The 72,089-nt window shown below is 35.1% G+C and overlaps 3 protein-coding genes across 3 annotated transcripts; 2 read left to right on the top strand and 1 right to left on the bottom strand.

The window, feature by feature from the left end:
* The first annotated feature begins 6,647 nt into the window (after nucleotides 1-6,647).
* LOC133301313 (chalcone synthase 4-like) lies at nucleotides 6,648-8,724 on the top strand. Its single transcript, XM_061500940.1, has 3 exons — nucleotides 6,648-6,848; nucleotides 7,395-7,683; nucleotides 7,996-8,724. The coding sequence occupies exons 1-3, from the start codon at nucleotides 6,671-6,673 to the stop codon at nucleotides 8,696-8,698; spliced, it is 1,170 nt and encodes a 389-aa protein (XP_061356924.1). The 5' UTR covers nucleotides 6,648-6,670; the 3' UTR covers nucleotides 8,699-8,724.
* Nucleotides 8,725-28,383: 19,659 nt separating this feature from the next.
* Nucleotides 28,384-46,171, top strand: LOC133301310 (protein BREAST CANCER SUSCEPTIBILITY 2 homolog B-like). Its single transcript, XM_061500937.1, has 24 exons — nucleotides 28,384-28,528; nucleotides 28,677-28,736; nucleotides 29,386-29,523; nucleotides 29,670-29,729; nucleotides 32,255-32,421; nucleotides 32,681-32,924; nucleotides 33,046-33,156; nucleotides 38,598-39,614; nucleotides 39,702-39,839; nucleotides 39,939-40,080; nucleotides 40,378-40,500; nucleotides 40,571-40,768; nucleotides 40,848-40,929; nucleotides 41,021-41,071; nucleotides 41,166-41,241; nucleotides 41,336-41,447; nucleotides 41,565-41,636; nucleotides 43,358-43,547; nucleotides 43,621-43,797; nucleotides 44,242-44,384; nucleotides 44,490-44,552; nucleotides 44,655-44,868; nucleotides 45,749-45,916; nucleotides 46,003-46,171. The coding sequence occupies exons 1-24, from the start codon at nucleotides 28,384-28,386 to the stop codon at nucleotides 46,057-46,059; spliced, it is 3,948 nt and encodes a 1,315-aa protein (XP_061356921.1). The 3' UTR covers nucleotides 46,060-46,171.
* Nucleotides 46,172-67,677: 21,506 nt separating this feature from the next.
* On the bottom strand, nucleotides 67,678-71,018 carry LOC133301309 (uncharacterized). Its single transcript, XM_061500936.1, has 2 exons — nucleotides 70,822-71,018; nucleotides 67,678-70,249 (listed from the first exon to the last, which is right to left on the bottom strand). The coding sequence occupies exon 2, from the start codon at nucleotides 70,222-70,224 to the stop codon at nucleotides 68,047-68,049; it is 2,178 nt and encodes a 725-aa protein (XP_061356920.1). The 5' UTR covers nucleotides 70,225-70,249; nucleotides 70,822-71,018; the 3' UTR covers nucleotides 67,678-68,046.
* Nucleotides 71,019-72,089: the final 1,071 nt, after the last annotated feature.

Here is a 72,089-nt window from a genome sequence, read left to right as displayed (position 1 = left end):
CAAAATAATGAGAACTGGTGTCAGAATTGATACAGGTCAAAATAATATATAGGACTAGTATATGGATAGTTCTGATTCCTAAGTTTGGGATTAAAATGCTAAGCGTAGCTATTAGTGCTAATACAATGAGTTTAATACTTAAGTGGCCTATATAAGGCCTTGGCACATGATCCTAGGTCATTTTTGTGCCTCCTACGTGCCTTTCTCCTTGTGCTCCAGTAGCTGAGTGCCTCCTCTTGCACCTTCACCTTCCCTCCCTCTTATGAGCCAAAGGTGCCATTTTTACTCATTGTTCCTCTACCAAAACACCATTGCCTTGGGTGAGTTGGTCTTGTGAGGGTGTGTGTTGCTTTGTTATTGAGTTATAGCCTCTGGTTGGTGTGTTGAGGTGCTGAGTTTGAGAGTTGGGTTAGGGGAGCTTTTGTTCTAGCATTTTGAGCTCCAAGGAGTGATCTTTGGTGAAAAGAACCAACCTTTGATCACCATTTTCGTGTACCTTGGGAGACAGAACCTTTGCAGCTGATTGGTGATTTCCAAGGGCACCATTGTTCTGTTCCAAACCTTTGTGGTAAGCACTATCATCCTTGCATTTGGTTTCTATAGAAAGAATGAACCTTGATGCATGTAATGATTAAAAGATAAGAACTTGAGGTTGGGTAAGGTTAAACACACCTAGAAATGCATGTTTAAGCCTTTGGAATTGTTAAAATAACAACCTTTGGGAATGATATCTCGCGAAATTCAGAACTGCATTCTATCGTGAAATATCCGGATATGATATCAGGATATGAGCTTGGTGATATCCGAATATGGATATCCGAATATGGCCCCAACATATATCCGAATATTCTGGGTATTTCGAGACAGTAACTGTTATGTTCATACAGAGCGATTTTTTGGGTTTGTGGACCCATGATTGGCTAATGTGGACTTTTATAATATTAATCTAAGTCAGAATCAAAGGGATTAAGGGCTTGTGGCTTTGTGAGAAGCCTAAAGACATGAAACGTAAAAGGAAAACGCTGTCTTTATGTCATATGCTTGTAGATTACGATTGTTGATATGATTACTGGTCTAAAATAGATTGTGATTCTGCTATTTGTGGACTTTGAGCTGGTTGGACTCTTGTTTGGATAGTTAGCTTGCGAGGTAAGCTTTCGTGTCCTCGGTTTAGCCATTGTTGGTTCCACCATGTCCCATGGGGGAATGGTTTTATGCAAGATGTGTTTTCATGTTTTGATGATTGAAATGCTTTTGAGCGGTTAAGTGAAGGGCCTTATAATATGTATGTGTTGTTCCATCTAGACGGTAAGCCTGAGTATGTGGCGTCATACAATACGGTGATTCTGTGGGTGGGTGCAAGTGGCGTCTTGCACTGATGTAGGTAATAGACGTATGTAAATCCTGCATTTCTCTGGCCAGTAGAATATCTTGACACACCTGACATGATTATCTGTTGCAATATTGCACTGATTTTGGAACTGATATTTTATATTGCTTTTAGAACTTATATTGCACATGTAAGTGAGCTTGGGGTGGAGAAATCCTTGAGGACCCCTTGCCTTACTAAGATTTCTGTTTAGAGATCTCACCCCACGTTTGGGGCACATATTTCAGGTTCAGGTAACTCGGGGGTTAAGACCTCGGGCTGCAGGAGGCCGGAGCTTAGTTGACTGATGCATGATGATTATACTGCTTTGATTGGATGCTGCTTTATTCTTATTATCCTGTTATTTGATTTGAGACTCTGTTGGGCTTTGTTGCCTTATTTGGTGAGCATGGGGGTTGTCCATGCCACATTGATTGACTATGTCTTATTTGGATTCGAGTTGTATTAATGTATCAGGATTATGTCCGGACTACGTGTTGTAGATCTGTGACTTAGATACTCACATATTTATTCTATGAGGTTATTCAGTGTAGATAGCTGTTTATTTGCAATTTACATACAGGAAATGTTTTATGAAAAAGGATTCCGTAATCAACTTGGTAAGATTAATGACATCATAATTGGAAAGAAAAAGTTATTCCGCATTTTAATTAAGTGTGGCTTAATACGATGACATGTTAACAAACCGGGTACACACGGGGTGTTACACGGTTTGTCAGGAGTTGCAATCTTATAAGTTAGTTACAGGTTGCCGCCAATTCAAATTTATTTGTAATTTGTAATTATGAGTTTATTAATAGTTTAACAGAAAAATATTTCTGCAGTTAATGCATATAAGTTATCTGCATTTACTTCCAAAACGACATCATTTTGGGATTGAAATATTAAAAAATAATAATTATAAAGACTATAATAACCTTGAAATAAATTAAAATTACAAAAATACCATGATTTCTGCCCCAAAATGACGTCGTATTGGGCTTACTGCAGGTAACTTATCTGCAATAACTGCAGAAAGTGAACCCTATAGTTTAAATGAAAAACTACAACTAAATGAAAAATTAAATGTAAAACATAAACCTCTATCTAATGAGTCAAGCCAATATCATAAGCCCAACTTGCTGACTCAGCTGACTCATTAAATATGATACATCCATCTGTTTGCCAGCCAAGCTTTGTGTTTCGATATCTTTTGAAATGGCTACGAGATTTGATCTCATCCGTAATCTGACACCATCTAAAGAGTAATGGAAGATCAAAGTAAAGGTTATCAGACTCTATAGGCAGCCCAACTTTTATCCGCCCGAGATGAGAGAATATGTTGAGATGATTTTAATAGACAAACATGTGAGTTTCGTTACGCGCTTCTGTCATAAAGATTAGTTTTTTTTAATTCCTACAACTATTAAACATTACTTATGTGTCCTCCTTTTTTTTAATAACAAGGTGGTAAGATTCATGGGACTGTATGGGGTTCCCTGATGATAAGAGATCAACTAGCGGAAGGTGGAATGTATGTCATACGAATTTTTGGTGTTGGCCTTAATTCTGAAAAATTTAAGCCAACTCAACATGTGTACACTTACTTTTAATCTAAAATCTGTTGTGACGTCGACTGTCGATGCCAGCCTTCCTAGCAATGATTTTTCATTCATGAAATTCGAGGATGATGAAAAGTATCCTAATGACACTATATGTTTAGTTGGTAACGTCCTCTTCTATTTCTTCAACGCATAATTATTCATGTATAAACTAATGAAAATTGATGTTTGCAGATGTTGTTGGATTTCTATGTGGAATTAGCAATTCCAAGGAAAAAATGGTATCTGGAAAGATGACAAAGATGATAGTCATAGAGCTGGACAATCTCAAGTGTTTTTTATATTTATAAGGATGGGATAAAATCAACGTTGATGTATTTATAAACTTATATGTTGAACTATTTCTGTTCTTTGTATCTTAAGGGGTATGAGACTTGAATGTTGTCTATGGAAGAGTTATGCATAAGAGGTTATAAAAATTCATAATGAAAATTCAACCAACCCGACAGTCATTATCAATCAGCTTGCTCGAATGAAAAAATTTATGGGTAATATTGTCTGCATTGATTGCAATGGTTATATATTTTTTATCTAATTATTGTTGAATTAAAATTAATGAAATAATTATCTAATTGAAATGTTATTGTTGCTATGTTCACAACAGGTAATTGTGAACATGTTAAATGTTGGGGTCTGTGCATGATGAACAATATATTGTCCTCGAAAACACTCTCAGTGAAGTAGATGAAAAATTGTCTACTGTACAAAAGACTTTGGTACATGCTTAACCTTATTTATAATCTTTATCTTGTTTTCCTTATTATTTCTGATTGCAATGTGATCTTCAATACATATACATGAATTCAACGACCTAAATGAAGACATTGATTATTTGGAAGCAACTTTTACCAGCAAACTTACAGAGACAGAGAAGCGAAAAGAAGTTGGAGATGCATATTTGGTTGAGGCAGGATCATCTTACACCGGTGTAAGAATAAGAAGTCTTACACCAAATCTTAACCATTGATTTTCTTCATCTAACGGTTAATATTTATTAGGTCTCACTCATTAATTAATTTTAATTCCCAATAAATCTCAACCGTTAGATGCACGGAAATCAACAGTTAAGCTTTAGTGTAAGATTTATTATTTTTACACTGGTGTAAGTTGATCCTATCCCTATTTGGTTATATATTTGAGACCAACTAAGGCCATGAAGATTAAAAAAGATTGATCATAATTGCTTATGTTAGGATTATCGACCACTTATCTTCTTTTGTTTCCTTTCGATTTCAATTCGATTTACTTTTTCACTTTTGTTGCTATTGGATGTTGTGATCGTATGCTTCTTGTCATTAATTTACTTAACCTTTATTATTATGAATTCTCGTTTCAATAATTTATCAATTTGTTTGTTTTATTTACTTTGTATATAAAATTTATCTGACTTTGTGTATAAAAATATCTCAAATATAATTTATTTTAAAGAATAATTATTAAAATATATCAATTTACAAATTTAAATTCTAAATAAATTCTAAATATTATATATATATATATATATATGTAAACATGAATTTTCTTATGAATTTTCTTCCTAATATAATATTTATTATTTTAAATTTACATTTTGTAGATAAAAATTGAATCGAATTTATGTAAACATGAATTAGTTTGTCCATGTTGTTGGTGTTATCTCAATTGGTCTCTAAATCTTTTTTTAAATATCATAATTATTTAATTAGATTTAAATATTACAAAATGAAAATTATGAATATCATTTGCTTTATGCTTGCAGTTGCTTTATCTCATGTAGGAATTTATCTTCCAAGATCAATTTTTACTCGTGGCCAATTATATGTTACTCTCTAGGGTCAAAAGTAAGAAGGGATTAAAGCTTCTCATACTTGACGATCATGACACAGTTGCCAATACTACAACAAACATTATGTTCAAAGAAAATTTTCAAAGCTTGATATAAATTAATTTGTCTTATTTGTCGAACTATTTTACATTAATTTACAAGTTTGTTATTTCACTATATAACGTAACGCACATGTAATTTTATTATTTATTTAGTTCTATTTTATACTTTTTACTTACCACTCGTCCCGTGCGAAGGCACAGGTCATAGACTAGTTTATTCTCAACCTGAACCCGAATAGGATATTGATTCAGTTGGGGTATTGGGTCATTGGATCATTAATTTAATTGGGGATTTATCATCTATCATTTAACATGACCACAAAAAGTTTCCTACACACACAATATTTTGTGGGGCCCGCAACAAAAAAAAAATCTTCGGCACGCAAAACGAATCTCTATAACATAACACAATCACTTTTCCTACAACATAACTCTTATAAAACCCTTTAATTGGTAGCTCACTGATTGAACTATATGCATAACCTGGATAAATATATATATTTATATATTTTATACTCAATTATTAATAAATATTTTAAATGGTGTAATTTAACCAACAAACCAATATAACCTAGTGATAAACTATGATGCACTGACACTTCAAAAATCTAGCGTGTCGTGTCCGACAACACGCATTGCAGATACTCAAAAAAGGTTCAGGTTGCGTTGTGTTGCAGTTTTAGTTCCAACTATTACATATGTTGGATTACAATTACCATTTTATTGAGTTTAATATAAATATTTATGATATCTTATGTTTTTTTTTGCAAAGTTGATAGGTATTATAAGTTTAGCTTTATTTTTTGTTAAATTATTGAATATTAAATATAATTTACATTACATAAATTAAAAAATATTATTTAATATAAAAATATGTCCTAACGTGTCGAAATTTTATATTTTTTAAAATTAATATATCACAATATCTTGTCATATCATATTCCATGTCGGTGCCGGTGTCAAATGCAATAAGTACTATAGTCTATGGCTCTGTTTGATTAGTGTTTTTAAAAATAGTTTTTTAGTTTTCAGAACAAAAAAACAAAAAAACTCGTTTGGTAAAGCTTGTTTTGAAAAAAATATTTTAAAAATTATAACTGTTTTTTTTGTTTTTAGAATCAAATTTAGAGAATACGTCTGAATTGTTTTTGTTTTCTGTTTTGGTTTTTAATTTTCAAAACAAAAAAAAAAACAAAAAACAACTGTTTCTATAACTATTCTACAAAACAGTTTTAAGAACAAAAAAACCAAAACACAATCAAACAAACCCTATATCTTTGTGACAAGGGTTAGATCCCCACTTGCTGTAACTTCTGAAATAATTCTAATAACACTGGTTGTTACACATAAAGAAGCCTCACGAAGGGAACGACAAATTAAAAGCCTGCATGGTATCTTTATCCGCCTAATAAAAATACAACACTGTATTTCATGTATCAAACATGTTCTCGGTTGGGTGATTATAATAAGTGGACACATGTCGTCCATCTGTAGGAGTTTGACTGTGTATATATAAAAGTGAGTAGGTACGAAAAGTTCATCAATGAATAATATCAGTTACATTTTCTTCCTTCCTTCTTGTATCAGTTAGGTTTTATCCTTACAACTAGCCACCAAACTCTTAGGTTGGCATACATTTGAAATGTTTCAAGGCATATTATTCAAGCACGTGATGTTTTTAGCTACCCTCCAATCCACTCCCCCAGCCACCCTTACATGCATATAAAACCCTCTCTTTACATAACAAGTTTGCAAGTCCTCATCTACTAGCTAAAGTACTAATAATCCAGTTCATATATTTACTAAAGAAAATATGGTGAGCGTAGCTGAGATCCGCAAGGCTCAAAGGGCAGAAGGTCCAGCTACCATCCTTGCCATTGGCACTGCAAATCCACCAAACTGTGTTGAACAGAGCACTTATCCCGATTTTTACTTCAGAATCACTAACAGCGAGCACAAAACTGAGCTCAAGGAGAAATTCCAGCGCATCTGTAAGCAATCTTTTTATTTCTCCATTTTTTGTGTGTGTTAGATACTATCGATTTTAATTTAATTCTCAAGTTTTTCTTACTTCTTATTTTTCATATGAAATGGACTAGCTAATGTTTTTCTTTTGGGTTATGAAATCAATATTTACAAGAAATCCTGGAGAAGAATCTAAATAAATTAGCATCGGTTGAATTGGTTATGATAACATATAATATGTGATAGATTATTCTACCTATCTTTGTCTACCATTTTTCAATATTAGTAGATCAGAATCTTAACTATTTTTATTATTTATCTCTGTTATTGAGATTCTGATATAATAGAATTGGAAAGTGATAGACAAAAGTAAGCACACAAAAAAAGGTACGTAGAATAACATATTCCAAATAACATTAGAATACAACTTTAGTAAGAATATTAATCTCGTAATTTATTCCTTCTTATATAATGACACGTGTTATTCTTAATTTATAATTGATCGATTTTGGTGTTGTCTTAAATTTACGGTATTCATGTCATTTCTTTCTAACTCTATTAATTAATTTCAGGTGGTAAGTCTATGATTAAGAGGAGATACATGTACTTAACAGAAGAGATCTTAAAAGAGAACCCAAATGTTTGCGCTTATACGGCACCTTCTTTGGATGCAAGGCAAGACATGGTGGTGGTAGAGGTACCAAGACTAGGAAAAGAGGCTGCAACAAAGGCCATAAAAGAATGGGGTCAGCCAAAGTCCAAGATTACCCACTTAGTGTTTTGCACAACAAGTGGTGTAGACATGCCAGGTGCTGATTACCAACTCACTAAACTTTTAGGACTTCGCCCATATGTGAAGAGGTATGTAAAGGAATTATTTTAACTAAAAAGCTTAAGATGTTGGATAAGGGTATTTTTAATAGTTTATATTATTCTTTAACACATCTCTTCACGCAAGAGCCTTTTGGATTTGAAGAGTGGATATTGCACAGTCACAATTTTTTATTTTACCTCATGTTTATTTAATTCCACTAGAAAGTGGAGAGCAGTGAGGATCGAACTCATGACCTTATGGTCATTGTAGCTCTAATACTGTGTTAAGAATCAATTTCACTTAAAAACTTAACGTGTTTGGTGATTGCCTTATTAATGTTTATATTATTCTCTAACAAGGTACATGATGTACCAACAAGGATGTTTTGCTGGTGGCACTGTGCTTCGTTTGGCCAAAGACTTGGCTGAGAACAACAAAGGAGCTCGTGTCCTTGTTGTTTGCTCTGAGGTTACTGCTGTCACATTCCGAGGCCCAAGTGACACTCACCTTGATAGCCTTGTTGGTCAAGCTTTGTTTGGGGATGGAGCAGCTGCTATCATTGTTGGTTCTGACCCAATTCCTGAAATTGAGAAACCTTTGTTTGAGTTAGTTTGGACTGCACAAACAATTGCTCCAGATAGTGGAGGAGCGATTGATGGCCACCTTCGTGAAGTTGGGCTAACATTTCATCTACTTAAAGATGTTCCTGGGATTGTCTCAAAGAACATTGATAAGGCATTGGTTGAGGCCTTCCAACCATTGAACATCTCTGATTATAACTCCTTATTTTGGATTGCACATCCAGGTGGAGCAGCAATTATAGACCAGGTTGAGCAGAAGTTGGATCTGAAACCTGAAAAGATGAGGGCCACCAGAGAGGTGCTTAGTGAATATGGTAACATGTCAAGTGCATGTGTTCTGTTCATTTTGGATGAGATGAGGAAGAAATCAGCTAAAGATGGACTTAAAACCACAGGTGAAGGGCTTGAATGGGGTGTGTTGTTTGGCTTTGGACCTGGACTTACTATTGAAACTGTTGTTTTGCGTAGTGTGGCTATATAAAATGCCAAAACTATTATGTATTTCTTTGCATACTTGCTTGACTTTGTACCAAAAATAAATGAAAATAAAAAAGAAACTCTTTGTGAGTTTGTTTAGAAACTGGATAATAGCGAGTATGCAATATCTCTTTCCAAATTTAGGATTGATACTTGAGTTTTGTCTTACAGAAATTTCCTTCAGCCATTGGGGGTGTGATTAGTTTTAATCTTTTAAATATAGAGTTTTAAGTATGTTTATTATGGAATAAATTATCATTTTAATCTAGAGTTAGCATTAATTTGATTCTTAAGAGACACGTAATAAAAATTAAATAAATAATGTATTGAAATATAATAAAAAAATTATATTTTTCTAAATTTCAAATTTTATAACTTTTTTTATAAAACTCATATCTTTCTATAAATTATTTATAGATTTAGCAATTCAATTTATAAATTTAATAAAACAATCACGGTAAAGAAAACAATTATAAGAGAGTTACTTGTATTTATTTATTTTTAACTAAAGTGTCATTTTCACTAAAACTAAAATTTAAGCATTCGTATACCCATATATATATATATATATATAGGAGGGGGTTCTTTTGACTCTAAAATAAGACTTTTAAGACTTACTCCCCATCTCAGCCGTTGATAGATGAAAATCAACGGTTGTCATTTATAGTGTAATTAATAATTAATTAATTAATATAAATTCCTAAACTATATCCGTTGAATGGACGAAATCAATGGTTAGGATGAGGAGTAAGACTTATAAGTCTTACTCTGGAGTCAAATGATCTCTCTCCATATATATATATATATATATATATATATATATATATATTAAGCATTCACTAAAACTTAAATTTTAAGTGTCCTTAGATTACTGGCAATGGTTTTTATAAAACCGAAAGAGAGTGTCCTTAGATTACTGGCAATGGTTTTTATAAAACCGAAAGAGATCTGGGTTGTAAAAGGAAGGTGAGGAAAGCTTCAAACGAGATCTATCTCGTTATGGATGAATTGTTTGTTACCTCCGGCAATTCCGAATTGCAATTTTTATGTAACTCACAATTTCATCTATTATTGTGACCACACTTGATTCCTTCTCTTATTTATTTACCTGGTAGCTTGAACCAAATAAATACAACGAGGAAATTTTTGATCTAGTAGAAGTTAATGTGCAAGTAGAGATGATCATTGCAATTGCTTAGTTTTAAGCCTCACCTTTGAGATGTTTCACCTTTCAATATTTCCAACTGACACCTACTATGGTAGAATTTGAGCATGTATTAGGTTTGTCCTTGGAAAATTTTGAGAAACTATATTGCTACTTGAAGAACTACTCTTGTATATGTATGTTGTTGATGGTGTCCTAAAAGTCCCCATGAAAGACTTACGCGAAAGAAGACAAAATATGAATACAACTGATAGGTTCTCAATATAAATGGGCTACGCCGGCCTACGGCCTCGCCTATATCAGACCAGGCTCAGCCTATTAAATATAGTCAAATATAACAGACCTATACTTTTCAAAAAACCTACTTAGAAACATGCCATAGGCTTTCTTTTATGAGTTCTATTTTTCTTATGTTGTTGGAGATAAATATCTCCTATCATAGACACATAATGTGGTGGGACCCACCATTCATTAAAAAAAGAAAAAAGAAAAAAATGATGACACAACTTTTTATGTGAAAGGAACATGAGATAACTATCTCATGTAAAATGAGACAATGATTTCTCTTCTTTTATATGTCGGGCCTATAAGCCTACAAGCAAGTCTATTTCATATTATTTATTTTTTAAAAAATAAATAAGATTATTATTTTAATAATTTTGAATAATAAAGTAATATTATTTTAATTATTATTTTTTAATATTCAATGTTTAATAGGTTTAAATAGACTAACAGGCCTAGGTCAAGGCTTTTAATTTTTAAATATAAGACAAAACAAACTTATAATTTAGGCCTATATAAGGCTAACAGGTCAGGCTACACCAAAAATATTTTACATAGACGCTATTTAAGCCAAAACTCAGCCTAGCCTAGCCTATTTACACCCCTTAGAAAAGTTTTCGCTAAAACTAAGAACCAGGATGTTTTTATTGACGTGTTGGCCCCCATCATTTATGGCTTTCTTGTATTTGTGAATATTGATGAGTTTGTGACTTTATTACCATAGATGTTTCATTTGCTCGCAAATTTAAGGACCTGTTTGGTGTGACGTATAACTATCCCATGGCACGGGATCAACCTAATAGCTTGCACAGTCGAGCGTATAACTAATTTATATTCTACGCGAAATTGTAAAGAGTTGGATTCTTATCATCCCCTTTCGTTGACAATTTCAACATAATGTATATCGTCTTTCATGTTTCTCTTTTAGAGATTCATTGACCTTTATTACCCTATAATAAATCTACTCTACAAGATTGTTCTAAGGACAAAATACAACACTTAAATCACATATGGACCACTTCAGTGTAGAATTCATTTTACATTTGCATACATAGTCATTTCAAATTAATAGAGAATTACTACATGCATCGTTATCTAGCATGTAATTTCTTAAAGAAATTACCATCAAAATATACACTTAACCTCTTACATCACCATTTTTTCCAAGCAATCCTTATAAATTCTTTTTGCTCCTTTCGAGTGATTTTCCTTTTTTGGAATGTTAATTCTCATAAATTTTTTATCAAACTTTAGTATCACTGGAATTTCGCCTCCGTATTTGTTTCTTCAAAAATCTATAATTTCTTATTGCGTTCTCGTACTCTTTTCTTTTCCCGCTATTCAAATAGGAATGAAGGTATAACACCTCACCTACGTCCCGTAACTCCTATTTGTGGGGCAGAATTATAAATTCTAGAAATTCATGTGCATATTTCAAAATTCAAAAATTATAGGGGTAGCTAGAATTAAAATTTTAGAATTTATTCCTAGAGCTAAGATTGTGTGTGTGCGCAAACGCAATACAGCCACACACCTATTTTTTTTTTTTTTTTTTATAACAGCCACACACCTATTTTATTTCAGGCACACGATGAAAATCGGATGTGTGCATGCATACGATGCACACCTTCGACCTTAGTCTTGTCTGCACTCAATCACTTCAACCTTCAATAATTCTTTTGCTTAGAATGTTCTCTTTCTTCATTGTGCATCAGAAAAACAAACCGTCCTAAGCCCTCTCTGTCTTAGAAGAACTTCTCTTCTTCTTCCCTCCAACGAATTCACCTTTAAAATTTCTTCCCTCCATAATATTCAAGAACCGAAAAGTTCTCCACATTCCTGAACAAATTTTTAGTGCATCCGTTGCACTGAGTGTTGGTCCTAGATGAACACAAAAGGGGATAAATTGAGTTTATTGAAAATTTTATAATTTAAAAACATATGCAACTGATATAAAATAAAGAGTAAAGGGAAGAAGTGACACAATTATTTAATGTGAGAAAATTCCAACTAGGAAAAAAAAACCCATGACCCCAATTTGGATACCTCTATCCAATTGAGAGATAAATCCATTATCGATCAATTCAAAATACAAGAATAGACCTTATTGTACCCTTATACAATAATTAACCTGAAATTATACCCAAGATTTCCGAAACCCTATCCATAGGATTCTCACAGAGTCTAATCAAAGACTCTCTGAAACCAAATGGCTCCCATCTTTATTCACAACAAATAAAGACCGTATCGACTTATTTCTAAGCCACGACCTTTTCTGAGGTCAAGAAGAACAGAGTCTAATTAAAAACTCTCCGAAGTCAAACGACTCCAGTCTCTATTCGCAATGAATAAAGACCGACTTATTTCTAAGCCACGACTCAAAAACCTTTTTCTCTTGAAAACTCACTACCACTTTGGAGAAAAGCTCCAAGTATGATATTTATAGAGCTTTTCTCAAAATCAAATCCCAAGGAAACATCTAAAGATTATCATGATTTTTAAGAAAACTTTCCAAAATATCTTTTTGAAAATAAAATCAAAATCTTCAAATTAAATTTACAAAAATAGATAAAATCAAATTAAATCTTTAAAAAAAAATTAATCTCAAATTAACTTTTTCTTTTTCAAATCAAAAATCAAATCTCAAAAATCTATTTGGATTAAAATTAAAACTTTTAAATCTTCTTTCCTTAATTCCAAAACTTTAAAGATTCTAACACAAGGCATGATCAGGATTCACCTCATCCAACCATTACATGAAATCTAAGATTTTATCTTGCATCTTCGATCTTCACGATTTCATGACAGTTGTGTTGCATTCTCTTCATAATAATTCATCACAAATTAAGTCCTGCAACAACTTTTCAAAAACTAAACAAATTGTTAGATAATTTGGCTTTACTTGTTTGTTATCATAAAAACTAGACAATGTGTGGGACCCAACAAATTTTCCCTTTTTGATGATGGCAAATAATTGATGCCATAAATGAAAAATATCTCTTTAAGACATAAAAGACTAATTCAAATGAAAATATGTCTTTAAGACACAAAAGACTAATTCTAATGACACAAATCAAACATGGCATTCCAAAACTCTTCCACCTTTTGGCATCATCGAAAAGATTAAACATGAGCAATCATGAATAGGATAAAAATGCATAAGAAATATATAAGATAATCACGATCAGCACTCAAAGAGTAAACCCATCAAGATTGCAGAGGTGTAGTGTTGTGCAATTTCGCAATTAATTATATAAATCATACAAGTACGCAAGTGCATGTGTCAACAAGTAATAAAGTGGATGTGTGAGTCCGGATATCGTTCCCACAGAGATTAAGTAAAGTTATAGCTCTAAGTGAAGCAATCAAGGTAACAAAGCTGATTTGTAAGTGGCTAATGACTAATTTAACAATTAGGAAATAAAAAAAACTAAGACTAATGATTAACTAAAAAAATGCAGTAACCAAATAAATTTTCCAAGTATTCAAAGATAGATTGGGATCAATTTTTCCATTATTGTAAGTTCATCAGAATGCATTCACAATGCTACAGCAATCATCCATTCAGTAATCAGAACACTAATGCATGCAAGGGCTCTCACCAACAATACATGTATACTAAGTCCCACATCTCTATGGCCAACCTAGTTATAAATTCATGATGTTCAAGTTCCATAGGATTTTATGGTGTGAGTGATCTCTCTACCCACAATTAACTAATTTTACTTAGTCAAACCACAATGTTTAATAATTTTCAGGATTCACCTATATATCTATAGCCTAAATCCTAAGTACCTTGCAACTCTTTCTCGATGAATCAACAAGATTAGAGAGAATTTAACACTTTATTAAACAACTGAAAGGAAAATCATGCAACAAAGTTTAGGCAATACTGATTACATCACAATAAGGGTACTCTATCACCCAATCCTAACAATTTAGCTTATACTTGGGTGGAAAGAAATAACAAAGAAAGAATAAGAATCCATAGATTTAAGATAAAGAAAACAGGGACGTTGCTGTAGCACTGCTCTCGCAGCATCCGTGGGCTCCACCACCATCAACCTTGTCTCAGCCGCTGGAATAATGCAACAAGTTACTGGGTTCAATGATCTCTCAATTGAACCCTAGCTCCTTCCTTTGATTCGCTGGATATCTCTCAGTCAAACCCTCAAATTCCTTCCAAGTGTTTCCTTACTTTCTCTCTCTAAAATCTGCCTCCAATTGAGTGTTTAAAATATTTCCAGCCTCCTTATGTGTGTAGGTTTCTTCTCTTTATATATTTTGATGATTTCGGCTTCAATCAGCTCTTCATATCCATTGTAAATCTCATTAAATCTTCCTTGTGATTGATTGAGAATGTGACTTTATTTTGCTGTAAGGCTGACAGAGCATGCTGCTGCATATTTTCTCCAAATCTTTCCAAATATATAATTCAGATTTGAATTGGATTTGTGATCGCTGATTTGTGAGATATTTGATTAGGATTCTTGAAGATCCTTGACTGCGTATTCAGATCAGGTCTCTGTTTTGCGCGTTCAGAAGCTTCCTCCATCAATTTGGGCTTGGATCCATAGCTTGCTGATGATGATGTCAAACACATGCGCTGCTTTCCGATGCTACAACATTGACCTGCAGTAAAATAACAAATGCATTAAATGTTTCCAATGCTCAAATTATATCCAAATATCCATATCTAACATAATTCTCAATTAACTCATGAAAACATAGAATTCATGCATTAATCATATAAAATCAAGAAGATTATGTGTAATCATGGCACCAAAACATCACAATTAAGCCCAAAAATAACTCTCTTTTAGAGAGTTAACATGTAGCAAAGCACGAAGTAATAAGCAAGAAAAGAATGAAATTGGGCTGTCAAGTGAGAAAAAGAATCATACCTGAATGAATTCTAGAGAGATCATGACTCAAAATTCTAATAAATTATCACTCTCATAAATTTAGGAATCACTCAAGTGTTTACACTCAAGGCATTCCATAGGCTTGTATGTCATGAGGGTTCGCCACTCATGGTGATAAAGTTACTCCATGAGACACTAAATCCATAGGACTTTGATAGCTTATAATGCAAAAGGTAGGGAGAAGATAATAGCAAGGTGTGGGAGTTAAAGTACTGGTAGTAAAGCGTAAATATGCATAGCTAGAGAACCAAATAATTGCAATAATCCCATATTGACTTAACTTTTCACATTTAACATCTTTTGTATCATAGCTAAATTTTGTAGCTGGTGTCAAAGGGTTTACTAACATTCTTCTTTTTACTTTTGATACAAGTTCCCCTTGACTTCAATATTGGTATTCTTCAAAGTATATGCTACTATCCTCATTTTCTTTTCCATTTTTTTATTTCTCTTTTTCTTCTTACTTTGTTGTTGTTATAGTAGTTGTATGAATGCTCCTCTGATTCTTACTTGCTAGCCCTTGAGGTACAATTTTGTGATATGACTTCATAGACTATGCATACCTGCACCTTTAGAAAACATTGATAAAGCAAAAATATAGGTGTATATTTGTATGAAAGAAAAATGGCTGAAGGCTCAAAATTGGTGACTAGGGATATACAACATATGGGTTGGCTTGAAAGGCTTAAATGTCCAAAGATGACCTATTTCCTTTTTAGCGATCCCATAGAGTAATCCAATAGTAATTCTTGAGCCTCAATCGTACAAGTTTTAGATTGTATTTCCTCACCTATCTCACATAAATATCATATCTACACTCCAACACTCAATTTACTACAAAATCAAGTCATGCACTTAAGAAATATCATTCAAGCAAAGAAATATTGAGTTTAACAAGTTGCTCAAGCTAAATGAATATTTGTGGTTAGAAAGAGTCATGATTAAGGTGATAAGATAAGTCTTGATGGTTATGCTTAAATAGAAAACTCAAGTGATTCTAATAACTCAAAAATATTTATGCACAATAATCTCTATCATGAATGATCAAGTTATCTTAACTAGCCAATTGTTATAAGGCAAAATTAGATACCAAATTGTATTCTCAGGCTTTTTTTTTTTTTTAAAACTAGTAAACTTTCACTTAACATTAGGAATGCATAATAACATCAATTTTTTGTATTCTATAATACACATATGAAGATTTCTAAAAAAGTATAGATCATTGAAATTGAAGTTCTACAACTCAAGATACGACCAGTCAAAGTACACTGTCTAAAAAGAGAGTAACCAGCATTCCAGTCATGCTGACAGATCAATTAAGAATATTATACACATCTAAAAATTCTAAGATTTTTAGTCTTAAATATTATTAAGTTAGATTTTCAATGCCATTGGTTTCATGCAAAAAGGATTTGTATAACTCAAGTTATGACTGTTTAAAGTTAACTAGTTCAAAAAAAAATTTAGAACTTAACACCCACTTTCACGAAATTTATGGGAACAGAGGGGTAAAGAAAAAATTATAAAAATTTCCATAATTAAACATCATCGTCTTAACTTTCAATAGCAATTGGTTTCATCAAAAAAATGATTTTTTTAGCTCAAGTTATGAAGAAAATAACATAGTAATGTCAAAATTCAGCACTTTCGCTTATTTCTTTTGTCACAAAATTGTCAAATACTTAAAAATTATGTCTTAATCCCTTGACATAATAAACATTATCAATGGAGTGTGTAGTTTACTTACCAACTTTACTTATGCCCATAATTTTACCTTTTGGTTGTTACAAAAAGTCACACATCCACCTTGGAATGGTTTGAGTGAGAGAAATATGAAAACATCTCGTCATATTCTTAGAACAATCATTGTCAAGGTACAATGAGTTGTTCCCATCACTTCAACCTGCATTCTTAAATCAATGATTAGATATGGGAACCTAGACTAGCTTGGGTCCTTTCCTCTTTACAACAAAATTAGAAAGCTTATCTTTTTTAATCCATATTTGTTTTACATTGCATGTAGAAACAACGCTATTTTTAATATATGATACATTCTTTTGAATAGCTTTTATCCTAGCCTTGCACTCAAATTTTAGATGTCATATATTGCCACAATGATAACATACCCTATTCTCATACAAGTTCACATGCTTAGTTTTGATTTTCCAGCCAAATTTCTTATTTTCTTTAAATCCTAACCCATGCCTAGATTTATTGTAATTCTTGTTCAACCAGCCAACAACATTAGGTCTATCTGCCTCTGGAATCCTAAGGGCAGTTTCTAGCTTATTTTGGAGGTCTTGTTTCTCTTTAGTCAATTATTCTACCTTTCCCTCCAATTGCTCAATCTCTTCATCCACTTGAGTATCACTTATTACAACACATTCATTTTTATTAGTTTCTTGCAATTTCTCTATCAAAAAGGCATTTTTGCTTTCTAGTTCAAAAGTAGTGCTCTTAAGCCTAATGATCTCCTCCTCAAGACTATAATTTGATTTCTTCATATCTTTGTTAGTCTTAAATAAGTTCTTAAGCTCATTCTTCATTTCACCAAAATCATCTAACAACTCATCATTGTACTAATGCATTTTCAAGTATTCATCTATTACAAAATTTGATTCTTGTATCAAATGCTTCTTGGACAAATTATGCATGGATGATCTTAGCACAAGAAAATTTACCTCATGATATTCATCTTCAGAGTAAGTTTCAGCCATAAGACAAATATTTGCTTCTGCCTCACTGCTTTCATAGCCTTCTTCTTCTGATTTAGAGCCACTCTAGGAAGCCATCATTGTTTTCTTGAACTCCTTTTTCTCAAGGTTTTTGTGCTCATTTTATCTTCTTCTCTTTCTTGGTTTCTTGCTCTAATCTAGGACAATCCTTGACCCTGTGATCAGTTCCACCACACTTGTAGCAACCATCGTTATTTTTAAAAGATGAGTTTTTGGATTTTACTTGCTTGTTACTTGAGCTCCCATTGTATTTTGGGTTCTTGAAGTATTTTCTAATTTTTTGCATAAGTATAATGATTTACTATTCATCATTTGAATCATCATTAGCCTCCTTGGATTGAACTTTTAGAGCTATACATTTATCCTTAATTCTCACATCATCTTTCTTGTGAGACTCTAACTCCATCTCATAGGTCATCAGGGATCCTGCCAGTTGCTCTAGGTTGAAGGTTTTAAAATTCTTGATCTCTTGCAGGACAATGACTTTTGGTATCCAATCTTCTTTTGGGAGACTTCTTAGAATTTTTCTAACTTGTTCTTCAACTATAATTTCTCTGCCTAAAGCACTTAACTCATTTACAATATTAGTAAAACGTGTAATCATATCTCTAACTGACTCTTTTGGTTTTATGGTAAATAATTCATAGTGATGCATTAAGATATCAATTTTAGATTGCTTTACCTCATTGGTTCCTTCATGAGTTACCTCTAGGAGATCCTATATTTGCTTAGCAGTTTTGCATCCCATTACTCGGTTGTGCTCTTGTGTTCCAAGGTCACAATGAATAATTTTCTTGGCTTGTGCATTGAATTCTAGCTTTCTCTAATCTTCATCAGTGTATTCAGCAGTGGGCTTGGGTTTGATGTTTCCGTCTTCACCTCTCTTTGTGATCTGGAAGTCTTCGTTTTCAACCACGTTCCAAATTTGGTATTTGTCAGCTTTGATGAAAATCTCCATCTGGTTCTTCCAGTAATTGTAGAACTTTCCTTCGACTAGATGAGGTCTTCGTGTGGAGAATCCTTCCTTGATGTTTTTTATCGGGTTCATCTTGGGATTTATTCTTCAGGAGTTACCTGCACAGATAAGAGAGCACATCTTTGGTACTAATTTTTGGTCCCAGATAAACTCAAGAAGGGGGTGAATTGAGTTTATTGAAAAAATTTCAATTTAAAAACACATTCAACTGCAATAAAATAAAGAGTAAAAGGAAGAAGTGACCCAATTATTTAACGTGGAAAAAACTCTAACTGGAGGGGGAAAAAACCCACGACCCCAATTTGGATAAATTTATCTAATTGAGAGACAAATTCATTATCGATAAATTCAAATTATAAGAATAGACCTTCTTATTCTACCCTTATACAAGAATTAATCTGAGACCTTACCCATGGTTTCTGGAACCCTACCAATAGGGTTCTCACGAAGTCTAATTAAAGACTCTCAAAAGTCAATCGGCTCCCGTCTTTATTCATAACAAATAAAGACCGACTTATTTCTAAGCCACGACCTTTTTCCGAGGTCAAGAAGAACAAAGTCTAATCAAAGACTCTCTGAAGCCAAACTGCTCTTGTCTCTATTCGCAATGAATAAAGACCGATGTATTTCTAAGTCACGACCTTTTTCAAGGTCAAGAAGAAAACCCAATTAGAATTGGTTACTTTACACGCTTCTAAATAAAAAGCAAATAAATACAAATAAAACCTAAGTGGTGGACTCAATGAATCTACTCATACCTTGATTCCTAAATTAGTTTGAATCAGTATTGTGAAACCCGGCCCGACGCGACAGGGTCGACCCGGAACCTGGCGAATCGTTCGAGTCAAGTATTGGACCGGCCATCGGACTTAGTCAAACTTGGTCAAAACTCGGCCAAAAACCTTTTTCTCTTGAAAGGTCACTACCACTTTGGAGAAAAGCTCCAAGTATGGTATTTATAGACCTTTTCTCAAAATCAAATCCTAAAGAAAAATCTAAAGATTATCCTGATTTTTAAGAAAACTTTCCAAAATATATTTTTGAAAATAAAATCAAAATCTTCAAATTAACTTTAAAAAATTAGATAAAATCAAATTAAATCTTTTAAAAAAGATTTAATCTCAAAATAACTTTTTTTTCAAATCAAAAACCAAATCTTAAAAATCTATTTGGATTAAAATTAAATTTTTTAAATCTTCTTTCCTTAATTTCCAAAACTTCAAAGATTCTAACCCAAGGCATGATCATGATTCACCTTATCCAACCATTACATAAAATCTAAAATTTTATCTTGTATCTTCGATCTTCACGATTTCATGATAGTTGTGTTGCATTCTCTTCATCATAATTCATCACAAATTAAGTCCTGCAACAATTTTTCAAAAACTAAACAAACCGTTAGATAATTTGGCTTCACTTGTTTGTTATCATCAAAACTAGGCAAGGTGTGGGACCCAACACTGAGTACTTAGTCCAATAGTGCTATTATAACAATGCACTCCGGGTAGTACATAATTATAATATTAAAGTTATTTTTTCTCTCCACCTCAGCCAACAAGTTTCTGAAAGTTTATGAAGAGAGAGAAAAAACTTTAATGTTATAGCTATATGCTCCCCAGAGTATATTTTGAAAGCCTATTAATGTTGACAAATCGAGTGTCTGACATAACTAACTTTAGTTACTGAATCAAAACTTACAAACAAACTCCTAACAGACTCATCAGTATCAGTAACGCAAACCACACTAGCATCTCACTCTATAAATAGAAATTTATCTCATTTATATGAACACAATGTAAGGATTCAATACAATCAATACAAATTTCTGCTATTGCTTTCTCTCTCTCTCTCCCCTATATTCTTCTTTTGTGTATGATTTTAATACCTTACATGGTATCGGAGTTCTAATATGATCTATGGAGTTGCCACACACTTTTGTTTCTACCTCACTTACTCTTCATACCTTTTCAAATCCAGTGTCTTTCAAATTGGATGGTGGAAACTTGGCAAAAAAAATTAAAATATTACTATTTTAAGAATTATTTACGAAAATATAGTTGTCTTGAAATTAAATATCGATCTATTACACTCAATCACACCCAAAATTAGGTGTAACTACTCACGCCCTGCATAAGGCGTGACTTAGGAGAGAGACATGCCTTGCATGAGGTGTGAGCATGATAACACATATTTTGTTACACTTATTTATTAACTCTTGTTGGTATTTTTAGGTTTTATTTGAATTAAATAATGGTCTTTTGGGTCAAATCAGAATTCTAGATTTTAATTGGGTTTAATTGATTTTCGTCATAATTTTCCAGATTTACACTACTTTCGTATTTTGGCCATATCTCACTCTACAGATATCCGATTAACTCCTTTCTTGTTTCTTTTTGTAGCTAACAGGAAGGGCTACAATTTCTATTTCAGCTACTGAAGCCCAATTCGGACACAAAGATGGTCGAAACCTGAGCCCAAGATGGACGTGTTTTGCTGGAAATTTATTTTTACGTTTGAACTTAGTTATAATTTTGAACCCAATGTACATGAGGCCCAGAGCCAATATTTCTGTTTTGTTTCCTTTTATTTTGGGTTGGATTTGTAGAGCCCGAAGCCCAGCTTGATTAGGGGTTAAAAGGGCGAGAGTAGGGACCTTGTGGATCATCTTTCGTTTGAGTTTGAATTATACAGTTTTGAAATTAATATAATTTTTGTCTCTTTTCTCTCCTCTTTTCTTTAATCAACCCAAGGGTTGAGGATTCCATGGTTGAATCTTGAGGACCTGCACCTCATTTTGAACCAAATACGTTTCTCTTTCCAACTCGGTTTGGCATCGCGCGATTGTGGGTGTTCAATATGAGATACGCGATTGCGTTCTTAGGAAAGAGATTAACCATTAGATTTAATGGTTAGGTTGATTAACCCAATGAACTCAAGTCGAACGGGTTGATACTCCGCGATTGCTCGAGTAGACGTGCCGTATTCGACCAAACGCTAAGCGATCGCCGCTTAGAGAGGGTTCTCGATTGGAAATAAGGATTCTGATTCAATTGAGATCAATCACGATATGGTAATTATTTGTCCAATTATGGATATCCTTGAAATCCTAATTCTTGGGTTGATTGCTTTTAATTTGATTATTCTTTTTTTTTCATTTCCGTTTAAATTTACAATCATATTCACACCCCCATTTTAGTTTCCGTTTTTCTTTAATTTTCGTTTCTCCTTATTTTCTCTTTTTATTTAGTTTCCATTTTTATTTGGTTTCCGTTTTCATTTGGTTTCCATTTTATTTTTATTTTTATTTTCATAACTGAGCGATTAAGATCCTTGCAAACTCCTTGAGAGACGACTTAAGGTTTTCCACTTTACTGCAAATTTTATGAACCCTAAATAAAATTAATTTTTAATTTGCGCGAGTTCGACAGCTCGTGTCAAATTTAAGCTCGTGTCAAATTTGAAATTATTTTTATTTAGGGTTCAGAAAATTTGCAGTAAAGTGAAAAACCTTAAGTCGTCTCTCAAGGAGTTTGCAAGGATCTTAATCGTTCAGTTATGAAAATAAAATAAAAATAAAATGGAAACCAAATGAAAACGGAAACCAAATAAAAATGGAAACTAAATAAAAAGAGAAAATAAGGAGAAACGGAAATTAAAGAAAAACGGAAACTAAAATGGGGGTTTGAATATGATTGTAAATTTAAATGGAAATGAAAAAAAAAGAATAATCAAATTAAAAGCAATCAACCCAAGAATTAGGATTCCAAGGATATCCATCATTGGACAAATAATTACCATATCATGATTGAACTCAATTGAATCAGAATCCTTATTTCCAATTGAAAACCCTCTCTAAGCGGCGATCGCTTAGCGTTTGGTTGAATACGGCACGTCTACTCGAGCAATCACGGAGTATCAACCCGTTCGACTTGAGTTCATTGGGTTAATCAACCTAACCATTAAATCTAATGGTTAATCTCTTTCTTAAGAACGCAATCGCGTATCTCAGATTGAACACCCACAATCGCGCGATGCCAAACCGAGTTGGAAAGAGAAACGTATTTGGTTCAAAATGAGGCGCAGGTCCTCAAGATTCAACCATGGAATCCTCAACCCTTGGGTTGATTAAAGAAAAGAGGAGAGAAAAGAGACGGAAATTATATTAATTTCAAAACTGTATAATTCAAACTCAAACGAAAGATGATCCACAAGGTCCCTACTCTCGCCCTTTTAACCCCTAATCAAGCTGGGCTTCGGGCTCTACAAATCCAACCCAAAATAAAAGGAAACAAAACAGAAATATTGGCTCTGGGCCTCATGTACATTGGGTTCAAAATTATAACTTAAGTTCAAACGTAAAAATAAATTTCCAGCAAAACACGTCCATCTTGGGCTCAGGTTTCGACTATCTTTTTGTCCGAATTGGGCTTCAGTAGCTGAAATAGAAATTGTAGCCCTTCCTATTAGCTACAAAAAGCAACAAGAAAGGAGTTAATCCGACATCTGTAGAGTGAGATATGGCCAAAATACAAAAGTAGTGTAAATCTGGAAAATTATGACGAAAATCAATTAAACCCAATTAAAATCTAGAATTCTGATTTGACCCAAAAGACCTTTATTTAATTCAAATAAAACCTAAAAATACCAACAAGAGTAATAAATAACTATAACAAAAAATGTGTTATCAAATTCCCCCACACTTATCTTTTTGCACTCCTGGGCAAAAACTAAAATAGAAAGCGAAGACTAAGATCAACCAATCCCTTCTAACAATTACCAAGTATACATAAAATATACATAGATCAGAAGTCTTCAACAGATTAACCAATCAGGACAGAAATTCCCTAATCTCAAATCACAAGACCTGCTAATTTCAACTGTACATGTCAATTACCGAAAATGGTTCCTTATAGGATGCTCTCAATATTTTTCTCTCAAGTGTATCAAGTAATCAGTGTATCACTCAAATTTACTCAAGAAAATCATTCTACCATAGTCTTGCTCAAATTCTACTTCTCCACTGCTACTAACACATGCATGCACAAATCAAGAGGCTTTATGTAGGGTTGTAATGGGGCTGAGGTGAAGGTATGTATAAAATATGGAAAAGAAGGTTAAACACCCCAGAAATCTACAAGAACAAAAGTTAAGAACGACACTAAGAAAATAAAACAAAGATAATGAAAAGTTTTATTTTTTATTTTTTATTTTTCTCTTTTTTTTTATGGCCTTTTTTTTTTACTTTTTTTTTTTTGCTTTTTTTTTAATCAATACAGTAAAAAAAAAAATCAGATGGTCACCCCCCACACTTAAATTTTTGTACGTCTCGGGCAAACCCCCACACTTAAACACAACATCACAGTGAAAACCAATGCTCAGTAAATCTCCAGGGTGTGGAATTTATTGGTTTTTTCACTTAGGCAAGTAATTTGGCTTAAGAAACAAATGATATAAAGGCTCAAAGGGGCTCACCAAGGGATAATAATGTAAGTGATGACTATCTGGCTAAAGGGAAAAATAAAAGAAAAAATGCCTCTATCATATTCATGCATGTAAATGAAAAATGTAGTTTCAAAAAGAACAAGATCAAGTTCTAGAGAATAAAAATCACGAGCAGAAACACACAAGAAAGAGAGAATGACAAAAGATGTAATCCATTCATAAAGGCCCAAAATCTCACAAGGGTAAAACCAAATTACGCAATCAGCATAACAATATTAGTCAACAAGTAATATAATCCAAGAGTCAAGAATTAAGCCTGATCAGAATAATCTATCAAAAGAAATATGTCCAAGTTCATTCCATGTATAACTTAAGTTCAAACGTAAAAATAAATTTCCAACAAAACACGTCCATGTTGGGCTCAGGTTTCGACCATCTTTCTGTCCCAATTGGGCTTCAGTAGCTGAAATAGAAATTATAGCCCTTCTTGTTAGCTACAAAGCACAACAAGAAAGGAGTTAATCGGACATCTGTAGAGTGAGATATGGCCAAAATACGAAAGTAGTGTAAATCTGGAAAATTACGACGAAAATCAATTAAACCCAATTAAAATCTAGAATTCTGATTTGACCCAAAAAACCTTTATTTAATTCAAATAAAACCTAAAAATACCAACAAGAGTAATAAATAAGTGTAACAAAATATGTGTTATCAGAGCACTGGCGGACCCACGTTGGGGCAAATCCGCCAGTGCGGACATAAAACTTTTGAACTTAGTAGTTTTCTTTTCTTTTCTTTTTTGCAGGTACTTATTTTTCTCTTGATTCATTATTTATATTAGGAGTAAATATCTTTTTAAGTCCCTAACAAAAAACATGATCTCCATTTTAGTCTTTTACAAAAAAAATTAGTCTCGAGATCCTTAAAAAATTCAAAGTGAATCAATTTAGGTAAAATCATGGTCCCTCACAACTTCAAAAAAGACCTACATTAGTCCCTCAAAAAGATTAAAATGGGTCTACTTTGAATTTCGTAGGGACTAGGTGACTAATGTTTTATTTATAATGGACTAAAGTGAGGACCAAATTTTTTGTTAGGGACCAAAAAAGATATTTATTCTTATATTAGTTAGCAACGTACGGAGATGATTAAAACAAAGTAACAACGTAAATTGATTAGAGAAAAAACTTATTCCTCCTCCCCCTGTCACGTACCCATTCACATGCTCTCGTCATCCTTTGTTTTCCTTTTCATTTTTATAAAAAAAGAGGATTGATTGCAAGTCCGACATTCTCAAATAAGTTAATATCTAGAGACAAGGTCTTCACTGTGATTTTGCTTGCCTTCTGTACATGTAGTGTTAACTTTTTTATTTACCACTATAAAATAGAATGATGATATGTGGATGTATTGGAGTATATTCTCATATTTGTTTTGGAGGATTGATAATATTTAGAGGGGAAATGATTGGTCAAACTATTGCCTGCAACTTATTAGGGAAGCAACTAGATTATGAGCGGGTTCAAGCGTTGATTTAAACTTTCTTTACAAAAAACATTTTCGACTAAATGTGCGGACATAAAGAAATTTTTCTGGGTCCGCCACTGAGTGTGAGTTATGAGGAGAGAGACACACCCAGATTGGGGCATGATTGAGGAAAGAGACACACCCATAGTTGGGCATGACGAGAATTAAATCGATCGATGTCCTGGAAGGAAAAAAGAGAGAGCAAAAAACATATTACAAGTGTGGGCATATCAAAACCTTTTGGGGTTGTGCTAAATTTTAGCTAGTAGAGTGAAATGTGGATATGTCATCTGTTAAGGATGCATCTGCAAAAAAATTAAAATTTATATTTATGAAGACACGACCTCCCATTACAACCTGAATTTTTGGTTCTCATTTCTTCTTAATCTTAATCTGTTCATGGAATTTTATTTTATTTTATTTTTTTGTAAAATCTCAAGACATTCTATATGTTAAGAGTTTTGATTGAACTGAAGAGAGAGAGATAACGATGGCGAAAGGTTCTAGTCTACAATACCCAGAGCGGATGCTGCAACCTCTTATTTTAGGCATGATTTGCCTTTTTGGTTCGCATAAGTCTTTGAATATGGAATTGATTGTAAAGAACCTTGGGATACACCACTCCAAAAGCTAGCTCAAAGGGTGGGAGTGCCCAAGGCCTTATAAATGCCACATTAGTTACACATACAACCAATGTGGGACTATATACACGCCCTCTCACACGAGAGCCCATTGGGCTTGAAGAGTGGATGATGCAATAGGCCCAGCCTACCTGTGCTAAGAAATTCCACAAGAGAAAGTGAGGGGGGGGCGCGAGGCTCTGATACCATGTAAAGAACCTTGGGATACACCACCCCAAAAGCTAGCTCAAAGGATGGGAGTGCCCAAGGCCTTATAAATTCCACATTAGTTACACATACAACCAATGTGGGACTACATACATTAATATTTGTTTTTTTTCCTTTGTTTCATCATCTTGTCGGTGATGGCATTATAAACAATTGTGTGTTTGCTACTGCTTTGTGTGGATGTGATTTTTTGGTAGATCTAGTTTTTATACGTTTGATTTGTTTATGGGGGAAGGTGGAGATGGAAATGATTTCTAAGACTCAATGTTTATATGCTAATAGTGGATCAAGGGATGTGGTTTTAATGACTTATGAGTATTAGTAATGAATTAGATTGATTTCAAGTTATGTGTCGTTATATGATCCCTGTTCACACTCCACTATGGGCGTGTCTCTCTTCTCATAACTCACGCCCCACGCATGGCATGTCTCTCTCCTAGGTCATGCCTCATGCCGCCCACACCCAGTTTTGGTCGTGCCTAAATGTCATAGATCCGTATTTAGTTTCAAAACAACTATGTTTTCATAAATAGTTATTTAAATAGTAACATTTTAATTTTTTTTTCCGTGAAAACTTTCTTCCTTGAAAAAGCAAACAATGGCCACAATTAAAGGTTTTAAGCGGCAAAAATTCATCAGTTACAATGAAGAAATTCTTATTGTCCCTTATTTTTAGCAAATCAAACAAACTCTTTAGGTGTTTAAAACTTATAATACTATGTGTATATTTAATTTTCATGTTTCACATTTCTTTAGTTATACTCTTTGTCACAGAACTGTCAAGCCAGTGGCGAAGCTAACAAAGTAACCCAGTTATGGCAAAAAAAACTTAGCTTGTCCCAAATTCTAAATTTTTGAAATATGGATAGCTACAATAATTTAGCTACATTTAAAACGTGACTAATTTCTAAAAATCAATTTGTTTGGAGTCAACGTGGCCATGCCACTGTGTCAAGCATAATCAAAGCATAATGGTGTCATGATGAAAGTGTGCGCAACTTTAAGAAAGATGTTAGAGTTGGGAAGAATATCATACAAATTTTTCATAAAGAAACTTGTCAATGACAAATTTAACACTGCCAGTATAAGAAAGAAGGTCAGAGATAAAATATAAAATCATTGAAGGTCTATAAATTATTTTTTGGGTTAAATTGGATCTTTAGTTAACCATGAGATTACAAGTTCAATCTTCACTGTCCTCGTATTTTAGTGGAATTAAGTTTCCATAAGGTAGAACAAAAAAAAAGAACTTGTGTAATATTCACGTTTTAGAGCCCTTATGTAAGGGGTTTGAATAGTTTGATTAAGTTGTGTATTCAATTTCCATCAATATATTCAAAAAAAGAGAGCTCTTTTATAAGGGAATATATTAATAATTATTTGTGAATTTTTTTTTTTGTGAGAACGTATTAATAATTATTTGTTTCAAAATGATGTCAATTTTGTTATAAAAAGAAAATCGAAAGTTCAAATGCAAATTTACATTCCCAAACATGTCTATTTTATTAACTTTAAAAAAATCCGAATAATTTGGATAAGTTTACGGAAAAAGAATTTACTTTAAATTTTATATTTGAATACAATGTTTAACAAATACTCATTAAAAAGCATTCATCCCTGGAAAAAAAAAAAAAAATCACCCTGGAAAATAAGTGAATTGTCGTGAAATTATTTTAAAACAAGAGACTTTCCCTCCCCATTCCCGCCATGACGAAAATAAAAAGTGAAGCGAAAAAAGAAAAGTAGATCCCTAAATTGTTGTGAAGAAGAAGAAGAAAAAAAGAAAAGAATGTCGACATGGCAGATATTTTCCGACGCCGGAAACAATTACCGGTGGCAAATTCGTGAAGAAGGAGCTTCAAATGCCACTGCACCTTTGCACACTCCCATTGCCACCGCACCCCTCCCTTCCATGTTCGATCTTCTTCTCCAAGGTTCGAAATTTTCATCTCAAATTATAACTTACACTTACATGCCCCATAATAATAATAATAATAATAATAATAATAATAATAATTATTATTATTATTATTATTTTATTTCGTTGTACTAATGTGGAAATGGATGTGTTGTTTTGTAAAGGCTGTTCAATTCTCAATGAAGGCACTCCAACTGTTATTGGCGAGGATGCTGTTGCTGAAGGTGTTTAATTCTCTTCATTTCCTTGTTTAAATTATTCAAAGTAGTGAAATTAATTTTGTAAAAAATAAAGCTGATTGTTTTGTGGGGATGAAGTTTCTTAGGTTGATTGAAAGTTTTTTTTTTTTTTTTATTTATTTATTCCCATGATTTTTTAAATAGTTTGGAAATAGAAAATGGATCTTATTCTGGAAACACTGAAGCTACTATCTTGTTTTCTTTCTGTTTGTTGAAATGTAATATAAATATGTGACTCTGAGGTTAGAGCTTATAGCACCAGCTTGTCCTTTAGGGCAATTTTTTTTTTTTGTTGTCATCGCGAATGAGCTTGTGGTTCAATTTGGATGATGATGATGTTGGAGGTTCAATCTCCATTATGCCACCTATTGCTCTCCGCTATCCATGTGCTTGCACCCTCCCATGTAACCAAAAGAAAAAAAAAAGGTGTCCTATTTCATTACTCTCCAAAGTTGTAAAAAGTGTCCCATTGCAAAGTCATGTAATAGAGGGAATTTATTTTTCTGAATCTATCAATCAATTTCTCATGGTACAGTTTTTCAGATACTGAAGTAAAATTTCCCTAATTCAATATGTAATTTGAAGCGCCTTTGTATCTTGACTAATGTATGTGATCTGGACTAACAAATTGCAGGTGAAGAGCATGCAATAGATAATATTTGTAGCTTCTCAAATTCTCTTTTTAAGACAGGCTCTGGAAAAAGAGTTAATATATCTTCTAGTGGTCTGGTTAGAGCAAAGACATTACTGGGATTGAAAGAAGACACTGTTGGTAGTAATATCCAAAGCCCTCTATCAGCATACAGAAAAATTGCATGCTATTTTCTTGAAATTCTAAGGGATGCTTAGATTCCGCATAATAAATATTATTATTATTATTTTGTACTAATTTGGAAACCGATGTGTTGTTTCTTAAAGGCTGTTCAGATCACAATGAAGGGACTCCAACTGTTCTTGGCGAGGCTGCTGTTGTTGAAGGTGTCATTCTCTTCACTTCATTGCTTTGATAATTCATAGATGTAAACTTAATTATAAAAAAGAAAAACCTCTTCATTTTGTGGGGATGCAATTTCTTAGGTTGATTGAAAGTTTTTTCCCCATGATCTTTTAAATAGTTTGGCAACAAAAAATGGATCTAATAGGACGCTAGCTCTACGGATGTACTCTAGGTACTACAGGATGTCATCATCACGTTTACATGTTGAGTCATCAATTCAGTTAGGAGAGAATGTTCCCAATGGGAAATTGGTTAGGATGATATAAAATTGGGAAATATTGGATAACAAAATGTGTTAAGCGAGAAGAAAACGAAAGACATATGATGTAATATGCGTGACTCAGACACACAACAAAGGCACTGGTATATATTTGAATAAAAGGAATTACACAAGAATAATACATGGTGTGGGACTTGGTCCCTTGCACTAAACTATTCTATATATAACACTCTCAACACTCCCCCTCAAGTTGGAGCATATAAATTATATGCGCTGAGTTTGTTACATATATAATCTATTTGGAGACCTCTCAAGGACTTAGTGAAAACATCTTTCAGTTGATCATTTGAGTTGATGAAATGTATAGTGATATCTCCTAAAAGGATTTATCTCTGATGAAGTGACAATCTATTTTAATATACGTAGTTCTTTCATGAAACATTGGATTGGAGGCAATATGCAAAGTAGCTTGATTATCGCAAATGGGTGTTGTTGTTTTAGCGTCTCCAATCTTCAGTTCCTTAAGCAATTGTTTTAGCCAGATAAGTTCACAAGTGGTTGTGACCATGGAATGATATTCTGTTTCAGCACTCGATCTAGCAATCACACTTTGTTTCTTACTTTTCCCTAAGTTATTTCCAATGACCATATAGTATTCAGAGGTGGATCTTCTATCAGCGGGGCAACATGCCCAATCAACATTTGAGGATCCCAGAACTCTAGTATGACCTTTGTCTCCATATAAGAGTCCTTTTCTTGAAACTGATTTCATGTACTTAAGAATATAAATCACAGCATTCTAGTGATCTTCACAAGGAGAATTTAGGAACTCATTGACTGCAAACGAGATTTCTAGTCTAGTGATAGTGAGGTAGTTTAACTTCCCAATTAATCTTCTATACTTTTCTAGATCTGAGAATGACTTCCCCTAATTTGGAAGAATCTTGATTTTTGGATCTATAGGAGTGTTAACAGGCTTTGCATTCAACAGAGCTGTCTCCTCAAGAATATCCATAACATACTTTCTCTGGGATATTACAATACCATTCTTGGATTGAGCCACCTCTATCCCTATGAAATATTGAAGTTTACCAAGATCCTTTGTCTAAAAGTGATGGTTGAGATGTTGTTTCACCTGAGTAATGCTATGATGATCATTATTTGTAATGACAATGTCGTCAATATATACCACCAAATAAATGGATCTTGAAACTGAGTGGCGATAGAATACTGAGTGGTCAGCTTCATTCTGAGTCAAGCCAAATTGTTTAATAACAATGCTAAGTTTCCCAAAACTAGCACTTGAAGGCTATTTGAAACCTATAATGACTTGTGGAGGCGACAAACTAAACCAGACTCCAGAGCAACAAATCTATGAGGTTGCTCCATATAGACTTCTTCTACAAGATTGTCATGAAGGAAAGCATTCTTAATATCTAGCTGATAAAGTGGCCAGTGACAAATAGTAGCTATACTAAGGAAAAGGCGAATAGATGTCATTTTTGCCACAGGGGAGAATGTGTCCCCATAATTCAAGCTAAACACCTGAGTGTATCCTTTAGCTACCAATCAAGCCTTGAGACGGTCCACCTAACCATTAGGATCAACCTTGACAGTAAACATCCATCTGCAACCAACAACAGATTTCCCAGAAGCAAGAGGAATCATGTCCCAAGTACCATTGCTCTAAAGGGCATACATCTCATCAAGCATAGCCTATTTCCATCTGGAATATGATAAAGCCTCACTTGCAGTCTTAGGAATAGACGCAAAAGACAAAGAAGATAGACAAGCAATATGCAATGGAGACGGGCGATGATAACTCAAAGTATTATAATGAGGTGAAGGATTATGAGAACTATGGATATCTTTGTGAAGAGTACTGGGCACGTTGATGTCAAGGGGCACAACTTGTGTTCTCTTGGACAAGAACGTTGGCTTCTCTTTGCTCTGATTCAAAGGCGTTATCAAAGGTAGGGGAAGGATATTTAGTTGACCAGCTATGGGTTGGGAAGTCAGTGGAGAAATTGTAGGACCCGTGGGATGACTTAGAAAATTTATAGGCAGAATTCGCTAATGTTTTTCAAGATGCTAAGGGTTTGCCTCCAAGCAGAAGAGAAGACCACGCTATTGTACTCAAGCCAGGCAGTGAAGTGCCCAACATAAGGCCCTACAGGTACCCCCATTACTAGAAAACTTTGATTGAAAATTTGGTGTCTGAGTTGTTGAATTATGGGATGAATTGGAGAGTGTATGTGAATTATCGGGCACTAAACAAATTAACAGTGCCTGATAAATTTCCAATCCCAGTTATTGAGGAGTTATTGGATGCATTAGGAGGGTCAAATGTTTATTCAAAGTTGGATCTTAAATCTGGTTATCACCAGATTAAGATGATGGAAGATACCCCAAAAATGGTTTCTCGTACTCATGAAGGCCATTATGAGTATTTGGTGATGCCATTTGGGCTCACCAATGCTCCGTCCACTTTCCAATCTCTTATGAATAAGATTTTCAAGCCCTTTCTACATAAATTTTCCTTGGTGTTTTTCAACGATATTCTCATTTTCAGCAACAAAGACACACATTTAGAACACTTGTGCATGGTGTTTGAGGTGCTGAGGCAGAATAGCTTGGTAATGGTGGCCAATAGAAAAAAAATGTAGTTTCACTCAGCAACACATAGAATACCCGGGTCATATTATTTCATAGGAGGGAGTAAGAGCTGATCCTAGAAAAATTGAGGCAATGACTATATGGGAGAGACCTAATGATGTGAAGGGTCTGAGAGGTTTCCTAGGATTTATCGGTTATTATAGAAAGTTTGTGGAAGGCTATGGGAAAATTGCGAAGCCACTGACAGACCTCCTTATAATGGATAATTTTTCTTGGAATGATGAAGCACAATTAGCTTTTGGAAAACTGAAAATTGCTGAGTTCAATCCCAGACCTAGCTGTGCCTGACTTTAGTAAGCCATTTATAGTGGTCACAGATGCTTCAGCCGTGGTGTTGGAGCAGTTCTTATGCAATGTGATCTTCCATTAAGTTTCATTAGTTTAGAGATGGGTTCGTGCAGCTCCCAAGAAGATTAAGGTTAAGGCCATGGCTGATTGGCCTACACCTAAAGATATGAAGGGTCTTAGAGGTTTTTGGGGCTCACAGACTGCTATAGAAGATTCATTTAGGGGTATGGCAAAACAGCCAAACCCCTTTACTGACCTTTTATAAAAAGACAATTTTAATTGGAGCATAGAAGCACAAAATGCGTTCACCCTTTTGAAGGAGGCCATATGTTCTATCACAGTACTATCTCTACTTGATTTTGACAAGACTTTTATTGTGATAACAGATGATTTAGGGAAGGGAATTGGGACTGTCTTAATGCAAGAAAACATATCAATAGCCTATACCCCAGTCCAGTCAAGGGTTTTCCTTGCGGGCTCAATCCAAGTCAGTATTTGAAAAGGAACTTATGGCAATTGTATTTGCAGTTTAGAAATGGAGGCATTATCTCACGGGGAGGCACTTCATTATCAAAAGTGATAAAAAAAGCCTCAAATTCCTAACTGATCTGAAGGTGTTGGGTGAAGCACTGCAGCGATGAACTTCCAAGCTTCTTGGTTTCGACTTTGAGATTCAATATTAGCTAGGAAAGGAGAATAAAATAGCAGATGCCTTTTCTAGACCGACGTAATTTTCTGTTTTTACTAATGTTGAATTGACTAGTTTGGCAACCATTACCTAATTTTCTGTTTTTCTATCTCTATAAAATAAATCCACTTTTCTTCTATTTCCTTTATTCTCATAACAACAATTTAAGTTTCCAGTCAGTAGCATATCAGATATGGGGAATATTGGGCAACAAAATGTAAGGGATGTGGGGTGATAAATAGGAGAATGGATAGAGGAGAAGGCATATTATTGAGTGTGTTGAATATCAAGAACAAGAAGATTTATAAGTAATCCATGTCTTAACTACACAGCGGAGAGTCTATTATATAACTCAAAAGAAAGAAAATACAAAGAGATATATATGATGTGGGACTTCTATACTACTATTCTAAACTATTATTTACAACACTCCCCCTCAAGCTGGAGCATATAAATCATATGCACCAAGCTTGTTACATAAGTGATCTATCCTAGGCCCTCTCAAAGACTTAGTAAAAACATCAGCTAATTGATCAGTTGAGTTAACAAAACTAGTGACTATATCTCCAGAGAGAACTTTTTCTCTAACAAAATGACAGTCTATCTCAATGTGTTTGGTCCTTTCATGAAACACTGGATTGGAAGCAATATGTAAAGCAGCTTGATTATCGCAAATGAGAGATGTTGTGCCAATGTCTCCAAATTTGAGTTCCTTCAATAGTTGTTTTAACCATATAAGTTCACAGGTGGTTGTGGCCATGGAGCGATATTCTGCTTCAGCACTTGATCTGGCAACTACACTTTGTTTCTTGCTTTTCCAAGAAACCAAGTTACCTCCAAGGAATACACAATACCCAGATGTGGATCTTCTATCACTGGGGGAACCTGCCCAATCAGCATCTGAGTATCCCTCAACTCTGGTATGACCTTTGTTTTTATAGAGGAGACCTTTACCTGGAGCATTCTTGATGTACTTGAGGATACGGATCACTGCATTCCAATGATCTTCACAAGGAGAATTCAAGAACTGACTTACTACACTGACTGCAAATGAGATGTCTGGTCGAGTAACTGTCAGATAATTCAGCTTCCCAACCAATCTTCTATACCTTTCTGGATCTGAAAATAGCTCCCCCTGATTTGGCATAAGCTTGACATTTGGATCCATGGGGGTATCGACGGGCTTAGCATTCAACAAAGTTGTCTCCTCTAGAATGTCCATAGCATATTTCCTCTGGGATATCACAATACCATCCTTGGTTTGAGCCACTTCAATTCCCAAGAAATATCGTAGTCTTCCGAGATCCTTTGTCTGAAAATGATGACTGAGATGTTGTTTTAACTGAGTAATGCCTTGATGGTCATCACCTGTAATGACAATGTCACCAACATATATTACCAAATAAATAGATCCAGAGTCTGAGTGGCGTTAAAAGACTGAGTGATCAGCCGCACTCCGAGTCATACCAAACTGCTGGACAATGGTGCTAAACCTCTCAAACCAAGCTCGTGGAGACTGTTTAAGACCATACAAAGATTTGCGGAGTCGACAAACTAGACTGGACTCCCCCTGAGCAACAAATCCAGGAGGTTGCTCCATATAAACTTCTTCCGCAAGATCACCATTGAGGAAAGCATTTTTGACATCCAATTGATAAAGCGGCCAGTGACGAATAGCAGCCATAGTAATAAAGAGGCGAACAGACGCCATTTTTGCCACAGGGGAAAATGTATCCCCATAATCTTCACCAAACACCTGAGTATATCCCTTGGCCACCAAACGTGCTTTGAGACGATCCACCTGTCTATCAGGACCAACCTTGACAGTAAATATCCATCTACATCCAACAACAGATTTTCCAGAGGGAAGAGGAACCAGATCCCAAGTACCACTGCCATGAAGTGCACACATCTCGTCAATCATAGCCTGTCGCCATCCGGGATGGGATAATGCCTCACCTGTAGTCTTAGGAACAGATACAGAAGACAAAGAAGAAAGACAAGCAAAATGTGATGGAGAAAGGCGATGATAACTCATATTTATTGAATACCTGGGTGGAGGACGAATATTACGAGTACCTTTTCGGAGAGCAATGGGTAGGTCAATGTCGGAGGGCGGGACCGAAACCGCAGGAGTTGATGACGGCAGATCTGAGTCCATAGGAACCTCATCAATGTCTTGGGGTATGGGTGGATGTGACCGACGGTGATAAACCTGGAGAGGAGGATCTGGTGCTGGGACATATGGAGAAGTGACAGTAGGCATTGGTGGTGTGGAATCTGGTGCAGGCGGTGGTGGTGTGGAATCTGGTGCCGGAACATATTGAATTGGAACAGAGGATATAGGTAACTGAGTATCAACAGAGTCATCGGGAACAGAGGTGGAGCCCAAAAATGGCACAGACTCAAAGAAAGTAACATCCGCCGAGACAAAAGAGCGATGAAGACTGGGAGAGTAACATCGATAACCTTTTTGTGTCCGGGTGTAACCGAGGAATACACATTTGTGGGATTTGGCAGACAACTTGTCACGATTGGGACTGAGTTCATGGACAAAACAAGTAGAACCAAAAATACGAAGGGGTAAGGAATGTAAAGGCTGATGAGGAAACAAGATAGAGTACGGTACCTGGTTACCAAGGACAGAGGAAGGCATGCGATTAATGAGATAGCATGCGGTGAGAACAGCATCACCCCAAAAACTGGTAGGAACATTCCCATGAATTAAGAGTGTCCGAGCTGTTTCAATAAGATGATGATTTTTTCTTTCAGCAACCCCGTTTTGTTGGGGGGTATGTGCACATGATGTGTGGTGAAGAATGCCGTGAGATGCCATGAATGATTGAAATGGTTGAGACAGATACTCACGAGCATTATCACTACGAAAAGTGCGGATAGGAATACCAAATTGAGTAAGAATTTCATGATAAAACTTCTGAAATATGGAGAACAACTCAGAGCGGTTTTTCAGTAAAAATAACCAAGTGTTTCGAGAATAATCGTCAATAAAGGTAACAAAATATCTATAACCCCGAGTTGATTCAGTACGACTGGGTCCCCAAACATCAGAGTGAACCAAACTAAAAGGAGAGGAGGCACGACGATTGACTCTATTAGGAAAAGAACTGCGAGTATGTTTCCCGAATTGACATGATTCACATTGCAAAGTAGACAGCTTGGACAAACGTGGTACCATCTTCTGGAGCTTTGTAAGACTAGGATGACCCAACTGAGCGTGAATAGTGAGTGGAGAATCTAATACAGAATGAGCATGAGAGGAGCTGGAGAGCAGGTAAAGGCCATTGGACTCAAATCCGCCGCCAATTGTCCTCCCCGAATTTCGATCCTGTAAAACAACAGAATTTTGGGTAAAAGAAATGAGACAATCAAGAGAACGTATTAAACGGCTAATGGAAAGGAGATTAAAGGGTGAACCAGGGACATAGAACACATTATCAATAGTAATGGAGGGAAAGATATGTACTGTTCCAATCCCATGAGACTGAACCTGGGAACCATTAGCCATAGTGACAACAGGCAAATAACCAGAGGTAGAAAGAGAGGAAAACAAAGATTTATTACCAGAAATATGATCAGAGGCACCAGAATCAAGAACCCAATGATTAAATGATGAACTTTGAGTAAAATCAGCAACGCTATTACCTATATGCACAACAGTAGCAGTGGAACCAGTGATCGTGAGTTGAGAAATATCTTGAGGAAGGATAAATGAGCTAGAATCAGCCATGGATCAAGAACAATTCGCTGAAACAAAGATGTCGTGATCAGTAATGGAAAGAGGAGAAATGCTTCAGTGGAAATTTAGGAGCGGGCCTTGGACGGAAAGAACCGCCTCTTTGTGACGATCACAACTGTGGGTGGCTCGCCGGAAAAAGTGCCTAAAAAGTGATCGGTGGTGGAAGTCAACAGCGGTCAAATGGTGGTCCACGACGCTGGCAACCTCTGATGATGGTGGGTCTTGCGGTGTTGGGTAGATCGGCTTCTTCTGAGTCCGTTGATGTACTTTTCGATCAAAACGGGCGCCGGAAAATTTTTCCGGTGGAGGACGATGGTGGCAGACGGTGGCCGGAAACTGACGATGGTGACAGTTTTCGAGAAGATTTTTACTCGGTAGACAGTGGGTCTACCGGAAAGATGCGGATCTTGTTAGACTCTAGATACCATGTTGAATATCAAGAACAAGAAGATTTATAAGTAATATGTGTTTTAACTACACAGCGGAGAGTCTATTATACAACTCAAAAGAAAGAAAATACAAAGAGATATATATGATGTGGGACTTCTATACTACTATTCTAAACTATTATTTACAACAGAGTGGATGGGAATTGGGAGAGACTAATAGCCTCTTGAAAGCTCCTGGATTATCATTTTTTTTCTTGTTCTATAATTTTCTTATGTCATTGGTGTTTGTACTTTTTCGTGCTGATTCCACTGAGAATTCAGCCATATATAATGCAAAATTCTGTTGCCGTACTTTGTGTTCATTTCCTTTCTTGGTTGGATCCTATCAGGTTCTTATTCTGGGAACACTGAAGCTATTATTTTGTTGTCTTTCTGTTTCTTGAGATGTAATAAATATCTTATTTCATCACTCACCAAAGTTGTAGAAATGCCAGGTATATTTGAATTTTGGGGTGCTTTCTTGCAAAGTGATGTAATTGAGGGAATTAAAAAGGGAAACCTGATGTTGTAGAGCTCTTGCCCTTCGGTGGTTCTAAGCAAGGGTTTATAGTAGGCAGCCTTACCTTGCATGTTTGCAAGAGGCTGATTGCCTGAATCGAACCAGTGACCTCTGGGTCACATGACAACAACTACCGTGATATAGGAAATTAATTTTTCTAAATCTATCTTTCAATTTCTAAGATACTGAAGTAGAATTTCCTCATTTGATATGTAATTTGAAGTGGTTTAATATCTTAACTAATGTATGTGATCCAGACTAATAAATTGCAGGTAAAGAGCATGCAACAGGTAATATTTGCAGCTTCTCAAATTCTCTTTTTAAGACAGGCTCTGGAAAAAATGTTACTATATCTTCTAGTGGTCTGGTTCGAGCAAAGACATTATTTGGACTGAAAGAAGACACTGTTGGTAGTAATATCCAAAGCCCTCAGCATACAGAAAAATTGCATGCTATTGGTGAAACATATGAAAGGCAACCATCACATACTATACAGCCACATAAAGTTATCAACAGTAATAAGATGATGACGAACACTGTATCATGTCGAAGTCCTTCAGTTGGTAGTAGTCACACATTGAATGGCTTTGAAAGAAAGATTGTTCAACCTGATAAACAAGCTCCACTTAAATTCCACACTGCTGGGGGAAGGTCTATATCCATTTCGAATGATGCACTGCAACGTGCTAGGAGCCTTCTTGGTGACCCAGACCTGGGAGATTTCTTTGATGGAGGGGATGCTGGTGATTCAATTTTCTCATTTCCAAATAATAGACAAACCAACGCTACTTTATCTTGTGATAGGAGTGATCGTAATACTCCTTTGGTCCATCAGATAACATATGGGAACAATCATATGACAAAAAGTTGCACATACCCCTTGCAGTCTTCTAGACAAAAAGACTTTTCAAGCAAGTATCTTTGTGAAGGTACTGGGAATAACTTAATGATGAAATTTGATGCTGTTGGGAATGAAAATGATTATTGCCATAAAAGTAGCAACACTTGTGGACAGAAACCCTTATATGACAGGAACCAAGAGCCAGACTCAACATTATATCATTCTTCATTGAATGGTCTTTCTTCAAAAATAGATTCACGTGGAATGTCATTAGGCAGGCCATTGGCTGATATTTCCAATGCCAGTAACACAGTTCATACAAACAGTAGACAACCTGCTAGTGGAAAAAGGAGACTGGGATTACGGGTAACTGTTTCTCCCTTCAAAAGGCCTCGTAGTTCTCAAATTTCTATCCCTTTAGGCCAGGATGTTGGAGTTTTTCCTAATGGTAAGCATAGTTTAAGAGTCTTTAAGTACGTTCCTTTCATTTTTATTAGTTGCACTATTATACTCATTTTGAGGTTGTGATCTTCAGATTCATCTCAATTATGCTCTGGTGCTTCTGGATGCAAAAGAAAGCTTTCTACCCGGTATCCATTTCGGTATCCAAGGATGCACATTAAGGAATTTTTTGCAGCACCTCCATTAGAGCAGAAAGTGGTGAGTTTAATCCGTACATGATCAGTGTTGATTATTATCTTCTCTTAGGACCTCATTCTCTTGGCACTGTAAGCACTTTGTGCACCAAAATGAATTTTGTTGCAGCATTTTGCAAACCAGGTCAGACAAGTGACATCAGGTAATGCAGAAAAGTACATGTTTCGTGATGGGTCTGGTGATAATGATATGGGAGCAGAAGCTTTTGGCAATCTATTGGCTCAGTGTGGAGCTTCCATGGATTTTGCTTCTAAAGAGTAATTGCTTCTTCCCTGAACTTTGCTTCCAGTATCTGTGAAAACTGTTAAGGATTAACTTTGCTTTGTGGTTTTTGATGTATGCATATGGCTAGGTCAGTTAGCATGTTGAAGTGTGTCAGAATGTAATTTCAACTTGATAAATTCAATTCTTGAACGTGGGTAAATTTAATAATTTAGGGGAGTTTGGTACTTAAAGTGCTCTTTGGTGGTTTTCTTATGTATTACGCATTGCAATGTACTTAAACAATGTTCTTTCACCTAGTCTTAATTGGCGTAGTTTGACACTTCCATTAGGTGGGTCATGAATCATTACAAGTGGATTGTCTGGAAACTGGCATGCTACGAGAGATGCAATCCAGCTAGGTCTGCCGGAAAATTTTTGACTGTATTAAATGTACTTGAGGAACTGAAGTACAGGTATGTAACTGCTTAAGAGAACATATTATGTTATGGCTCTATAAAACTAATTACGAGATTTGGTGCATAGATATGAAAGAGAAGTGAGTCATGGCCATCGGTCTACCATCAAGAAAATTCTTGAAGGGGATGCGTTGCCTTCTTCAATGATGATTCTCTGCATTTCTAGCATCCACTCTGATCATGGACCGGAAAGTGTGGCTTTTTTTGAGACACAAACCGGGGCTCAGAACAGGGGCGTAGTAAAAGCTGAACTAACTGATGGATGGTAAGAATTTCGACTTACTTGCTGTCTGATTGCAAAAAATATAAGGTTCCCGGGCTTGTAGAATGTTTTTACCTTGCAGGTATTCTCTGAGTGCCATTTTAGATGTTCCACTGTCAGAACAACGAGCTGCTGGAAGATTGTTTGTGGGACAGAAGCTTCGGGTAAGGTGTCGGTCTGTCTTTGTTGTTTATCTTACTGTCCTTGATTATAAGACAGATAACATCGAGCTTTGTTTATATATGCCTTATGCAGATCTGGGGAGCAGGATTATGTGGCTGGAATGGGCCAGTCTCCCCTCTTGAGGTTTTCTATGGCTTAAGATTATGATCGAGTAAATTATATATATGTATTGCTATTTCCTGTCAGATGGTTCCCTCAGATTCTATTCTAATTTCAGGTATCGTCAACAGTTAGTTTATTGCTTCACATAAATGGAACATATAGAGCTCATTGGGCAGAGCGATTAGGATTTTGTAAGCGTTTTTAGTTTGTGGATGTCATTCTTTTCAATTTTATAGAAATGTAGCATCTTGTTCCTTGAGCTTATCTTCTTGAGCTAATCCACAGGTAAGGCTGCTGGTCCACCTTTGGCTTTCAGATGCATAAAAAGTAATGGCGGTTTAATCCCTCAAACTATGGCGGGAATTACCCGCATATATCCTATTCTTTACAAGGAAAGGTAACTTTTAACTGAGTATGTCCTATAGTTTCACATGATATATGTACAGAAAATTACTTTACAGAAATATATTCTAATTATGCAATCAAGAAAGTTAATTACTGTTTTCCTCATCAGGTTAAGCAATGGACGGTCAATTGTCATATCAGAGAGGATGGAAAATAAATTGATGGAGCTGTACAATCAGAGGTGATGACTTATACTATTCATCTGTCTCTTTTGTTATTCATAAGCAGAAATCACTGTGGCTTACTATTTTATTGTTCCCCCATCTATCTCCTCTTTTTCCTTCATCTGATCTGAATATTTTCTGTTAATCATGAGCTTTTGTGCTTGCATTTTGGTTCTGTGTGTGCGCATGTTTTTCAAATTAGATTGCGAATTGTCTGGGCTAAATTTTTAGTTTCTTGATCCTTTTCCATTATACCTGCTATAAAATTTTCTACAGAAAAGCTAAGGTGTGGTATGCCTAAGATCTTAGGAGTAAGGAGAGGAGAAACTTCTTCTCATCTTTATGGGTCTTACTTTGCAACTCACAGAACACCTACTTAAATCTCTTGGAAAAATTCATGATTTGTGACATACTTGAACCATAAATGCATAATGTCTAGACACTAATTCCTAATTAGTGTAGTGCCTTCTTTATAGGAACATGTTCTTGGATTTATGGAATAAAAACATGCATCATGATTCATGAGACCCTCAAATTTCAAAATTAATTTCTAATAATACCATCTTTATAAGGTAGAGTCAATAGTATCCTTCAAATTTTTTTTTTAATGCATTAAGATATGTAAGAACAATATAGCTTGAGATGGAAGAGTGGCATTTCAAAGAAGGCAAAACTGATGTGAGAAGAACATGAGGTGATATTTGGTTCCAATTTGTGCAAAAAACAAAAAATAGTAAAATAGAGTAAGTTATATTACAAAAGATGTGAGCAAAGCCAAAAGGTGGAGGAGGTTTTCACATTATAATTCTCTATGAACATTGCAAATGTAAGGATAAAAACAGAAGGAACAACAGTTCAAAAATAGATTAAATTCTAAATCAAATCAGTTTATATTTTTTCCTCCATTTTTCGAGAAGGAATAATGACATCAATAAATGGTCAACTGAATCCTATTGATTATTTCTGCTATCCATTTTTCTTTTATTGCCTGATTGGTATCTACTTTGAACATCTTGTTCATCACTAGTGAACTCTATACTTTTGCAATTGAATTTCATTGCTTTTTAATATAAAGCATTTTGGTATACAGTACAGATGATTGCTCATGTGGTTGCTTGAAGGTTTATAGTCGCGTAATAATCCAAGTTGGTGAACACCGGACTTTAATGGATTTCTTCTCAAATAAGCCTGACCTAATAAGAAATAAGAATAGGACAAAAGGAGCTCATTAATTTTGGTATTAAACTGTTCATTTATACTGTGTGATAAATGTTAAACCTGAATATAATATAATTTGATGGCAATAGATGGCATTAAGTGGGTGTCTTAACTTTTCTACACTCAAGAGTTATTAAGTTTAGGGGTGACCTAACTAGATCTCAGGATTTTATCTACACAAAGGGTAATGGGTTCAATTTCTGAGAGTCGCAATTTATGAGGAGGGTGGAGAGTCAAATCCGAACCGAATTAGTCGGTCCCATTAGAGCTTCGAACACATGTTGGTATTACAAAAAAAAATAAATATAATTTCTGTAGTCACCGTAAATTTAAATTTGTTTAGCTGCATAATTGAATACATAAGAATAAGATGAAACACAGAAAATTTATATCATATAATGCATATAGTAAAGCCAGAAAAAATATCAGGTTTTTACCATACGGGTGTAACTGTTATTTTTACGGCCCATTAATGTGAATTTTGTTTTTGTGCTGTGACTGATCACCCATATGGTCGTAGACGCTCTGCTATTGTGGATGACATCATTTCAGAGTATCAGAAGGACGGAAGAGATTCACATCTTTATGATGATAGTGAAGGGGCTAAGATTTATAAGATGCTGGAGACAGCTGAAGAACCGGAATTCCTAATGGCAGATATGAGTCCAGAGCAGCTAAGTTCTTTTGCTGCTTATAAGGCCAAATTAAATGTGAGGTTATATTCCTATCTTAATTAAAGTCTTTTATGCAGAAAGATGTTTATGATTTCAAATCCATCTTCAGGCGAGCAAACAATCAGAAATGGAAAAATCAATTGAGAAAGCTTTGAAAGATGCTGGCTTAAGACATAGAGAAATCACACCATTTATGAGGTTGCGGGTAGTTGGATTAACTTACAAAAATCGACACGACAAGCCTAAGGAAGGCGTTGTAACAATCTGGAACCCAACAGAGAAGCAGGTGAGGCTTGGGAGCCAATTTCAAATATTAGTCGCATTTCTTTGTGTTCATAATTTTTCAGTTACTTCTGTGATTGTAGCTTTGTAATTAAGTGGTTTCCTCATGCATGCCTACCTAGCTAATTTAAATGAGAATGGATCATTTCATGTGTTATTTAGCATGAATATATATCATGTGAGAGGATCATAATCATTCATGGACAAATTAGCAGTTATAAGAGATGAGAGTGAAAAATGTTGGAATAGGGAGTGACAAAGTCATCACCGTGGATTTGGCCATGAACAGTTAGGATCCTCTCATATGACATGGTCATGTTAAATAACACATGAGAGGATGCACTCCCAATTTCCACAGACTTCCTTTCCTTTCTTTCATTACCTTTTCATAAATGTTAATCATGGACATCAGGAAATTTCTCACAATTTCGTTATACAAATATGACAGCGTCAGGAGCTAGTAGAAGGAGAAGCATATGCAATTGCAGGACTCATCCCATCAGGTTCTGATTTCGATATCCTTCACTTGCAGACTAGAGGATCTTCTACCAAGTGGTTGCCTTTATCTTCTAATGCAAGGGAACAGTTTAAGTAGGTATCTAGCAATCAGAATAGGATGAAAAAAAAAGGAATTTCTACTGGGCTTTATTCTGGTTTTGTCAAATACTAAATCCAGTTTATTGTTGTCCTTCGTAGGCCATTTTTCCCCAGTAGAAAATCGATCTCATTGTCAAGTTTGAGTGACATCCCTCTTTCCAAGTATTTTGACGCCCTAATCCTTTTATATATATCCTTTTGCTATCAGTTAAAAAAGAATAGCAAGAAAATATTTTACATTGCCTTGTCATTGTTCTTGTACAGTGAGTTCGATATTGCTGCATATGTTGTGCATGTTGGAGAGGTTTATACAACTAGTCAGCAAAAGAAGCAATGGGTTTTTGTGACTGATGGATCCATCATGGATGGTTTACAGTCAGAGAAGTTAATCAACTCTTTGCTTGCCATCTGCTTTTGCTCTCCATCCATTGATTATGATTCATTTCCACCAATCAACTATAACCTTGTTGGATCTACGGTAATTGTGATGTATTATCTTTTTTGTTACTGCAATTTAAACTTTAATATCCATTATGGATTATAATTCATTTCCACCAATTAATTGTAATGTCTTCATTATCTTTTATCAAAAGTATTTACAGCTTGATCCTTCATACCTTACAAAAGAAAAATATGATCTCAAAATTTTGGGCATAGGTTTGCAGGCTAGCATATATTGGAAGATAATTCTAATTAGGCTTTAGTGAAACAATTATTATTACCGTGAAGAACTATTTCAACTCAAAAACTTAAGCTGTTAAGGTGAGTTTATATTAATAATTTATATTTCTTAAGCTGTTAGAGTCTCTGTGATCAGATGATCAGAAATTTGATCCTTAATGTGGGGTTTCACACTTGAGAGGGAGATTGTTAGGGTATTCGATTGTGGAGTCCTACATTACTTGGTAATAGGCTAAGTGAAGACCATATAAGTGGAAGGATTTATGTACCTAATACCTTAAAGTTTTGGGTTGAGACATGGTGTCAGACTTAGTTGATGTAATTGGTCTAACTTAACCCATTGATGGTCTTCCCCTACCATGGGCTCCCCGTGGTCCTCAAGCCTTAGGTGAAGGCACATTGATGGTCTTATATTATTAGTAGGATGTAGTTGGTGAGAATCAAACTCATGATCACTTGGTCATAGAGGCTCTGATATCATATAAAGGATTAATTTCACCAAAAAGCTTAACCTTTTAAGTGAAGGCACATTAATGGTCTTATGTTTTATATTATATTTCTCTGACAATTACAAATAAAATGACAGTATAAGATGCTTAGGTCGTGTAGTTTGTGAAACATGTCTAAAGTTGTATCCTTCAGAAGTTGGATGAAACATGTATCTTCATTATCTGCAGGTTGGTTTCTGCAATCTTATAAAAAGGGAAAAGGACCATACAAACCATATATGGGTTGCTGATGCCACTGAAAACTTAACTTATTATTTGAATTTTGATTCCAAGCACTGTTCTCACTTCAGAAACGCTGCCAGCTCCGTCAGAAGATGGGCAAACAATTCTAGTTCGGTATGCATCGTGGAACTCTACCATATCAATACTTGTGCTGCAGGATTCAATTTCTTATTTTGACATTTGTTTCATCTTTTCTGCAGACAATAGAGAAACTCAAGGAAAAGGTGTTGTTTGTGGTTGGTGATTGTAAAGCCTAGAAGGAGAAAAGAAACATAACTAAAGATGTGCATATGTTCTATTGTCTATGTAATAATACAGAGTTTCGGAAATCTATGACCTGACATCAGTTAAAAGCTAACCTGTCATTAACTTGCCAGCATCATCACCTGAGTCAATCCACTTTTTTTTTTTGTTTTTTTTGTTTTACGAGTTCTGGTTGTGTTTTTCCTTTGCAGAGTTGAAATAATCCTTGAACGAAATAAATGTAATTTTTTATGCAAAGGATATTTCTATGCACTTTTTGGTGTAGGATGAACAAAATAATTAAGGGAATGCAGTTGACGATTCAAAACATGTTGGAATAGTCTCAACTAATTTTGGGGGATCAAATTATGATTTTCATCAAAAACATGAGCTCATGCAGTGCTGTCAAGTATATACCTTTATAAACGTGTTTTAAGTCCTAAAAGCAAGTCCTAATGTGGTCTTGAACATAGTTCCATCCTTTGAGATTTGGTTATTAATTTTGACCCTTGAGCTCCAAGATTTGCATTACTTTTGTGTGTGCTTGGATTACTTCGTGGATTCTTTTTTATTGTTGCTTCTCAATTAGTTATAAAAAAATCTTCTCCAAACTTATTTGATATCATCAAACTTATGATGATGTAGCACTATTAGATGTATCAATCTTGAGTGCATAGAACCACATCTTCACTTTGATTTCACATAATATAAGGAGCTTTGTAATTTATTCCCTATATTTAATGTACAAATCTCTTGGTAAATATACTTATTTATACTCTCATTTTAAAAATTTAATATAATGGTTCTTATATAAATAAATAAAATTATCATTATTTATATAATTATATGTAGGGAGAAGTGTTTTTCCTATAATAAGAGATAAAATTATCTCCTCCCACCCAAAATAACATTTTGGGAAAAAAATTAAGGACGTTTTGGGAGGTAAAATTATCATATAAGGTTTTGTTTTTTTATTGTTATTTTTTTTTTGGTTGCACACATAAGATAACTTTATCTCCTCTAGGAGGGAATTACTAAACCCTTACATGTAAAATATTTTTATTTTTTTATGGTGTCAAATAAAAGGTAAAACATAAATTAAACAAAGTTTTGTTGAGGCATCCCTGTCCTATACATTCAGAAATATACATGAATCATAATTGTAACTGATCAGTCCAATACAATATAGGCGGACTAATATGTTTTGGGCCTAATCACACACGGTTGAATAGTGAAGGCTTTCAATGAGGCTATATGTTTCTTAGGCTAGAGATGTTGGTAATGAGATGGATCAGTGACGTTCTCCCTTGGCGCAATGATTCTGACGGGGGGGAGGAGGGGTACCTGCAAAGGCACTTCGACGCTCAAGTCAGTATCAAAGCTAGGCTTATGTTGTATTCTTACTGAATTAGATTATTCTACCTGGGTATGTACCCTTTGTTTATATAGTGAATCTGATGCGGCCTTTGGTAGGAGGTATGTCCTCTGATTGACTGTTCATGAGCTGCAGGCTTATCTGTTCTCAGCTGGTGCCTTTTTGGCCTTACCTCTATATGTCAGGTTACCTTGTTAGAGTGGTGGCAAGCTGGAGCTGTCTTTCGTGTAGTGGTTTTATCGCGCGGTGGTTTCTTATGCTATGGACTCCTTCCTTAGTTCTTAAGGCACGTCTTAGACGGTTTAGGCGCGATAAGGCAGTCGCGCCCCTAGATTCTTTATGCGCGATGAACATATTGCGTGCTTCATGGGCCTTAATCTTTGGTTTTAACCTTTTTGTGGGCTTGTTACATTTTATCCAGATCAGTTGCCCCCTAGCTTACAACTTTTATTTAAAAAGTTGTGAGATATATAACTGTACTTCATTGCGCAGGCTTTCGTCGGGCTTTGGCGCTGTTAATTTGTATCGCGCTTATTATGATAAAAATACCATCATTACCTCGCCATTTAAAATGGTTGATTAGATGTTTAACTGTCAGAAGCATTAAATGCCACCGTGGTTACGTGGGTGTCTTAAGAGCTAACGTGTGGTGTTTTAAGTTTTAACCCTTTTATCTTCTCCCCACATGCCCCTTTTATCCGTTTTGAACAACACGTTTTTAACCTTTTAGATTCTCTCGGTGACCTTTCATATTTGTACTGTGGTGCTTAAGTGGAGGGAAAATCATTCATACTTCCTACTGTGAAATCCTTTTCTCCAACGTTCCTTCTAAGTTTTATTCTTGGTGTTGACATGTCCTGCTTTCAATTTCCTATCCGAAGTATAAAGCTCAGGTATACTCTACCTTCTTCTTTGCATTTCATTTCATGTGTTCTTCATCGTTGTTGTTTCTTCTTCTAATCACGTTAGGGTATCCCTGATAATGACAAATTTGTGAATTTCATCAGAATGACCGAGAAATCTGACTCCACCAGCCTTCCATCAAAGTCCTTCCCTAGGTCCAGGTCTTTAGGGACAGGGGAATGGTGGCTATCGGGCAGGGGTTCTGCACCCTGGGAAAAGGCGAAACTTGACAAAAGTTTCCCTTCCACTCTTTGAAGATTCGAGATTGGATCTTCGTCTCGGAAACATGACCACGAAATATCCAGAACTTTGTTGCAACAAAGTTCGTCCCCTCTTCCAAAAATGTTTGTGCCAGACCAGATGGCCAATCCTATTTGTATATCGAGTGACTATAGTTCTGATTCCAGAAATTGTTATGACTCTATAAATTCCCTAGGTTTTGAGTTCCCTTTGAATGTAACTTCTATAATTTCATCGTGCAGTTCTCTTTCTCCTACTGCGCGTAGTGAATCAGACCAAGAAAAAAGTCCTAGTCCACTTCCATTAAGTGTCATTTACCCTGCTGGGTATCCGTATAAAAAATGCAATTTCGACAACTTTAAAAATTCATTTACTAGTTCTTCTTCTGCTTCTTCTAGCTCTACTAATGCCTCCTCTTCTGAAATTATTTCACCCAAAATCAAAGAGATCTTGGCTAAACGCAACGCGGCAGAGAAGAAGAAAAAACAAAAGCAAAATCCAGAGGTAGCTGGATCGAGTACTCGGGGCATTCGTGACGTGGACACTTTGGATTGGGTATCAAATATCGTGCTAGATACTGTCTCCGTGTATAGTTCACCGGGGGAATTGGAAGAGCTGAAGGTTGCAATCCACCTGACTCCAAACAGAGTGCAAGATGATAACTGGGAGTTATCAGTAGTTCCCCTGAACGAACGGGTATGTTCATCGCGCGCTGACAATTCTTCAAAGCATTTCCTGATGATGTATGCTTATTTCTTTTTGACGATAGGAGTGCGTCTTCCCTTCTCCCCATTTGTTTGCAAATTGCTGGTGCATATTCATGTAGCTCCTTCATAATTATCTCCAAACGCATGGGGTTTTATTAGGGTATACGAGATGGTGTGTAAGGCCTACAATTTATTCCAATCTTCAGAGTCTTTTTGTGTCTATTTAGTGTATTCGGGCCGCGCTCTAGCTGGGTTTCTTTCAGGGGAATGCTAAGCATAAGTTTTGTGACTCCTATCAAAGGAAGATTCACAAATGAACCCCAGAATATTTCAAGATTTATCCAGCGAGGGATTGTCATCCTCTTTTCTTAGGAGAAGAAGATAATGCTCCTATCTTTCCTCTATACTGGACACGACACCCTGCAGAAGAATATAAGTTGAACATCTCCTTTGAGGATTTGAACGATTATGAGAAGCATACGCTCACCACTCTATGTAACATTGCACGGGAGGTATCAGATTCAAATTATCTGAGTACCTATACTATCTTGAATGAATATACTAATGACGACATTGAAAAATATTTTTTAGGTAATTTGTTCATTGAATTTTATAATTTATGTAATGTATATCCCTATCTTGGTTTATTTGGCGCTAATGTGAATCTGTGTGTTTTGTTCCCCAGATAGCTCAATGTCCGCGAAATTGAAGAAGTTGGAAGCTGTGGTTGCTATAAGGGCTGGTGGTGCTAGCCTTTCAGGAACCGTGGCGCCATCCTCTGGGGCCTCTCCTGCTGGTGTTGAAACCAGCCAGGGCGCAGTGCACATGAAATCTCCTGGTCCTCGGGCAATGACCAATGCGGCGTCGCCTAAGAAGAAAGAAATAGAGCCGCTTGGTAGGGGCTAAAAAAGAAAAACTCCTGATACGGGTATGACTTTTCAGGAGTCAACCTTCTTTGGAAGCGGTTGGGGGATGGATGAAGAACTGTATACAAAGGGCAAGGAAGTTGGTCCTCAAATTGAAAAGGCTTCTATGCAATCTTGGCTAGGGGCTGTTAGAAAGCTGAGTGTTGCGAATCAGCACCTTATGTCTCTGACAGGTATACTTTGTTAAATTTGTTTTACAAAAACATGTTTATTTTTTATGAACCTTCGTTTGATAATCTTCTTTCTGTATGCGTCCTTGTTGCCTTTGTTCAGGGACGGTGACTTATTTGAAGGAACACATTTTGGAGCTTGAAGGTGAGAAGACCAGCATGCATGCTGACTATGAGGAGGCCAAGAAAAAAGCTGAAGATGATGGAGCCAAGATGGCGCGGGAGATTAAGGAATTGAGTACAAGAAATAAAGAATTGAAAACAGAGAAGGCTAATATGTCCAAGCAAGTCACGGATCTTGAGGCTAGCATGGATACCTTGGAAGAAGAGAAGATTGCCCTAAAAGATTAAGTAAAAAACTATCAAGATTATTTCGAGAATAAAGTTGAGGGAACGTATGTGAATGTCCTGAACCAAGTACGTCTCTTCAATCCGAGTGTGAAGTTGGATAATGTTCATTATCTGTACTACGTGAAGGATAGTCGATTAACGAAGTTGAATGATAAGGATGAAGAAGAGTTAGTGGAACTGATAAGCGCGATGGACACTAAGACGTTTCCCCAGCCGATTGCGCCAGAAAATGTTGGGGAGATCATGGGGTAACCGAAAAAAGGCCCCAGGATATGTCGATTCAGACAGTTTGAAACTTTTCTTTATGTTTTATGATTTTATGTTTGTTTATCATGGTATATGGTTTGTCCAATGGTGCATAGGTTCTCCTATGTAGCCTTGAAACAATGGATTTTGTATGTTAATTATCCCGGAACTTAACCCATATTTCTCGAAGTATTTATAGTATATCATGCCGCTATCAGATATATGGGTTTAATCCTGTTGTGATTGCTATACTATGAAAAATGAGGATAAGCTAACATGCAGGATGATTTCTTAACCAACCTTAGATTATGGGGTGATTTCTAACCAGTCTCAGCATTGTTCCGACGCCCTCATAAGAGCATCTTACCTAACAATATGTGTTTAGTGTAATACCGTACCTTAGAGTTTTGTCGTAATCATGAAAGGTTGCATCATCATCTTCTTTTGAAGGTTGTAACCTGTTAAGGTTACTACCTTCCCCTTGCTTCTTTTGTGTGCATGATGGAAGTTGTAGTCATTGAATCTATCTTCTTCGCGCGAATGGAAGTTTTAACCAATTAAGGTTTTACCTTCCTTAATCTTCATTGTGCAGATAGAAGTTTTAACCAGTTAAGGTTTTACCTTCCTTAATCTTCTTCGCGCTAACGTAGGTTTTAACCAGTTAAAGTTTTACCTTCCTTAATCTTCACCGCGCTAATGGAAGTTTTAACTAGTTAAGGTTTGACCTTCCTTAGTCTTCATGACGCAAATGGAAGTTTTAACCAGTTAAGATTTTACCTTCTTTAATCTTCATGGCGCTAATGGAAGTTTTAACCAGTTAAGGTTTTACCTTCCTTAATCTTCACCGCGCAAATGGAAGTTTTAACCAGTTACGATTTTACCTTCGTTAGTCTTCATGGTGCAAATGGAAGTTTTAACCAGTTAAGGTTTTACCTTCCTTAATCTTCTTCGCACTAACGGAAGTTTTAACCAGTTAAAGTTTTACCTTCCTTGATCTTCACCGTGCTAATGGAAGTTTTAACCAGTTAAGGTTTTACCTTCCCTAGTCTTCATGACGCAAATGGAAGTTTTAACCAGTTACGGTTTTGCCTTCCTTAGTCTTCATGGTGCAAATGGAAATTTTAACCAGTTAAGGTTTTACCTTCTTTAATCTTCATGGTGCTAATGGAAGTTTTAACCAGTTAAGGTTTTACTTTCCTTAATCTTCACCGCGCAAATGGAAGTTTTAACCAGTTAAGGTTTTACCTTCCTTAGTCTTCATGGCGCAAATGGAAGTTTTGATCAGTTAAGGTTTTACCTTCCTTAATCTTCATGGCGCAAATAGAAGTTTTAACCAGTGAAGGTTTTACCTTCCTTTTTCTTTATTGATATGGAGGTTTTAACCAGTTAAGGTTTTACCCTGCTCGTTCGTCTTCTTAGATGAATCAGTTGCGTTTATCTGGGCAGTGGAAGTTTTAACCAATTAAGGTTTTACCTTCCTCTTTCGTTGCCTCTATATACGATAAATAGTATGAATGTTGAAATAAACCTGCAAACTTTATTTGTACAAAGTGATGAACATAACACATATAGCAAATAAAAAAGAACTCAACTATAAATTTTTTTGAGTTTATCTGCGTTCCATGTGCGTGGAATTGTGAGCCCAGACAATGTCTCAATGACATATGCGCCTTTTTTGGTCTTGCTTTGAACGCGATATGGCCCTTCCTAATTAGCGGCCAATTTACCTTGTCGCGCATTTTTGTTACCAATATCTGCACTTCGCAGAACTAAATCTCCCACATTAAAACTTCGTTTAATGACCTTTATATTATAGCGCACCACCATTCTCTGTTTTAAAGCGACTTCTTTGATATGTGCAATCTCGCGCATTTCACTGATTGTGTCTAAGTTGTGTAATAGCGCCTGAGAATTGCTCTCCTCACTCGCATACATCTTTCTCCAAGATGGCTCTCCTATCTCAACTGGAATCATTGCGTCACTACCGTATACCATGCGAAATGGAGTTTCCCCGGTGGCTGAATGAGGAGTAGTCCTATAATTCCATAATACATAGTCCAAATATTCTGGCCAGTCTCCTTTTGCTGCCTCCAACCTTCTTTCCAAACCTCGCTTTAAAACTCTATTAGTGGCTTCCACAAGCCGTTGGTTTGTGGGTGTTCGACTGAAGTGTACCTGTGCTTAATTTGTAAATCCTGAAGCACTTGATTGAATTTCTTGTCCACAAACTGCGTTCTATTGTCAGTAATAATGGTATGAGTGATACCGAACCTGCATATTATCTTGCGATAAAAGAATCTGCGTATCTTGCTAGCTGATATAGTGGCCAAGGCCTCAGCCTCAATCCATTTGGTAAAATAGTCAATTGCGACTACCAACCACTTAACTCCTCCTATCGCAATCGAAAATGGTCCTATAAATCCATACCCCATTGGTAAAACCACCAAGGGGATATAAGCGAAGATAATTCCTCTGGAGGAGCATGATGCAGGTCTGCATGCTCTTGGCATTTTACACAATGTCGAACATGCTTTTAGAGTCATCTTCCATAGTAGGCCAAAAATATCCTGCGCGGAGTAACTTTCTGGATAAAGATTCCCCCCATGTGGTGACCACCAACTCCTTCAGGAACCTCGGTAATGACATACTGCGCTTGTTGTGCGTCTAAGCATTTCAACATTGGGGAAGAAAACCCTTTTTTATACAACTGGTTATTGATGATGGTGTAAAGTGAAGCATTTCGTGCTAACTTTTTAGCTAAACCTGAATCAGAGGGCGTTGCTCCCTTGGTTAGATAGTCCCAAATTGGAGTTATCCAATTTGCCATAACATCCAGTTGTATCTCATCATCATCCAGCATTTGGTCTGCGCCATGCGAAGGACGAGCTTTGCGTTTAGTGATAGCCATCACAATACTTGGATTAGGAACACTTTGTTGAATAACAGACCTATTATTTCCAGGGCCTTCGGTGCTAGCAAGCTTGGATAAAATATCCGCCCTGGCATTTTTCTCTCTTGGGATATGTTCAATCTTAAAATTTTAAAAATCAACTAACAACAAACGTACCTTATCTAAATATTTTGCCATTAAGACCTCTTTTGCTTGGTAGGTGCCTTGCACTTGTGCGACTACCAGCTGTGAATCACTTTTCAAGGTTACTCTTGTTGCTCCCAAGTCTTTTGCCATTGCCAAACCTGCTAGGACTGCCTCATATTCAGCTTGATTATTAGAGGCTTTGAAGCCAAATTGGATAGAGTGTTCTACAGTGATGCCTCGGGAACTTTCAACAATAATTCCAGCCCCACTTCCTTTAAGATTGGAAGATCCATCAACAAAGATCGTCTAGTCATCCTCTGTCTGAGTTCTTTCCGGATGCGTCATCTTCACAAGGAAATCAGCTAACACTTGTGCCTTAATAGTCTGGCGCAGTTCATAAATGATGTCATATTCTGACAATTCGATTGACCAGGTGATCATTTGTCCCTCAAGGTCAGGTTGACGTAAGATCTGTCTCAGTGGTTGGTTAGTTCTGACTTTAATCGTGTGACCTTGGAAATAATGTCGCAACCTGCGAGATGTTATGATGAGTGCAAATGCTACTTTTTCAATCTGTTGATAGCGCAATTTCGGACCTTGAAGAGCTTTACTAACAAAATAGATTGGTTGTTATTCGTTAGCAACCTTACGTAATAATACCGCACTGATGGCTTCAGTGCTGATAGAAAGATAAAAAACCAAAGTTTCGTCAGGTTGTGGCCTCACCAAGTTTTGTTCTGATGCTGACGCAAACCAAGTTAAAGCTGTTATTCGTCCAGTCAATTGTTGTAATTCCTTGATATTCTGAGGGCTGGCCATGTCCAGAACTGCTCTACATTTGTCAGGATTAGCCTCTATGCCTCGATGTGTCAACATGAATCCTAAGAATTTTCCTGCGGAAATTCCAAACGCGTATTTGGCTGGATTGAGTCGCAGTTTATACTTGCGCAATTGTTGAAACACTTGTTCTAAGTCTTGAGGGTGTTGTGGAATCGTCGTGATTTTGACAATCATGTCATCAATATAAACTTCCAACATTTGACCAATCTGCTGACTGAAGAACTTATTCATCATATGTTGATATGTCGCGCCTACATTTTTAAGACCGAATGGCATCATGTTGTAATAGTATGTGGCCTTTTCGGTAATAAAAATGGTGGCTTCTTCATCGAGCTTGAACATGGGGATTTTGTTATACCCCGAATATGCATCCATAAAAGAAAGAATCTGATATCTTACAAAATTGTCAACCAACTTGTAAACGATGGCTTCTTCATCGTGCTTGAACATGCGCCACTTGCCATTGCCTTTTTTGACTAGCACGACATTAGAGAGTCATGTAAAGTATGTAATTTCTCTGATAATCCCAGCATCGAGCAACTTTGCCACCTCAGTATCGACTACCTGCTGCTTTTCAGGGGAAATTTTACGCTTCTTTTGCGCAATTGGTTTTGCTTAAGGATCAAGAGTAAGGTGGTGGCATATGACATCAGGATCTACTCCTGGGATATCGGCTGCTATCCAAGCAAAAAGATCTTTGTTTTTTAACAACACTGCTATTAGTTCCTTTTTCTCAACATCATGTAAATGACGACCAATTTTGGTAACGCTCTCTGGTAATGGGCCAAGTTGAAGATCCTCCAATTCACCATCTGGCTGTGGCCGTACATATTGCAAATCTTTGCGCATTTCCAAGTCAGTCATATTGATTGACGCATTGCAGTTATCAGCGCGATGAGTTACTGATTTCACTCGTAAGCTGGTATTATAACAACTGTGCGCTGCCTTCTGATCACCTCTAATGGCAATAATAGCGCCAGAAGGGTCTCAAAATTTCATCAAAAGATGAGGCATAGAAATGATTGCCCCCAAAGCGGCAATAGTTGGACGTCCCAAAATTATGATATATGCTTACGCGTATTCGATGACAAAAAAACGTACTTTCATAGTACGAGCCAAAGACATAATCCCAAAAGTTACCCACATTTCGATGGTGCCCTTAGGCTGTACACATTCACCAGAAAAACCAATAAAATCTGTACATCCTGGGATTAAATGTTTTTCTGGGATATTCATCGCGCGAAAAACATCCCAAAAGATTATATCAGTAGAAATGCCATTATCAATCATAATGTGTTTTACCTGGAGATTTTCCATGCAAGCTAAAATTACCAGCGAATCATCATGGCCAAGGATGATGTCGCCATAATCTTCATCCTCAAAGCTTATTGATTGGTGCTTGGAACGAGATGTAGAAGGCTGCCCATAATTATGAACTGTCATGACTGCTTTTAAATGTCATTTTCGCTGCAAGCTGGTGTCCCCTCCTCCGGCTGTTCCTCCGACGATGGTGGCTAATACTCCAGCAGCATTATTGGGCAGTTGTGAAGGTTGCGCTTGTGCTGCCTGTTGTTCATGTTGTTTATCTCGTGTTGATATTCCGTTTTGTCTACCGGCGCGGGCATATCGCGTATTCCTATCATTGTCATTTCTGACATAATTGTAGCCCCCATGTGATATGGCTTTTGTATATCAGGATTTCGGTCATTATCAGGACTCCTTTGTCTATGAGCCTTATACTCTTTACAAGTGAAAATAAATTCTTGCAGTTTGCTGGCTCTGATAAGTATCTCAATGGTGTTTTTCAGATTGAAGCATTCATCTGTGGTATGACCAGTATCATTATGAAATTCGAAAAATTTGGTTTCATCACGCTTTCCATTCTTCTTCAATGGTGGCAGCTTGGAAACGCGAAAGTAACCTGTTTGGAAGACTTCCTTGAGGATTCGCCTTCGAGATGTATTCAAAGTAGTATAGTTTTCAATTTTTTCCTACTTCCTTTTTTCGCGAAATCGTCTTTGAAAATCTTTCTGGAAGTCCTTTTCAAAATTGTCAATCTTTGACTTCATTCCGGGGATATCCCAAGATCGTTTATAATCTTTCAAGTTAATGAAATTTTCGGATCGCGCTATGAGTTCTTCAATAGTACGTGGGCAGTGTTTAGCCAATGACATAGAGAAAGGTCCTTCAAGCAATCTCTTAATAATGAGATGAAGAGAAACTTGAGGGTCTAAGTCTTTTACCAAGAGTTCCTCGTCAAAAAACCTATTAAGGTAATCGTGAAGCTGGTGTTTCTTTTTGCTTTCCCTTGGAGCCGTTCAGGGATTTGTTTCTGGTATCAACCATGTTTTTAAATTTCTGAGATAATCCCCACAAACAGCGCCAATGATCAGTCCAATACAATATGGGCGGACTAATATATTTTGGGCCTAATCACACACGGTTGAATAGTGAAGGCTTTCAATGAGGATGTATGTTTCTTGGGCTAGAGATGTTGGTAATGAGATGGATCAATGACGTTCTCCCTTGGCATGATGATTCTGACTGGGGGGTACCTGCAAAGACACTCCAACGCTCAAGTCAGTATCAAAGCTAGGCTTATGTTGTATTCTTACTGAATTAGATTATTCTACCTGGGTATGTATCCTTTGTTTATATAGTGAATCTGATGCCGCATTTGGTAGGCGGTATGTTCTCTGATTGGCTGTTCATGGGCTGCAGGCTTATCTGTTCTCAACTGGTGCCTTTCTGGCCTTACCTCTATATGTCAGGTTATCTTGTTAGAGTGGTGGCAAGCTAGAGCTGTCTTTCGTGTAGTGGTTCTATGGCGCGGTGGTTTCTTGTGCTATGGACTCTTTCCTTAGTTCTTAAGGCACGTCTTAGGCGGTTTAGGCGCGATGAGGCCATCGCGGCCCTAGATTCTTTGTGCGCAATGAACATATTGCGTGCTTCATGGGCCTTACGGGTTTGGGCCTTAATATTTGGTTTTAACCCTTTTGTGGGCTTGTTACATTTTATCCAGATCAGTAACCATGGAATCACATGACAAAAATAGTTGCAAAATTGTATTAAAATAAACCAGTTCTTGTTATGAAATAAACCAGAAATTATAAAAATATAATTCTTAACGAATTCTTTGTTTTCCTTCTCATCTTTATAGGAAGACATATCTTTATATATGAATTCATGGAGATGAGATTATACATGTACATAATATGCCAGTTAATACACCATTAAGAATACAAAAGGTTGTAACCACAAAGGCATCTAATGCTACCTAATAATACCTAATAAAGGTAGTCATCCATCGTGTAAAACATCAACACTTCACCTTAGATGACTATATACTATGAATATGTTTTATTAAAGCCTTGCTAAGAAAAATCTTGTGGGATAAGAATTTAACAAAGGAAAAAAGAGTAAAATATGCATAATTAATCTACTTCCCTTGATATCAACAAATATTAGTTAGATGACATAAACCAATCTTGTATACAAGTTAGTCAAAAGATATAGTAGGCAATGACTTAGTGAATAAATATGCAAGATTTTCATTTGATCGAGTTTGATGGACATCTATTTCACCATCCCTTTGAAGATCACGTGTAGAAAAAAACTTTGGTGAAATGTGCTTTGTTCTATTTTCTTTGATGTAACATTCACTTATTTGAGTAATACATGCAATGTCGTCTTTGTATGGTAATATTGGTTTTTTCTTAATCATTTCAAGACCACATGTTTCTTTTGAATATTAAACCAATAATCTTAACCATACACATTTTTGATCAGCTTCATATAATGCAATAAGTTTTGCGTTGTTTGAAGGTATTGTCGTCAAGGTTCGCTTCGTTGGTTGTAAGGGTATTATGGTGTCAACATTTGGGAATACATATTATGTGGGTTTGATACATACTAAGTATTTGTATACTCAATTAAAACGAGCTTTGAATTCTTTTTCATAAAATAATCTCATATAATGTATTATGCAAAGATAACTAAATATAAGTTTTTATTCCACTTTGATGCCTTCGCATTGGAGTAGCGTTATATCTTTCTAGCATATTTATAGAAATTTATATATTATGTTGCATATGGTTAATAAGATATATTAAAGTCCCAAGTGAAATTGGATATGATACTTCAAGACTAATGATTTCTTCTTCAATTTCTTCAGAATAAAAATAATCTTTCATAATGTAAAGAGATCAAATGGTCAATAGTAATTAGTGAACTCAATGGATGAGTTTTGTCCATGTTAAAACGTTTTGACATATTTTCTATATAATTTGATTGATGAACAAATATTTTATTAGATAAATGCTCGATCTATAAGTCAAGACAAAATTTAATTATTCCAAGATATTTTATTTCAAATTCATTCTATCAATATTTTGAAGTTTTCTCAAACTCTTTAAGAGTCTCATTGATATTTAAATAATCAACATATACTACAACAATCGTAAATTTAGATATCTATTTTTAATAAAAACACATGGATGAATGAAGTTAGTTATAAATTTTTCTTGGATAAGATATTCACTAAGATATTGTATATATTGTTTTAGTCCATACAAAAACCTTTTTAATTTTTTAGAATGCAACTTTCCTTATTTGTATGTTTTAAGTATTTTTAGTTCTTCAAGGACTTTCATGTACATGTTGTTATTGTTGGAAAGAATATCTTTAGGATATCTTTATTATTTGTAAAGATCTATTTCCTTATTTTATTAGGATTAAGTTTAGGTCTGGGCTAAGCTCATTAGTGTTTTTTTTATATATTGTACTCTCCTGAATCTATTCAATATACAAATTTATTTCAATGTTCCTCTCATATCTTATTATTTTACATGGTATCTAAGCCTAGCGAGAGGAATCATTGTCCGCCTTTCCTTACTTTTTTTCTTAGCAAGGCTTCTGAAAGGCAGTTTTAGAATCAACTAAATGATCAATTAACAAATAGTTATGTTTAGGCCCTCTTTCATCCCAAGCCCATCAACCAAGAAAGAGTGATCTCGTTGTTGTTGACAAATTTATAATTCAAATACATACCATTCTCTACCCTTTGACACATGAATGTACATGTTGCCAAACTATTTATACATCAGCAGACTTAGAGATTATAATTTTCTATTGTGGTTTAGCATAGTAAGATACATTAGCTAACATTGCTACCCATTGTCTGTTTCTCAAGCTGCATTCTCCATTAACATTGGACTTGTAAACTGGGTCCACTCCAAGCAGTATCAATTTCCTTCAAGTTTTTTAATCATCTATTATGTCCTAAAGAAAATGTCTGCAATCAACTTGTAAATGGTTTCGATCCTTACCTATATTGGGTATGACTCAATACTTCGTATTGTTGGCAGGGTAACAGAAAGTCAATTGGGACCCGTAGAGGCCCTTGTAATCATCTGACTTATAGTAATTTTCTTTTTCTTAGTAGTTTGGGATTGAGCCTATGAATAGCTGCTATTAGGGTTTTCAAAATTCTATTTATTTTCTCTTGTAAATCGAGTGAGTTGTAACGAGTGACGGTAAGGTTAATATAGTATAGACAAGCTGGACGTAGCCTACATTCAGTGAATTAGAGTAAATCTCTGTGTGAATTTCTCTTCCCTTTCTCTTTTCTATTTTCTCAATTTGTATGATTTGTGTGTGTCAATTTCCAACAACCTCAAGTCATGTATTTGTCTCATGTGTAAAGAACCAACCAATTCAATCCCCAAAAACTTAGGGGGCGGGGGTGTATTGATTGAGATTTTAAAGGATTTTAATGGATTATATTTTGACAAAAAAATCCATTGGTATTCAATTAGGATTTTAAAGGATTGAAAAAAATCATCTGGTATTCGATTAGTATTTTAAAAGATTATTTTAAAGTTCGTCCAAATTCGATGGTGTTCAATCAAGATTTTAAACAAAGGAAAAATAATCTTGTGATATTCAAGAATCTGACGATTTTAGTCGATTTTCTATTGGTGTGGATTTCGTGAGACTTTTTAGGGAGAAGTATAAATAAGACGTCTCTCTCACAATCTCACCATAACCCCTAGGATTTCTTAAGATTTCTCTATTGCAGTTCTTCTTCCTTTGTCAGGTCGATTCGCTCAAAATCAAGTTCCTCCATGGGAACTTCGTCAAAGCTCAAAAATAGCAGAATTTTGAGCGATTTTCTTCACAAAACAATCCGAAAACAACAACCCTACAAGATTATAATATAATCCATTTTAGATGATAGTGTCAAATATAATGACAGTTACTTTTATAGTAACATTTGTGGTAAGGGCAAAAATGGTAGTGAAAGCGAGAGTTCTAATATAAAAAATGGCACAAACGACACAAATGATAGTGATTTCACTAGAAGAGAAAGTTCTAATGATTACGATGAAAATAAAAAATGCAAGAATTTGTGGATAGAATATGAAAATTGTTATGGATTAAATTATAAGAAATTGTTTCAATCCATCTCAAAAATAGCAGATTTTTGAGAGCTTTTGAAAGTTTAAAAAATGATTTTTCAAGCTATGTGTCGCGATTTTTCTTGGCACAAAAATATGTGATTTTTGTATTAAAAACAACATAAAACAGTGGGAGAACAACAGGGGAACAAAAAAACCCAAATAAATTTTCGTTTTACATCAATGAAACAAGGTCGATTTAAAGAAAGATTGAAACTTTCATAATATGAACCCTATGTTTCGTAACAATACATTCATGAACGAAACTCCTTCGCTATAGGAAACAATTTCAAACATAGTAAAAAATTGTTTTTCAAAAGCCTCAAAGTAATTTAAGATTTCAATGTATTGAATGAAAATAATTTAAGAAATTTTCTAAACTTTCGTGTAATAAAACCCATAAATTCAAATTCGATATTTTCTTAGAATACTCAATGAAAACATACATATGATATATGGTTAGAAAAATCTCATCACATAGAACAAAAACCCCCAAAGTTTCCAAGATCAATAACAAAATTTCAAACAAAATTGTGTAATTAACATTAGGTTCTATATTCAAATTTCAAATTATTTTAATAAATAAAAAAATTAAGGGTCTTATAATCATATATGCATAGCTCTAATACCAAATAAAGAAGATAATTCTCAATCCATTGATCAAACCCAATTGTAGGAACAAGAAGATGGTAATGCATGGAGGAATAATATAGATATGTGAAAAGCTGCTGTTTATTAGGACATCAAGTTACATCAAATTACTGATTGAGAAAATTATATTAGGTTTTACTTTTTGTTGTTAATATCATTGCATTTTTTGTTAATTTTTTGTATTGACTCTTATAATTTTGAATGTTTGTTAAAAATTTATATAATTTTTTAAAATCTTATTAATCCATATTTTCCTTTCAAATCTTATAAATTCTATTAAAATTCTTTAAAATCCAATATTATAAAATCTTGATTGTAAAAAATTTCTTTAAATTCACTACAATTCTAGATAGTCTTTTAAAATCTATAAGATTTTTTATCTCAAAATAGTCTTTTAAAATCCTAATACAAAACACCCCTCTTAAGTTGTTTGGGTGAGAGCATTTTTAACAATTTATATTATTCTCTAACATCACGACATGCCATGAGCCACAATCAGAGAATAACAAAAGCCAATGCTTAATAGTCACTAGTTGGCATGATCAGGAAAAAAATGATTCACTTAGGGTGCGCATTACAACCTTCCCGGAATCAATTTTTTTTTAATTTCTGTTCCCGGGAGCGAAAATGGATAGAAAACTCGTTTGGTAAAATCAGTTTATTTTTTAATTTTTGTTCTGGGGAACAGAAAAAATAATCAAAAAATTTCTGCTTTTTTGTTCCTAAGCACAAAATGAGAAACACTTAATTCTCTCAATTACTCTCTACCACTATCATCATCATCATCATCATCACCTCCATCATCCCGACACGACCACCACCACCATCCACCGTCGTCACCACCGCCACCACGACGACGACGATGCCACCGCTACCATGACAACCACCACCACCACGATATCATCGCCACCACCTCCACCTATCACCACTATCATCATCTCCACCGCCACTACCATCACTGTCACCACGCCATTGCCACCACCACAACGCCACCACTTCCACCACCGTCACTAACTACCTTTGTCATTGCCGCAGCCACTGCCATTACAATTACCATTACCATTACCACCACGCCACCACCACCACCACCATTGTCGCAGCCACTGCCATCACCACCACCACCATCGCCATTGCCACCACCACGATGCCACCACTTCCACCACCGTCACTAACCACTACTACCATCGCTGCAGTTAGGGGTGTGCAAAATAACCAAAAAACTGAACCGAACCATGAACCGAACCGCCCCTTAAAATAATCGGTTTTTAAAAACCAGTTCATGAACCGAACCGGTTTTTAAAGAACCAATTCATGAACCGAACCGATTTTTAGAACCAGTTTAAGAACCAAACCATTTTGAACCGAACCGTTTTCAAACCGAACCAAATTGATTTTTATAACTTTTTTTAATTTTTTAATTTTTTTCTTTTCAAAAGAGGGTCGACCCGAACCGGTTTCGAACCAAACCGAACCGTTTCTAACCGAACCACTTCTGAACCGAACCACTTTTGAACCGAACTAGTTCGATTTTTCAAAAAATCCAGTTCGGTTCGACCCATGCACATCCCTAGCCGCAACCACTGCCACCAACCACCACCATGTCATTAGTAACACTGCCATGCCATCATCACCACCACTAACCACCACCACCATCTTCGCAGCCACTGCCATCACTACCATTGTTATCGCCACCATTACCACCACCACTATGCTGTCACCATCACCACAGCCACTGCCAACACGCTACCACTACTGCCGCTGCCACTACCACCACCACCACCATCACACCAAATGGAAAGGAAAGTGATAATCCGAAAAAAAATCACGCTTAATAGGAATTATTTTGTATTATATTATTTGTTGTGTTATCAAACGCAATTCTCATTCTCAGAATAAAAATAGATCATGTTATCAAACACATTTTTTTTCTCAGAAACTGTTCCAAGGCACAGAAATAGAAAATAATTGTTTCTTTTCAGAAACAGTGTTAAGGAACAGAATGGTTGTCATGCACACCCTTAGAGTTAACCCATTATAAATGATTCAAGCAATTTTTTTTCTCAAATGTCCAAAGAAGAAACAATTTAAAATATAACAAATTACGACCAAATATAAGTTCAAATGAACCAGCAGATATAATTGTGATTTATTTGGCAAAAAAATAATAAATTTGACGTGATTTGAGATCTAATATTTAAAATTTGTTTTGAATGATTTATTTATTTATTTTTAGAAGATAATTTTCATTTTATTTATTTTTAAGATTTTAAATTTTGAATTGATTTGTTAATTAGTCTATAAAAGAATATTTAAGACCCTTATTTTTATTCAGTGTCACTATAACTAGACAAGTACCACATCACTAAAGTAACTAAGGATTTTCACATTAATAGGTGAGACTAAAAGATTCATTGATAGGTTATAGTGGATCAAAAAAAAAATCCAAAAGCAACATACATCCAGAAATTTGGACGGTGGCGGAAATGGTTACTACAAGTCTACAATCATGTTGTGCTTTCTAGTTTAAAATTGTGTAGTAAAAGATTTTACACGTCAAATTTATACTCAAATCCAATCAAAATAGATTCTAACCATATTATGTAAAGTGAAAGAATTCTAACCATATAAAAATGAATCTACGGTAATGATTTTATAACTACTTATTCTAATATTTTTTCTCTTTCTTCCCTTATAAAATCATCATTGCTCCGTCTTTATATGATTATGATTATTATGATAAGAAATGGATTCTTATTTGGAGAATATGATTACTCTTCCCACATTGACACTTGGTTCCTTTTATTACAACTTAACTATAGCAACCCATCCACTAGTAGCCACGACATCTAATTAATTGACACCTCATTCCCCTACTAACAGATAACCCCCCACCAGTATACAACTATCAGCAAACATTTACAATTGGGCATTTACAATTAGGCTTCCTATTTACATATGGGAAACAAAGTCTTTGGCCCAAGAAGGTGAGCCTCCCCGTAACATATCTCAGGTGACATGGTTATGTTGATGTTAAATAAGAGAATTCACTCCCAAATGAATAACACAATGTTAGCCAACCTTCAGTTACTAAGTTTTATGTTAGGTGAAATAGGGGTGAACATAGAGGATTAGGGCCTAAGTCAATTTCTGTTAGTGACAGTTAATTAATGGGGGATCTCTAATTGAATTGGTTAGAGGGAAGAGAGGGAAAATAACAAAATAAAAAGGGGAGGGAGAGGAATTCCAGGGTACAACAGATTGCAATAAGTAGTGAGTAGAACAAGGATTCTCTAGTTACTGGAACAGAGAATGAGAGTCTTCCTCTGTCACTGACATTGGAACCTTATCTCTAGGATCTCCAATCACTCTTATTTAGACCCGCAGATAAGAGAGAATATCAATTCAATTTCCTATTCTTTCCCTGTTTCTTCAAATTTCTAACCCAGTTCCTATCTCATAAATACTTCAAAAGTTTGGAAAAATAAATATGTACCTTGCTGCAAGCATATTTGATTTAATTTAATTAATTATGAAACAAAAAAATGTGAGTTTAGAGCAATGGTAAAACTGACTGAAAAGTCACGAATTTAAATTTAAAAAATAACCTATTTGCAAATATATAAGGGTACATATAAGAATTGTTCTCACTCCACGTTCACTTGTTCAGGTTTAATTGAAAATAGTTTTTTCAATTAATTATTAAACAAATATTCCTTCTTATAATCACTTAGCAAGCAACAGTATATTATAATTTGGAAGACAAAAAAAGGACAAGTTGAAAGTAATATTCAAAATGAGGATAGAGCATAGAAGTGTTTAAAAAAAAGGAAAAATATACTTTTATGTTGTATGAGAGAATTTTTTTCTCCTACACATATATCGATTTCCGTATTACTTTTTTATTTTTTATTTTTTATTTTATAATAAGTGGATCTCACACATTTGCCTGGTGGATTCTTGAGCTGTATTAGTCCCATCCTGGGCTTCGATTTGTTCGCAAAAAACCGCATTGTTGTTCCAAACTTAATTTAGTGTGGTGTTGGTTCCCAAACCCAAATTGATTTGATTCTTCAAAGAAATGACAAGACATAATTTAGTTCATTCTGAAAATTTTAATAAATTATGAGAAAAATATTTATTTCAAGAAAAGGAAAAACGTAACCACAGAATTCAAATAAAGAACTATGTCAGCACACAATTGAAACATGATGGGACTGCATGATCAATCACTAATTTTACAACATTAATGTAGACAAGTTGCAATTCTTCTATACCATCGTCGTACATACATCAATTCCAGAGTTTTATTTTGAGATAGAAATATTTTTTTCGTAATCATGTGAGAGTTACAGTGATTAAACCCAAGATTAAAAGTTCAATTCTCAGATAAATACTTTTGGCGAGACCTTCAACCTTCACTATACCGGATCAAATATATATATATATATATATATATATATGTATATATATATATGATTCATTTTATGAAAAAATAGAAAAATTAATTGATTTTATTATACTTAATTTTTTAATACTTTTTATTTTTCAAATTAATAATAAAGAAAAAAACTATTTTTTAAAATATTATTTTATTTTGAAAAAACAAGGATAGAAGTTATTAAAAGTGAGTTATTGATGTGGGATTTTTATGATTTGCCTAAGGCTATAAAAAAAGGACATTAGCCTATTAACATGAAATGGATTAGCTTTGCTGGAATCTAATTAAAAGAAAGGAAAAATGTGTGCCATTTCAAAAGAATGTACACTTGTATCATTTTAAGTGAGAAAAAAAATAGATAAAGGGAAAGAGATAGTGCACAAAAAAAATAAAAGTGTGAGTCTTATCTCTTTGTGAGAGTAAAATGACACAAATTGTGTATTTAAAAAGACAAACATTTTTTTCTTAAAAGAAGCATGTGCCCAAAAAAAAAAAAAAAACTAAAATATGGAATGGATTTCTGGGTCTAAACTCTAAAGCCAAATGGGAAACCAAACTGATCACAATTAAGAAGACTCAGTTGGCCGAAAAAATTCAGTTTTGCCTGGGTTATGAAATAAAAATTTAACGCTTAAATAAAAAAAAATGATAATACGCAAGATTCTTTATATTTAATGAAGGAATTAGGGATAAAGATAATAATTAGGGATACGAATAAGGGTAATATTTAAATTATGTAAATTCTTTTATCGATTAGTTGTTTAGATCAATAACTTGTAAATATAAATGTCCCTCTACTAATGAAAACAATTTAGATTCCATAAAATTTCAAATAAAGAAAAATATTACAATAGCGCATTAGAATAACTACACTATTTATCTTGGTAGCACAAATATGTACTCAAACTTACCCCGGATACTTCAAAAACCACAAATATATGGTCATATTAGCCTGTAAGTAATAGACACATTAGTCCATAAAAAAACACTAATATGACCAACATTTATGGTTCTTTAAGGATCAGAGTAAAATTTTTACATTCTCAATAACTAATGTGTTTATGGTAAAATTTCTCAAAAACAAATTTAAAGATTTACAAAATAAAGAGGGTTCTTTCAATGACCAATCATTATTTCCTACCGTACAATCAAATTGCATCAAAATTGAACTTTAAAGAGACGTCAGAGTAGCAAATGAGCAGGTCATTTCAGGTCAACTACAGTGTTGAGAAAGAAAGGAGCAGAAAGTATGAAATTCGCAAGAAAAAAAAGAAGTTAAATTTTCCACATACAACACAACAATTCTAGTCACCGAATTTTTTTGTCCTCTCAAAGTTGTCTCTATCCAAATTTAAAATTGCTTTCAGACTTCAATTCTTTACCTGTAAATCCTAGCCAGAAATTCAGTTACAGGTAGCAGAAACAATGCCAATCTGTCCACACCCCTTACAAGAGAGTTACAAGAAGACTTCAGTGAACAAGCAACCAATAGATCTGAAATTCTAGAAAGATGTTACTAAATAAAATTTCAACCACTAAAAACATTAGTAGTTAACATCTCATTGGACTCTATCTAGGTGTAACATGGTGTACAGTTAAATCTAAAACATTTGTTGGAATAATGTTGATGTGTTTCTAAATAAATTGTTTCACCAATGCCTAAGAAATGTTTACTTCTGAAGCAGCATGAAGGAGCTCATCTGGGGTTGCAGCTGGATCAAGATCCCAACACTTTTCAGGCAAATTTTCTGCCTCCCCTTTCAGCAACCATGAAGGCACTTGGTGTGAAAAGCACAACATTTCTCTTCTTGGTATCCATCGAATGGCATTTCTGTCTGTATTCCTCTTGTATACAGTTTTGAATCCAGCCAACTTAATAAGGGGACTAACACAAACACCAAGTTCCTCAGAGTAATCATCCAGCACCTCCACCATTTCGTATTGATGCCTCACTTCATCCGGTGTAGATCTGTTCCAATCTGTTGACCAATTTCTATAAACGGCCCAAATATCTCCACTTCTGGGGTATAGGCGAACACAACCACCTCGACCAGCCTTTGCCCGGATTAGAACATGAGAAAAAATGTTAACTTGGTCAACAACATCAGAGTTCAAGGCCCTGAAATTTCCGCAAGATTTGGTGAAGCCTGAATCAAGCCAGTTCACTGAGCCAAACTCACTATCAGTTTTTGAACTCAAGTAACTAATATGAAGTTTAAATGGATTGACAGAGATAACCTCGCGGATCAGACAATACAAGCGAGGCATGCCATCATCCTCATCATATAAGGCCCATATTTGCTTTGGCCTGAAGCATTCTTCCGACCTATCTTTATCGAAGTCATGAAAGTCGGGATCAGGCACAGTTATTGAGACTGGACCAGTTTTCCTATGCTCTAACTGATGACCAGAAACATTCAGAACTGTTTTTCTGCATGTGTCTCTTTTGACTTGACCAACTTCAGCTTTTGATTTTTCTCTCTCATTAACAGCAGCAGCAGCAGCAGCAGAAGTTTCAGATGCCAACTTCATCTCTTCCAGTTTCTTCCTTATTTCTGTCCTGGCCTTCTCAATCAATAATTTTCTTGCATCAAAAGCTGGTGCCATGGAATACTGTTTGGTTTGCACTTCACTTGTGCAGTTAAGCCTCTGGCCGTGTCCAACACTTTCATTTCCATTAGCCAATGTTGATTCTGAAGCACATTTTGACCCCTTTTCTTCATGGCCATTTTTTAAACTGGGTCCCACAACTTTCCTTTTCTTCTCAGGTTTACTTGGCTTAACTTCCTGTGGTTCATTACCAGGGAATGACACATCTGAATTCATATTGACCACAGTCTCGGTCATGTGATGCTTCCTATCAACTCCTGATTTAACTTTTGGTCTTCCCCTTTTCGCATTCCCATTAGCCTGACTAACAGAATCAGCAGATAAGGTGGTTGATCCATTTTCATTGGCAAATCCAGCAGAGCTCCACTGATATGAAACATTTGGAACATACTCATATCCATGTCCCGAATGGTATCCTGTGACCCCATTGCCAGTGAAATAGGCGGCACTAGTTGGAACATATGTCACTCCATCAAATGAATGGCTTCCATACCCATTGCCAGGCACATATGACCAAGGACAATATGGGAATGAACCATTTGCTGGGGCTGCTCCTGTTTCAACAGCAATGAAAGTGCAACGGCAATTCTTACAAGAAAGTTTTTTATTCGCATACTTGCGCTGATACTCATACTGAACCTTACAAGAGGTGCAAATTGTCCAGAAAGTGGCATGCTTATCTCCAGAGGTTGAAAAATTGGAACATTGACTATAACCTGTTGCATGGACTGAAGATAAATCCATCTGATTAATCCCTGCAGCCAATTGCGCATTTCTTTTGAGATCATAAGAACTGCGCAAAGAACTATCTGACAGCCACGTCCACGCCTCAGACACAAGATTAAATGCCCCATCAGCTCCCACACATTTGTTCTTATCTGGGTGAAGCAACACAGCCATCTTCTTGTACTTTTTCTTCACAGCATCTTTATCTGCTGAAGGTTTTAAGCCAAGAATAGAATAATAATCTGGTTCACCATTACAGGTGACCTCGGAGGCAATGTAAACATCAAATGTGGTCACCATTTGAGATATACCCTCCAATCCGGGATAAAGCTTTTTAGCCTTCAAAGCATAACTTTTTGCACCTGCAAAGTCCCTCTGAGCAAATCGCTTCTCAGCAATCTCTATTGCTTTAAGTGCCTCCTCTTTGTATGCTTCCATGTAGGAACCAAAACACTTCAAAACTGAACTCTTGAAACAGATGCTATAACCAGCCACACACATCTAACATCGTTTCCACTGTCCATATCTGCTGAGAAAGATTTGGTATGAAAAAAAAAAAAAGCAAAAAAAAAAAAAAAAATTAAAAAAGTTTTAAAGCTCACAAAATATTCAACTCAGATCAAAGAGCAATAATTCATACCATTTTGCATTAAAAGAACAGACACAAATGCCATCCTATATTAACAATTTTATAAAATAAACTTCAAGCATCGACCTATGATTCATGCTCTCTAAGGTTGCTAAAACAACAAGGGTCATGCGATTTGAGTCTATTACACTAAAAACAAAATATCAAAAAAACTTTTTTTTTCCTTCCTCATTAACTGAACTTTCCAAGAAACCAAACACTTCCAATTTTAAGATCAATAAAATATTTATCTCTTGAAACACGCAAGCAAAATAATCGAAATTCAATAAAAACCCAAAACTAAGCTTAGAGATCGAAAATCTACACCAAAAAGCCCAAAAATTTAAACTCATACTTTATTCAAAATTAAAAATTAAAAAAAATAAACGAACAACAAATTTAGCAACCCCAGATGCAATAAAACTTAGGAAAATTAAAAAGAGAAAGAAAAAGAAAGAAAAGAAACTAACTGAGATTGGAGCTAAAAATGGAAGTTGAAGAAGACCCAGATCGGAGAATTGAGCTTAGCACAGTGCGAATCTCAGCAAACTAACATCGGAGAACACAGAACCCAAATTTTCATGGAGTCTGCTGAATCGGGAACCGGGTTCGGGTTCGGGTCGGAAACTGGTCCGATTCGGTTGATGAATAGGAGCTTCTGACAATGGCAGATGAGAATAAGATGGTAACAGTAGCAATGAAAAATTAAAACGTTTATTATGATTATTATTGCCGTTGTTATCTATTATGTTATTATTATATATTTAATAGAATGATAATAATTTGTTATAAACTGATATGATTGGACATTGGGGGAAGGTGAAGTGTAAGATAGAAGCACAATGGCGTCATAGGAAATTTATCTATTATTATATTACACTAGATTATTTTGAAATTTGTTTGAACAGCAGTAAAAAAAATTTAGTTTAGAGGCGTTTGGTAGGATGATTTTTTTCAGGATTTTTAGGAAATTGAAATTTTTTAAATTTTAAATTTTTGGATATTTTTGTAAACTGATTGTAAAAATCATATTTTTAAAAATTGAGATTCCTGGATAAAAAAAAAAATTCTCCTCTACCAAACGCCCCATAATTTTAAATTATATTCTATTTTTTTAATATTGAGTATTAACTTCGGGGTTTTGGTTTGTCATGCAACATGATATGGTAAAGTTTCTTACAGACACAATATTTTATGGGACCCATTTATGAAAAAAAGAAAAAAAGAAAAAGTACGAAAAACGAGTCTCTACAACATGACATGATAACTTTTTTTACGACATAACTTTTATAAAACCCATTAACTTTACTGTTAGAATATTTCAAGAAATCACTTATATATCAAAATATTTTTTATAAAATAAATTTGAAATTTTAATAAAAGAATAAAATATTTACTTTCCCGTACAAACAATAAAGACATGGGATCGATAATTTTATTTCTCATTTCTCATGTTATTTTCTCTCTGCACGAAAATCAGTATTTATTCCTATAATATATATATATATATATATATATTCTAAAGCTGATAATGTAGATTGATTTGTCTTTAACCAAATAAAAAATGGGATAGGATGATATATTTTTATAAATAAATTGAAAATACAAACCCACCTGATTTTATGATGGATTAACGTGTTGGCGGATTAATCCACCTAGATAATAATAAAAATCTTAAAAACAAGTAACGCCAAAGTAAAAATCAAAAGCCGAGGAAGAAAAAAAGTGGAATCTGATT

Source organism: Gastrolobium bilobum, unplaced genomic scaffold (assembly GCF_033153095.1).
Source record: "Gastrolobium bilobum isolate Gb01-03AN ecotype WA unplaced genomic scaffold, APGP_CSIRO_Gbil_v1 utg22365, whole genome shotgun sequence".
Classification (NCBI taxonomy): domain Eukaryota; kingdom Viridiplantae; phylum Streptophyta; class Magnoliopsida; order Fabales; family Fabaceae; genus Gastrolobium; species Gastrolobium bilobum.
This window is presented reverse-complemented; position numbering and strand designations above follow the sequence as displayed.

Bases quoted from the DNA above. Each gene is read 5' to 3' on its own strand.
- LOC133301313 (XM_061500940.1), top strand. From the start codon at position 6,671: ATGGTGAGCGTAGCTGAGATCCGCAAGGCTCAAAGGGCAGAAGGTCCA. The intron at 6,849-7,394 runs GTAAGCAATCTT...AATTAATTTCAG, and splicing joins GGAGAAATTCCAGCGCATCT to GTGGTAAGTCTATGATTAAG. The intron at 7,684-7,995 runs GTATGTAAAGGA...TTCTCTAACAAG, and splicing joins CTTCGCCCATATGTGAAGAG to GTACATGATGTACCAACAAG.
- LOC133301310 (XM_061500937.1), top strand. From the start codon at position 28,384: ATGTCGACATGGCAGATATTTTCCGACGCCGGAAACAATTACCGGTGG. The intron at 32,422-32,680 runs GTGATGCCATTT...ATTATTTCATAG, and splicing joins AAGGCCATTATGAGTATTTG to GAGGGAGTAAGAGCTGATCC. The intron at 39,840-39,938 runs GTACATGATCAG...TGCAGCATTTTG, and splicing joins GAAAGTGGTGAGTTTAATCC to CAAACCAGGTCAGACAAGTG.
- LOC133301309 (XM_061500936.1), bottom strand. From the start codon at position 70,224: ATGTGTGTGGCTGGTTATAGCATCTGTTTCAAGAGTTCAGTTTTGAAG.